Genomic DNA, 72089 nt, shown 5'->3' with positions numbered 1-72089 from the left:
CTTTACTTAATGTATGCTAAACTGATCTTCTGTATATAAAGAGAATCGAAAATGAAGCCTCATGTGAATGGAAGGGGAGAGGGAGTGGGAAAGGGGAGGGTTGCGGGTGGGAGGGACATTATTGGGGGGAAGCCATTGTAATCCATAAGCTGTACTTTGGAAATTTATATTCATTAAATAAAAGTTTGAAAGCAAAAAAAAAAATTTAAGGGACACACACATTAATCAAATTAATATAAGCCAAAAGGGTGTTAATTAAAAACTTACAGTCCAGAGGTGGCACTAATTTAAATGAGGTCCAATCCAGGCATCCCAATGATGTCACATGCCTTTCTATTTCCACCTGCTAACTTTGCTTTCTTCTCTGTTGGCTTCCTTCTCCAGTTAGTTTCCTCATACTGGTGGCCTAAATGGCCAGAGGCAATTCTAGGGCTGTTCTGTCCACATAGTCAGTGAGCCACGAAAACGGAGCACGCCTTCCTCACTCAGCATCCACCTCAGTCCTCCATTGTGGGTTTCATCGCCCTGAGTTACATGTCCATTTCCCCCAACCATGGGCAGATTCCGGGGAGAAGGAAACTTGACTTATCAACCAAGACCATGTGACCACGTTGCGAGGGAAGGTAGGGGTAGGAGGGTAGAACCGGTGCTAGAAAACTCACAAAAGGCAAAAATACTGAGCAGTTTATAAAGTAGCAGATAAGTGTTACAGCAACCCACAGGCTGTGAATAATATCCCCTTGCCTGTTCTTTTCTTCCAGTTTTACATTCATTCATTCATTCATTCAGCCTTCTTGAACATTCACTGTGGGTCAGGTACATCTCTGTTGTAAGAAGTAAAACACAGATGAACTATAAGGCCGCTAGTATCTTGTGATCCCCTAATTTTGCTTTTGTTGTTGTATGCAGTGATTCATGTACCCCTCCACAAATGATATGAACTCTATTATAATTCTACAGTTGGTTTTACCTTTCCTAATACACATTTATTTAGCCAGTATTTATTGAACTATTAAAGATGCTGATAAAATGATCAGTATGAATCTGCAATATAAATTGTGTTTTCATTTGCCAAAAATCTGAATTAAGAATTCTTTATTCTAGCCGGCTCCACGGCTCACTAGGCTAATCCTCTGCCTCGCGGCACCGGCACACAAGGTTCTATTCCCGGTCGGGGCGCCGGATTCTGTCCCGGTTGCCCCTCTTCCAGGCCAGCTCTCTGCTGTGGCCAGGGAGTGCAGTGGAGGATGCCCCAAGTGCTTGGGCCCTGTACCCCATGGGAGACCAGGAGAAGCACCTGGCTCCTGCCTTCCGATCAGCGCGGTGCGCTGGCCGCAGCGCGCTGGCCGCGGTGGCCATTGGAGGGTGAACCAACGGCAAAGGAAGACCTTTCTCTCTCTCACTGTCCACTCTGCCTGTCAAAAAAAAAAAAAAAAAAGAATTCTTTATTCTGAAACAGGGAATAGCATTGTAATCATTCAAAATGAATTTCAATCTCTATATTTATCTTGGTGTTAGTGCTATGGCAAAAGAAATTATGCAATATTTTTATCACAAGGAAAGAGAAGATAAGTAATCTTTATGCCTGTTTTTAGTAACTTGGTGATCTTTGAAAAATGTTCTCAATCTCATAATATACTTAAGGGATTTTTCAGTTGAATAATTATGTTATACCAATGTCACAAGAAGACTTTAAAACAGGGTTATTTTCCAAAACTATGCACTACACATTTTGTTCCTAAGTATGAGTTATAGTCTTTGAATTTTAAGATCTCAATACATTTTTGAATTTACAGAGAAGCCTGCTCTGCTGGCCTTTTTAATATTCTCCTCTCCCATTGGCTCCCTATCCTAAAGCTTTCTTCCATCTTAGTAGAAATCGTTTCAGGAGGAGGAGGAGTGGAAATGCCAGCCAGTCAGAAACCAGAATATTAAAAAGGTCAGCATCATCCAGGCTTCTGCTGTAATTCTTAGAGACATTAAACAGCCAATATTTCATCTCAGGATCAAGGTTGTAATGAGAACAGAAAATGGCACAACATTAATTCGTCTTTGTGACACATATTTTAACGAGAAAGGAAGAATACAAGCTAGAAATATTTGGTTACCATTTAAAACTATCTTCTATCCTTTATAACGTAATGAGAGTAAATTTATACTTCTAAAGTTTAATGTCTTACTAAATACTTACTGCCTTTTAAATTAATAGAACCCTTTCTAAGAGCATACTGAAATGAAGCTTAATTCCCAAGACAGCTATTAGTATCACTAGGTTAAAATAAATATAAAATATATTCATTATAAAATATTAATATAAATTTTATTTTCACTAATATTTCACTATCATTGAATTATTTAGACAAGATGAATGATCATTTTCTTAGCATTGAGGTGGTTACGTCATTATTACCTTTATGCCAACAGAATTCCCAAGTAATATATGATTCCTCAATGATTTACTTCCTGATGATAAAAGGTGCACTACATATGAAAACAGAAGGGCTCACGTGTTCAGACTTTGAAAGAATTCAGTGAACCCATCGAAATCATGTCATAAGCCCTACATGCACTGAACTTGATTTCGTATGTTTAGTTTTCTTTCCTTTTGTTTGTGTGGGAGAGATGGGAGTCAAGAGAATCAGAATCCAGCCAAGACTCCGAATCCAACTTGAGTGGTTTAGCTGAAGGGCTTCATTGCAGGCGTGTGAACAGGAGTAGGAAACTGGCAAGGTCATTGCTTCCAGATTTTAGGAAGGGCAGAAATTCATTATTGCCTCTAGGCAGAAGGATGAGGAGAGGAAACATTGTGAGCGGAGCCCCACAAGAGCTAGAGCCCTGGATCACACTGGGGACAGGAGCTGTGACCGAGGAGGCATGAAGCCTCGGGTGAAGCCAGAGCAGTGAAGAAATGCACAGCCTTGCAACTCCTGCCTCCCACTGCCAAAGACAGGCAAGAAAGCATGGGCGAGGGAGGCACCAGGGGTAGGCCCCCCGGGCTTAGGACAGGGTGGAGAAGAGAGAGGATGGGAAGGGCCACAAATGGACTCCGGGAAGCTTTGCTGAAGCTAGCATTGGAGGGCTCTTAACAGGGAGAAATAGTAAGACAAAATGAGGTGGAAACGGAGAGGGTGAAGAGAGAGGGAACCAAACAGCTTCCTCACGCCCTGACTCAGCAGAAATTTGGTAAAGCAATATCTCATAGAATAATCTGGAAAGTTGCCTTCAATGACGTTAAAATATAATAATAAGCCTGCCAAACAACAATATTAGACATATCCTGGTGCATTCATTTTGAAATGGGAGAGGATACTGACAGAGTGCAAACTGCTATCTTTGGTGTTTGGGATTTTCTTGTTTTTCCTCTCTTTCTCTCCTGGGATCTTGATGCATTAAAAAAAATCCTTATAAAATACACGACTCTAAATTCTTTGATTTTTCCACCAGATCTTGGTACAGTAAATCCAACTAGGCTGTTGAGTGACTAGTTAACAAGGGTGTAATCACCAATGGCTTTTTGGGGGAGGTTTATTTACTACTAATAAATATCATCTTGTGATGCTAATGAGAGTCTTTTACCCACTGGCTCCTGGAGTGCTTTAGGAACTAGGAATGCAGGAGTAGCTAAAATAGAGCTCTCTCTAGAGTGGAATAAGACAGCTGTTAGCCTTGCAGAAATCTTGCACAACAGCTGAGTGCAAACCAGGGAAAGGTTCTCAATCTAATTGAAACTGCATGAAGAATTTAAGTTGATAGACTAATTGCTGAGACTGGCATTTATTCAAAAAACCAGGGCTTGTTCTTCTGTGACAGTGGATGGCTTAGTTCCATTTAATAGATCCTGTTTTCATGTAAGAGATGAGGAGACTGGAGTTCCTTGGCACAAACTAGGCTTCAGAGAATTGTTTGTAACACATGCCTTCTAAGTTTCTGGTTGCTGTTTATCTTTTGAGTCACATGGCAAACAAGAGCATTGGCTACAAAGCAATGACTTTGTACCAATATGAGAGAGGGAGCACACCCATGGAGTGCAGAGTGTTGCAGGAATTGAGCTACTCTAGGAGATCACGAAGCAATTTTGCCTCAACTTGACCCTACATAGTTTATGAATTCAGTCAAGTTCCAAGAAATGGAGGTGATATAAATGCAAAACATTTTATGCCTTAAGAAATAACAGATCATGAGTCAATGAAACTTAAACTGATTAGTTTGCAGCGGGTTCCCCTTGCCTAACACTTCTCTCATGCTGGAATGTCACATTAATTGGTTCTTAATTGAACAATGTGCTTCCAATTTTCAAAATCCAGCAGAGTATAAAACTGAAGAAGTCAGACTCTTGCTCTGTGGAATAGAAAGTCATATGGGTAAAATACAGTACATGGGAATTAAACTCTCACAGAGGCTGGAAGCTGCCATACAAGTACTTCCGCCCTCAGTGTCCTGAGGGACGGCTCCTCAGGCTTTTAATTTTTACATGGAGGAGAGGGTTAACGCACTTGTTTGGAGGACAGCATGATCCTGGGGTATAAGATGATGACTATAAACCTCTTCGGCTACTTGATATCTGGAAAATTGAGATCTCTGTCGCCACGTATCACATGTGGTTAATTATCCATTTCTTCTCTACATAAGTAACCTGATGTTAATTTGTATATTTAAAGTAAGCCACCATTGGATGGCAGCTGGTTAAGTCCTAGCTATAGGAGTTTCTTATCGACAATTAAATTTGGGCCAAAAGGTCTACTTTCTCCCTGAAATTAAAAACCTGTTTGTTCATGTTCTTTCTTTGGGCATGTTCCATCTACAGACAAATTTATTTTCTATTCTGAAGAAATATTATTTTTAAATAGGGTTCCTGTGTTATGAATTCATATGATGTGAGAAGTCAGAGATGGAAGGAAAGTTGATTTCCTGCAACAAATACATCTTTAAAATACACGTCAAGTTTCTGAGCTACTTTTCTACCCCAGTACTGCTGTGCCTGGGGGCGGGGGAAAGAAATCACACAAAGTTCCTCAGGTGAGGACACTTAAGTGCTAGATACTTGATTTCTTTCAGTCTGTATCATGCTTGCTCATCTTACAAGTGAGAGATAGGTGATTCTAATTGCCTGCCCAAACATGGATCATTCATCAAAGTTGGGCTATTTCTGCCTCTTGCATCAGAAATAGAAATTACATTCTTTCTCCCCCTTGCATCATAAAATGTGGTCTCATGTAGCACTTTTTTCTTTAGCAATCACTAACTAATGCAATAGAGACTTTGCTGCTTTTTTTCAAGGATACACTGATCCCATGTTTATTATAAAAGGAGGAAGACAAAGGAATAGTCCATGAGGCAATGCCATTTGGAGTACAATATCTGATTATATTGTGTGTTTTATGCTGATATTAATATATTTTGGATTAGGATACAGTGAAATCGTGATAAAAACCCTCTCTCATATCACAACAAAGCATATACAGCTATTGTTCCTCAATGATAAAAAAAATCCTTATGGAGAAACTTTTAAAAACAGAGTCTGGAATAAAGGTCAACCAAAGGTGTTTCTAAGAAACACGTAGTGCTCTCAAGTGAGCTAACTGCATCCCGAGCTGTGCGAGGCCTCTGGCTGCTCATTCTTGTGGCAGTTTATGACCTGACACTCTGATCATGCATTTTCCAGCTAATTACTTGTATTCACTCAACACCCATCCCCTCTGCTCTAACAAGACCTCTGTAAACAGCACTGGGACTGAACCTGGCACCAGAAGCAAGCATGGCAGTGACGCTGCCACAAGAGATAAATGTTTCCCCGGGTACAAACTCAATAATAAGTTAAGCATTCGACAAAGAAGAATGCCTTTGGCAGCCCTGCTCAATCTCTCTAAGAAGGTGACACTGTAGAGTACACAAGCAAACCCCAGATAATGACAGCTACAAAAAGCTTTTGTAAGCAAAGTAATCAGGTCCATGTCAGCCATATTCTCCTTTCACGGTCTCCTGCCTGGACAGTTAGTAAAATCCGATCAATGAGATATTTTTCAACATCTATGGCAAATCATCCATCAGTGCAAGGTGATATTCAATTGCAGTGACTTCTTAAAAAAAAAAAAAAAAGGGCCTCAAAGTGGCCTCTGGTTTAAGACCAGCATTGCATATGGTAGATTTAGACTTTCTAGTCCCTTTTCATCCACTGCACATCCATCACAATCCAGTCCCTATTTTATTCAAATCGCTGTGTTCTGCTAATCTCTGAACCACGTAGATGTTCTCTGTGTCTAGGCCGATTCTTGGAAGGGAAAGATCCAACAAGTCCTGTTTGGGGTACATCTCCTAGCCGCAACTGCTTCATCTATAAAATTAGAGTAAGTGCTTACAGTTGGGAACTGTTGTTACTCAGCCATATGTTCTGCTCAATCCCTTCACTTGTTTAGAATATTTCAGTTTCCATAATTGATAACCAGGCTCCACAGTGACCAATGTGGGGACCATTGCTGTGTAAGGTTCCTGATGAACATGGAGAGTTTGGTGTCAGAGGGGTGACAGTCACTGCCATAGACATGGAATAAAGCACAATACTTGCTGAGAAGAATTAGAGGACTTGAGGCAGAAACTAAAAGGAATTAGGAGGAAGATCTAGGGGCGGGGGGGCAGCAGAAGTGCAGCTAGATCTCAAAGGATGTATTCAATTTAAAGCTACAGAGATAGAAAGTGAACAATGCAAATGGAAAATGCCAGACGGAAAGATTTCTTGTCAAGATGCTTAGGATATTTTATAGGTACTGTGGTCTGAGTGTGTACAGGAAGGGTATTAAAATGGATTTCTTGTTCTAATTTTTACAAGATGGTCATATACACTTAATCTCAGGGAGGCAGTGTGGTGTGGAGGTGAAGAGCTGACCCAAACGCTACACTGCCCATGCTCATTTTTCTAGCACTGGCACTCACGAGCTGTATGACCTTGGGCAAATTACTCCGATTCTTTCTTCCTCAGTTTTCTCATCTGCCACAGGATTGTCACAGGGATTAAGTGAATACATTCGTGAAAAACTCTAGAAGCGTGTCTACAACATAGTAAATGCTCAGGAAGTATTATTTCTATTCTAAGACTCAATCCTGTGAAGACAAGCACTACGTGACAAACAAGGAATTTTCAGTGTTCTGAAACCACACAACGGCTTGGCAGATTTAGCAGTCACAGCCAGTCCTCTGTCTCTCAAACATATGCTCCCATGTGGCCAATGTGAGAGTAAAGAGTAAACTTAGTCATACCCTGCAACCACACAAACTTTACACATGGTATAGTAATTCTCAACTGGAAATGCCCCCCCCACCCCCCCAACACAGAACTTTTGACAATGTCTGGAGCCGTTTTAGGCTGTCATAATTGGGAGGATGCTACTGGCATCTAGTGCAGGGAGGCTAATTTTGCTGCTAAACATCTTAAAACGCACAGGTCAGTCAGCCCCCAACCACCACAAAAAAATGAGCTAGTCCAAAACATCAACAGTGCTATGGTTGACCAGCCCCAATGTAGGGCTCTCTCTTGAAGAGGCATTCATGTTTAAATAATTTCAACAAGACTCCCTTTTGCATAAAGTGCTTTGCTGAAAAACATCCAAGCAAAGGGCAAGTTGTGGTGCCAGTAACAACTTAAGTGCTGATGGACTTGCTGAGGGTTTTCCTTTTGAAAAGAATGGTTACACTCATAAAAACGAAAGCATCTTTCATAGTATGTGGAAAGAAGACAGAGTCATTTGAAACCACTATCTAGTAAAATGTTTTAAAATGTAGTTTTAGTTACTGTAGACAGTGAAAAAGATGCATGCCTGCTCCCGCAGTGTTTAGAGCATCCGGCTTCTCATACATGTATGCTCTCATGTAGATGTATACGCGTACAGTTAAGAAAAAAGTTATTTATTTAAACTGCAACTCAAGGCTACCTCAAGTGTCAAAAATACTAGGAAAAATGTCTGCCTCTTTTCTCTAGTTAGTCATCGCTCAATCTATAATATTCCTTATTTCATCAACTGTGCTGAGATGATATTTTTTCTCTTTAAATGGCCATTAAATCAGGTATAAAAGACCCATTCGTTTTCTGCTATAAATAGTCACCAACATTAAATACTTCATCGTTCAAATTAGTCACTGTAGTTTACACAAATGAAATTCTCTCTGAAGCAGTGATTTTATGTCTTCTGTCGGCCCCTCTCAGCTTCCTCTGGTCCTGGGAACAATAATTCAGTTTCTAAACACTTTAAATGGGTTGTAAATAGTAGAAGCTCCCACAGCGCCACCTCGATGAACTGATCGACCTTGCTACAGTGTCATAAATTTGAAGGCACCTAGTAAAAGCAGCCACATCCAGCCAGGCATTTCTGTTCTGAGATTTAGGTGGCTCAGAGAGCTCCTCACCTTGCTTGTCTTCCCCTATGATCACTCCCATCTTTCCCTGAGGACATGCCACGATTGGATCTACATAATAATATATTATCAAAACAGCATAGATACAATACTGTCCAAGGCAGAGAGCACATTATCTTGTTTGATCCTCATAACAGTACTTTGAGCTTGGAGAGGCAGTTGTTACAAAATGATGGCAATTTTGTAGATGAGAAAACCTGTTAAACAATATAAGGTCAAAGGAACATGGCTTCCATGGCCTGATGTCAGCCAAGGTGCGCAGAACCTATGGAGGGTGTTCTTATGCAGGGGCAGTTTTAGTTTCTCTTAGTTCTGGGTGCTCTTCAAGCTGAAGCTGAGATGCAGTGGTTAGGGAGATGATCCCAGGATGCACCAGGAGCGATGTAAAGCATTGGGAGGGGTGCATTCTGAGGCAGGTTACTTCTGTGGGCCTGTGCGCCTTAGTGTGTTGAGGAGCTCTAGAAGCCAGTGTGGAGTGATCCTCCCTAGGGCTACAGCACGAATGCTGCATCTCCCACCCACTGTTGTCTGCAGGCTGTTTTTTTCCCCTTAGGAGGGAATTAGCTCTGTCTGGCACTCTGTCCTCGTTGAAAGAACTCCTCCAGAGTTTCAGGGACTTGGTGCAGTGCACCAAGACAAGCCAGTGGAAACAAGAGTACTCAAGGGGTTACTGACACCTGTCTTATAAGGGACCAATATCAACAGTGCTAGTACAGGGCCAAACCTACTTAATAAGAACACAGATATAGGCCTTTGCTAACTTCTCTGTGTAATTTTGTTGCCATATCCCTGTGGCTTTCATCTTTTAATTGTGATGGGCTCCTCTTAGCTCTGAGGCTTAGCACCTTCACATGCACACCTGCCTCACCAATTGTAGGACAACTCCTCTTCATCAAAGTTTCTTCACAAATCGTGGATTTACTCCAAGACACGTGACCAATAACATATCTCCTTTTTAGTAAGAGGCAAAGCAGATCAAAGTCTTAATCTGCAGCAGCCCTGGAAGGTGGATCTAGGTCTGCATGTTTTTCAGATACTGTATGCATTCTCCAATCAACCACATCCCTGCCACCCTCCACACATTCATTCTTTCCATCACCTGTGTCTACAGGCTTTTGAATCCATGATGCCTGACCTATGCCACATTTCAGAAGAAAAGGAAAATTCTTAGAGGCTGTTGCTTTAGTTATCATCATCACTGTCTTTGAAACTATTCTATCTTACATGTTAATTATTCTTGTCACTTACCTAGTCTTCCTGCTCTATTAGAAAATAAGGTGGTGGTTCTTCTTTCATTTCTACCTTTCCTTTTTTTTTGTTGAGATATTCTAATGGAGAATGACCCAGGCCATTAAATAAACCTACATTTAATTTTCATTAGAATTTTCCTAGGTGGTATTTGAACTTTAAATTCTATGAAGTAGAAGCAAATCTGTGTTGGAATAGAAATTGCCAGGAGAAAGAATAAGGGAGACATTTAGATAATTTCATCTGGGCGTTTGAAGTCATAGCGAGATCCATCTTTCCATTATCTGTAAGTTGGGAGCCACCTGTGCTTCATGACTGTCAGACGGTTGAAATGAGAAGCTCTGAGTTTAATTAAGTTACATGTGTGGGAGGAACACGCTTTGCAGCAGCAGTTAGATTATTAATGGACTCCTATATTGAAGTGTTCACATTTTTGAAAGGCTAATTACAATATAATTTTAGTTTTAAAATATTGCTTTACCAAGGGTAGGAGTTGTGTCATGTATTATTAAGTGGTGCTTTTTTTTTACAGTCTTGAGGGAAATACTGGTTTGATTATGGTAATCTTTAATATCATGTTATTTACCTTACTTTCATAGCTGATGTATCTGACTCTAGAGGAAGGAAAATATGTTGTTAAATACTAGAAAGCTACATTAGCATTTTCTAGGATTTTCCAGAATTTTTCTTATGAATAAGTCAAACTTCTTACAGATTGAGAAACTAAATTTCATGTTTTTTTTCACTACCTGAAACTCATGATCTTCTCTCCTGGAAAATTTCAGTAATTCAATGGGAAGATGGAACAGGAGATCAAGGGTTCTGGAAGGTACTAGTCTAATAAGCTGTCTCTGGAATCCAATCTGCTGTCACCTGGGTGTAGATGCACAAGTAGGGATCTTATTGATTGTAGTGGGACTCACATAATTTTTAGGCTCAATGACCTAATTTAGAGTCCTTGTGTTGGAAGCTGTATTTACTTCATATTCCTAACTGAAATAAACACACATACTTTCTACCCACATATCCTCCCAGTGAAAATCCTGGTCACTTCAATGACATTTAAGCTTTGTCAAATCAGTGAGAATGAACATACGGAACAGAAAATGAGTAGTGAGTGACTAGGGTATTTCAATGTGCCGACAGAAGCTGAGAGAGAGCAGTTGGGGCATGTGGCATCTCTTCAGAGCAGCCTTCCACTAGGCCGTGGATGGTCTGGTAGCTGCAGTCAGTGAGGGATGTCATCTTTGTTAAAATTTCCCAGCAGCCCATTTCATCTAAGTGTGCCTCTAGACAACCTTTGCAGTAGTAGGTTGAATATCTTGCATACAAGACTCAATTTCCTCCCATTAAATTGTGCTGCAATTTGTTTTTTAAATTGTTTCACCTGAAGGAGTTGATAGAACTAAAAAGAAATCTTTTTATTTCTTGGAAGGTGATCAATTTCTTAAGCCAATCCTAGCAACACATTTAGTTCCTTGCATAGTCAGCTATACCAAGTCTCATCATTGTATGATGAATGGGCTATTCATACAAAACAAAACCAACATAGGTGTCCTTTTATCTGGGTATCTCAAGGCCAAAGATGTTCCTACATCTTCCTGAATCTGTGAAAGAAGTTCCATCATGACTGTTCTCTTTTCTTCTCATCCCCAATATATTCAAACTGATAGAGGATCTCGCTTCTTTCTAAATTGTCAAAAGCTAGTGCAAAATCATTGGGAGGCAAATTACCCTACAGGCTTATCCCCTATCAAAGCTTCTCTCAATAATTTATTTATTTATTTATTTATTTAGACAGACAGAGTGGACAGTGAGAGAGACAGAGAGAAAGGTCTTCCTTTGCCGTTGGTTCACCCTCCAATGGCCGCCGCGGCTGGCGCACCGCGTTGATCTGATGGCAGGAGCCAGGTGCTTCTCCTGGTCTCCCATGGGGTGCAGGACCCAAGCACTTGGGCCATCCTCCACTGCACCCCTGGGCCACAGCAGAGAGCTGGCCTGGAAGAGGGGCAACCGGGACAGAATCCGGCGCCCCAACCGGGACTAGAACCCGGTGTGCCGGCACCACACGGCGGAGGATTAGCCTAGTGAGCCGCGGCGCCGGCCCGCTTCTCTCAATAATTGTTGAAATATCTCCAGTTCTAACTTGTGCTCATGAATAAGTAGCTCATCTTGAATTTGATTGAATATTTTATCATTATAGTAAATCTACTTCTCTGATCCTTCTAGCTTCAACTGTAGAATTGCCAGTAAAGGAAGAGAAGAAAGTCTTAACCATTTCTGCATATTTCACCATCAATTTTTTTTTTTTTTTGACAGGCAGAGTGGACAGTGAGAGAGAGAGACAGAGAGAAAGGTCTTCCTTTGCCGTTGGTTCACCCTCTAATGGCCGCCGCAGCCGGTGCGCTGCGGCCGGCGCACCGCGCTGATCCGATGGCAGGAGCCAGGAGCCAGGTGCTTTTCCTGGTCTCCCATGGGGTGCAGGGCCCAAGCACCTGGGCCATCCTCCACTGCACTCCCTGGCCACAGCAGAGGGCTGGCCTGGAAGAGGGGCAACCGGGACAGAATCCGGCGCCCCGACCGGGACTAGAACCCGGTGTGCCGGCGCCACTAGGCGGAGGATTAGCCTAGTGAGCCGCGGCGCCGGCCCTCACCATCAATATTAAGAAGATCACAAAAGATATGCTGCGAGGTTAATTCTACTCTGTATTGACAAGAATGTCCCATGACCGGTGAGGATATGGTACTGGGGGAAAGAAAACAGTCCTTGTTAAACACCAACTTCGAGCTAGACTCCCTGATCTGGTCTGCTCAGGCATAGAAGTTGTCTATTGTTGACCAGAGTTAAAGGTGAGTCTTTGGTCTTGAAACAGAAGAAAGCCAGATGGAACAGAAAGGGATAGAACTCAGAAACTTGTATGCTAGAGGTTATAGCTAGTAGCTATAACTAGAAACTCAGAAAATAAGCAAAGCCACATGTTTTACTCAGGCTGAAGAAATACACAAGCTAATAAGGTGAATGATCTTCTGATAAACTAAGTAATAACGATATTAGGGTCTGCATGTGATTTTATTAGAATTGTAGAGTTTTGGGATACAGAAAGAGCAGGGAAAGTGGTAAATTTTTAAAAATCACATAGTTCGAGCCGGCGCCGTGGCTCAATAGGCTAATCCTCCACCTGCGGCACCGGCACACCGGGTTCTAGTCCAAGGACTTGGGCCCTGCACCCCATGGGAGACCAGGAGAAGCACCTGGCTCCTGCCTTCAGATCGGCGTAGTGCACCGGCCACGGCAGCCATTGGAGGGTGAACCACTGGCAAAAGAAGACCTTTCTCTCTGTCTCTCTCTCACTGTCCACTCTGCCTGTCCAAAAAAAAAAAAAAAAAATCACATAGTTCTCACTCTGTCTCAGGAAAAAACTGTTAAAATAAGTTTCCCAGTGGCAGGAATCCTTTTTCTTGAGGCTCCTAAGGCAACCTTCAGTGTCTTAGAATCCTAATATATGCACTGCAAAGACCCAGAGCATTCTAAGAGTACATAGTTTAATGACCAGCTTAATGACTTACACGCTACAGAAATGGGTAATTAAGCTCTTTGGTCTTTAGAATTGAGGAATTGTTGTGTGATATAATTTCTTCTTCTCCTTCATTATCTCCAATACTACTCACATCTCACTTGCAGTCTACACCACCAGTACTGACTCAACCTATGGTACATTAGATGCATCAATTAATCTCCGTGCGAGGTCAGAGCCAGGATATGAAGGGCTGGGTAAATATACCAGCTGACATGTGAGAATGATATGTTCAACTTCTGGCTACAACTTGTTGATAGTGCGTAATTCTTGCTTTATGTGGCTAGCATTGCATCTCTTTTTCCCTGGAGCTATATTCTGTCTCTAACCAGAACACTCAGAGTTGCTAGGTAATGTTCTCCAACCCATAGAAATCAAGAGGGAGCCATGGCTGACCTCCACTTGGCATGTCTCTGAAGCTGTAATAAGCCAGGGGATCTAGGTCAAAAGATAAGAACCTTAGTTCCAGGTGGAAAGGTGTGGGTATTTGGCTGGCTGAAAAAGAAATGAGGTTAAAGAAGATAAGAGATGTGTATCAGTTACATATCACTGTGCCCTCTGGAATGCCTGCCTGCTTAGGAAATTTCTCTGTATTCTCCAACTCTTCTCTCGGTGCTCCTCTGATCTTTTGTCTTACCTTCCCCTGAGGACAATGTTTCCTCTACAGCCCTCATAAAATGGGGATATTTTGCTTCTTTCCCCCTCTCATAAGCCACTTATGAGGGTTTTTTTTTCTCTTATGACTTTCAAGTCATTTCTTTTTCCTCCTTTAAGTATCTCAGTTCACATGAAACTCAGCTGTTCACCACTTCTCCCATCCCTCACCTTCTTTGAGTTCTATAGCTCTCAGATCACAATCTTCCTCTCCAACTCTACTTGGGTCATTGTTTTGTGTCCATAATTCTTTCAACATCCCAGTATATTTTCCTTTAAGCTCCTCATCTGCAACATCTTCTTCCATTATTCTCAGAAACCTCTTTCCTTGGATCTGTACTCAGCCATGCTGCCACTCATTATTTCACATCGCATTCTCAGACACCATTTCCTTTCAGCTCACTTCTTTTTGTACTCCTTATTGTGCCATTTCATCCATATGATGGAAACTCCCAATATGCTGAAGCTGCTTAATTGTAATTATCCGTGTCCTTCACCCTAGTCTTCATGCTACAATTTATCCAGCCAAATTCCAAGGCTCCTCATTGAATCTCTTGAAATGTCTTCAAATTTCAAGTGAAGCCCTATTTGGCTTCAGTCTTTCTAGAAGGATAACACCCTACCAAGTTTCTCACCTGGACAAACACTTAGATATCACAGTGTGACTGGAAATTAGTAAGCATGCAGCCCAACTACATTTTTTTTAAATTTGTGATTGCCCAACTTTACCCAGATATTATGTTCTTTTTCCATAGGAAGTATAATCCGTTTTTGCAATCATTAAATTCCCCCACCTCTTCCATTTCCCTGATCTCATGGCTGATTTTATTCATTAAATGAACTCCACAAAACAAAGGTTGCATACTGCACATATTGTTCTGTGTCTGCCCTTAACACATGTTGGACATCATTCCATCTTAGTGCATACCTTGCTTCCTCATTGTGCTTTAAAGATATATAGTCCCATTGTGTGGATGTGTTATAACTCCTTTAACCAGTTCTATATTGAATATGTGCCATCTATTAAAAGAAGAACAAAAAGTGCTTCTCCGTGACCTCACATTCCCCACCCAGCTCCTTCCTATTTCCTAGTTTCTCTTTTCACTCAAGCTCTTCAAATGAGTTGCTATGCGTGCTGCATCTATATCTTTGTCTCTCATCTATTCTTCATCTAACTTCATTCTTCATTGACTTCATTCTCCAACAAAATTGCTGCCAACAAAATTTTTAAGGCTACGAAATTCAATGACTTTTCTCTGACTCCGTCTTACTTGAATTTCATATAGTTGGTCCCTTTTCTCCTCTTGTTCCTGAAACACCATACACTCATCATTTTCTATCTTTGAATTTACAACTTTTCCAGAGATCTCTGTGTATCTTTACCTGTTTAGAACATTAAATCTTCTTGTGCACTTACCTACTGTCCTTTGTTTAACTCATCCTGACCTTCGGTTTAAATCCACATGCTGATGGTCTCCAATTGATATTTTCATATAGGCTTCTCTGAATTCCATATCCAGCTGCCTATTTAACATCTTAACATGGATGTTAGATAGGAATCTCAGCTTACATTCAAAACTGAAGTCTTCCTCCTTCCTTCCTTTTCTTCCTTTTTCTTTCTTTCAAGAGCTTTCCTCTCTGAGTCTTTCTGCTACAGCACATGACATCACTATTTGCAATAACTAAAGCCACAAATCTAGGTGTCATTCTTGATTCTTATAGCTGGCCAGTCCTCATCCAAGTCCTGTTAGTTTTACCTACCAATATACTCAGAATTTTCTTTTCCATCTTTATATCACCCACGACATAAAGCTTCCATCCCCTCTTCCTTGGACTGCCCCAATAACCTCATGGGGCTTCTCTATTCTAGCTCTTGCCAATTCCAATCCATTTTCCTCAAAGAATAAAAGTGAGTTCTTAAAAATGTACACAGGAGCCTGTAAATCAGATTAGATAACTCTCCTGCTTCAAATACTCCTATGGCTTTCTTTGGCACTTGGAACAAAATCTAAATTTGTTATGGTGGCCCAAAAGGTCCAAGAAAAGCTGGCAAGAGAATCCCTTTACTGTTTTTATTCCACTCAGTTCAGCCCCAAGAAGCTGGTTTCTTTCAACTTTTGAATTGGCTGTCCACTCTGTTGTGAATGCTCTTCCTTTCATCTAGATATTGTTGACTCATTTCCACCCCAATATCATCACCTTGGAGAGGTCTTCCCTGCCCACTCCCTCTCCATCACTAGTTTTCCCAATACCCTCTTGTTGAAGTAGCTCATTCAATCATTATCAAACATATTCATTTTTATTCCTGTCCCCCAGACTCCAACATAAGCTCTAAAAGGCCAGGATCTATTTATGTTGTCTTTAACATTTAGCCTGGGGCACAGTGCCTAGAATTTCCTGGTATCTCAGTGATTCTTTGAAGACTAAATTATTTCCAAAACTATCAAATTTCTGAAAGAGTTTCGTAACATACTCTGCTTTTACCAAAAATCTCATAAATATGTATTTTCTTCCCACTTAACAATTTTTGTCTTTTTTGAGGTACCAAATTTTTTTATGATTAGGATAAATAATACACTGATTTGTTCAATAATCCACAAATTTTTATTTAATTTTTATAAAATACTCAACTTTATTTGTACCATGAAATTATACAGAAATTATTTTAATTTTAAAAACTTTCAGCTTTGTTCTAGTTTATTTTTGAATGTTTTGATGAAAGAAAGTATTGAAGAATGTTTTGTCATAGATGTATTATTTCTCTCCCAAAACTCACAATTTTAAGACAAAAAAAAAATTGAGCAATTTAACAGTTGACAATTTCAAAAGCCAAATTTGTAGAAGTGAGACACATGAATTAACATCTTTTTCATATTCATCTATTGTGGTCAAGTATTAAGATCTTTATCCCCATTTTAAGGAAACAATTGCTCTTGTTTCATAATCATTGACTAAATCACCACTTCCAACCACTTTTTCTCCGCCCTATGTCTGTTCCCATAAAATATGGTATATTTTCCCCAAAACTTTCTTAATGCAAAGCCATGCATACATGTTGGAATTCAGATAAATAAATCCTCAGATAAATAAATCCTTACTGTATGAACCACAAGTCTCCTGCTGACCAGATGCCACATATGTAACCTATAAAGGTTCTGTGGCTTGATTTTATTTGGAGGTTCTTAATTCATATGCAAGATGCCACTGCTGTGTACTACAGGGGCAGGGCATCTTTTCTATGAATTATGAAATCAGCTGGGAAGTCTGATTGCACGCTAGTGAATGTGAGCCCATGAACATTAATCCACACTGGGCTGCAGTCAACAAAGTCCTGGCACTGGCCCAGTGCACCAGCAATGGATCACTTTCGCTGCAAGTCATGTTCACTGAGTTGGACAAGTGTGGAAGATGGATTGCAGAGCAGCCCACACAGCTCTGGTACGATGCAAAGGACAGTGGTGAGTTTAGCCTAAAGAAACTTGAGGCAGACCCAGCAGAATGTCTTCAAGTTGATCCTGACAACTGAGAAGCTGCAGCAAAGGCCAGATCTTTCTGGTATAGAGATATCAGAGACAGAGTGGCAGAGACATCATGAAATGGGGGTAAGAGGCAATAGAATTTCAGATCTACAAAAGCCTAAGGACCCAGAGATAAAAGTTAGTTGATTAAGGATGTACATGATGTGCACATCAGATCTAGAGGTGTGTGTACACATGGGTGAACACATATACCTTCCAGAAATGAAACTAACTTACTTCCACTGTTAACCCATTTTTTCAATGGTGTCATTATTTGTGAAGTCCTCCATAAATCTTTGTATTACATTTTTTTAGAGATTTATTTCTTTTTTTAATATTTTTATTTCTTTATTTTTATTTTTTTGACAGGCAGAGTGGACAGTGAGAAAGAGAGACAGAGAGAAAGGTCTTCCTTTGCCGTTGGTTCACCCTCCAATGGCCGCCGCGGCCGGCGCGCTGCGCTGATCTTAAGCCAGGAGCCAGGTACTTATCCTGGTCTCCCATGGGGTGCAGGGCCCAAGCACTTGGGCCATCCTCCACTGCACTCCCAGGCCATAGCAGAGAGCTGGCCTGGAAGAAGGGCAACCGGGACAGAATCCGGCACCCCAACCGGGACTAGAACCAGGTGTGCTGGCACCGCAAGGCGGAGGATTAGCCTGTTGAGCCGCAGCGCCGGCCTAATCTTTGTATTACATTTTAAAATGTACCATAAAAGTAAGGTGTGCCTTTTCTTTAAAGCACATACACACACACACACACACACAGAGCTGGCCCTGCATCCAGAGGTTTTGTATCTTTGAATTCAACCAATGGTGGTTATAAAAGTACTGGAGGGGGCGAGTTACATCTGTACTGAACACATAGACTTTTTTCTTGTCATTGTTTCTTAAACAGTACAATATAACTGCTTACAAAGCATTTATATTTTGTTAGGTGTCATACATAATCTGGAGATTATTTCAAATATATGGGGAATATGTATACAGTATATGTATGTACTATTGCCTTGTACATAAGGGCCTTGAGCATCCATAGATTTTTGGTATCCTAGGAGGATCCTGGAACCAATACCCATGTCCCACATGAACACAAAGGGATGGCTGTATATGTATACATATGTGGTATATACAATTGTATATCTGCATTCAAATGTGTGTATATATTCATATTGAAGTACATGAAGACTATAAGATCAAATGTGAAGTCCTCCAACACCAACCACTTCCAAGGTGTGTTCCTGGAAGGAGCCACCATGGACTAGAAGTCCCACCAACTTTTCTCTTACCTTCTTTGAAGCACTCTTCAAACTTGCACCTTTCTCCAAGAAAACAGCAAGCTTTGAACTCAGGTGAGTGGAGGGACCTAACCAAAACTAGACTGTTATTTCAAGAGCACCATTTACTCTTAGAAAAGCTCAACAATTTTTCCTAGTACCAGCCCCATGGAGTCCAAACCTCCACCAATTCTCAACCCTCTGATCCAGCCACATTTGCTGTCTCGTTCGACCCATCCCCCATATTCACCCTGTTTCTTCTCCCTGTAGTCTTTTGCCTGGATGTTTCTCTACCTGGTACACCCTCACTTAGCACTCTGGCCCAACTTGCTCTCACCTTCTCTTCGTTCACCTCTTTCCTTCCTATGCCACATTGCTCACCTCTTATCCTGCTGCCTCTATAGAGCATCCCTACTTCTCCAGCCCAGAAGTTCTCTCGTTTCCCTACATGTCTGTTCAGACACATGATTTGACATGTATTGCTTTCTAATTATTGTGACAGTGTTAATCCTATCTCCTCCAATTATAAAGAAATCTCTTGAGGATGGGGAATGTTTAGCATTTTTGTTGGCCCCACAGAATCTGGTATCATCACACAGAACACTTGGAGAAACTCTGTACCAATCCACAGGCCAGATGCACAGGAGATGGCCAGACACGGTGAGTTCACTTTTCCACTAGATATTTACCTGCCTGTTATTTTGCATGTAGAGCTAGCTTTCATATTTGGTTTTAGTTTTGGTTTATGACCCATAATCATTCTCTTTTATGTAGTCATTAAGATAGAGATAGAATTACCTTCAGGACAAGGTACCTAACAGGCCTGGTTAACTATACTTTTTCTAATGTGGGTCAGAATTTTTTTTAAAGATGTGACTAATAAATTTGGAAACAGTCTTTAGTTCTAAAAAAAAAAAAAAAAAAAAAAAAAAAAAAAAAAACCAAGGGCCAGTGCAGCGGGTTAAAGCCCTGGCTTGAAGCACTGGCATCTCGAATGGGCACTCATTCTAGTCCCAGTTGCTCCACTTCCGATCCAGCTCTCTATTATTATCTGCCTGGCATAGCAGAAGATGGCCCAAGTCCTTGGGCCCCTGTACCCACATTGGAGAACCAGAAGAAGCTCCTGGCTTCAGATCGACACAGCTCTGGCTGTTGCGGCCATCTGGGGAGTGAACCAGTGGATGGAAAACATCTCTCTCTGTCTCTACGTATCTCTGTAACTCTGACTTTCAAATAAATAAAATAAATCTTAAAAAAAAAAGAAATGAAAAATAAAAAATGTAAAATACAAAAACCCTTAAAGGCACAGCAGGTAATTAGCTCCTACCTAAGATTTGAGGTCCTGTAGATTTTAACCTTAAACATTTAGTCCTTATGCCATTTTATGAAATCATGAAATACATTCTTTTTCTCATTTTAGTGTAGAAGAGATTTTTAAAGAAAAGGGTAAATCTATTGATGTATGGCATATGGAGGTCGAGATCTTACATAGATTTTCAGCATTAAGGCAGAACAAATGGACTGCAAGATTACAAAGAAAACAAATTCAGAGCAGTAACCTTTTGAGAACTGCCAAATTGCTGGCAAGATGAAAATGGGGTTGCATTTGAGAAACTAGGCAGTGTTGTACTTCTTGGAGAAATGTACAGCACAGAAGAGTAAATGTGTTTTCTTTCAAAATTCTATTTTTGATACTCATAATGACACCAAGTGAGGCAAATCTGACTATATGTAGAACATCCAGTAAATGGTAAATGGTGGTGATGGTGAGGAGGTGGGGGGAATTAAAGGGAAGTGGAGGCTCTGGTGAATCAAGTGTATTTTTGAAATATCAAACAGACACATTCAGACTGGATGCTGAAGATCACTGTGCAGAGTGAGAAGAAAAGTCGACAATTTGCCCCCCCAAAAAAAAAAATCTGAAAGAAATCACAGCAAATGGCAGGCTGGATTCTCAGCAGTGTGGAAGAAGGGAATGTATGAGAGAATGTCTCTGTGCATATCATCAACACAGCACAATTTCCAGCATATGCTGCTCTTTTGCTTTTGCGCTTGGCAGGCTGGCTGCGATCGTTAGGGTGGAGTTGTTCTCACATGTATGTTTCAGCCAAGCGTGATGAATGCTCAGACTGTTTTCCCTGACCTTACATGCATGAACTTCTTTTTCCTTCCTCCTGTGCCTTATCCTGGTGCTTGCGCTCAGATAGGGCTCCCAGGCAGCTCCATGGAGGGCCATGTAAGAAATGTATAGAGTAATTCTATCCAGATAAAACTGATCCGTTCCTGAAATGTGCTTTCTCACTTCTTTCATTTGTTCTGTCATATACAAGAGAGTAAGCTAGTGAGAACATAAGTCATAAGTACTATAAGATTAATAAATAAGGAAGCAAACACACCAAAAGGCTCAATTCTGACATGTATCACTTGTTTGAGATTTATAACAAATTATACATATGTATTTTTCCATGATTACTGTTTATCAATTATGGGTTATCTTTGGGTCTATTTTATTTTTAAATTCTTTTTCCCACTAACGTATTTCTGAATACCGATAAAACTCACATGCTTCTCATTTTTAATACCTATGTGATGCTTTGTGTTTGCAAGAAACTATAGTTCATTTAGCTGCTTCCTTTTTGTAGAACATCTGAGTTATTATCAGGTTTCCTCTGTTATATATACCAGTGTAAGCTATGACTTGATCATTTTTCTCCTTAAAGTTACTTTTTGAGGTGTTTTTCTCAAACTGGAATTTCTGCCTGAAAGGGAAGCGAGTGATCATAGCATAAGCTCTCAGAACCGTCTTCCAAATTGCTCTCCAAAGAGCTTCCGTCAATTTGTTATGCCAATAGCCGTTGAAAGTGCATCTGTCTTCCCAGACCTCCTATAAAATTGAGCTTTCTCACATTTATTCATTTTCACCAATTTGAGAATGTCTTTGAATGACTTTTCATGTGTATTTCTCTAATTGCAACAAAGGTGATTTTTATGTTACTATTTAATGAATTTATTTCTTCTTTTAATCTCTGTCCATTTCTTTTGAACACTTACTAGCTTATATATTTGTACAAACTCTTACATATTTTTACTTTTTTGGATTACTTAGGTCTTCTTGTCCATCATCCCACTGTCTCTTGGTAAATTCATATTCACAAAGTTTTGTCACAGAAACAATAGACATTATGTGTTGAAAGTGTAGTTTTGGCCAGCGCCGCAGCTCACTAGGCTAATCTTCTGCCTGCGGCACCGGCACCCCAGGTTCTAGTCCCAGTTGGGACTGGTGCCGCGGCTCACTAGGCTAGTCCTCTGCCTTGCGGCGCCGGCACACCAGGTTCTAGTCCCAGTCAGGTCACCGGATTCTGTCCTGGTTGCCCCTCTTCTAGTCCAGCTCTCTGCTGTGGTCTGGGAAGGCAGTGGAGGATGACCCAGGTCCTTGGGCCCTGCACCTGCTTGGGAGACCAGGAGGAAGCACCGGCTCCTGGCTTCGGATTGGTGCAGTGCACTGGCCACAGCGGCCATTTGGGGGGTGAACCAATGGAAGGAAGACCTTTCTGTGTGTGTCTCTCTCACTGTCTAACTCTGTCTGTCAAAAAAAAAAAAAAAAAATTGTGGTTTTGGAGCCAGATTCCTGAATTTAAATTCAATCTCTGCCACTCTATTAGGTAGCTAACTTGGACAAGTGAATTAATGACACTGTACCTCAATCTTGTTATCTGTAGAATGGTGATAATGGTCCCTATCCCAGAGTAGCTGTGAGGATTCAGTGAATTAATTTATGTAAAGTGCTTGAAACAGAAGCTAGTACATAAGGTGTCAGTGTGTTTACTTACAATTGCAAATTTACTTTTGATTTTAAGTTTGCAATTTCTTTTTTCATTTTGTGACTTTGGTATTTATTTGAGTATATAAATATATCCAAGAATGCCTATTATTGCTAGGAGAAGTATTGCTTTACAGCAACTCTGATTTAGAATGTTTTGCTATCACAGTATGACCTCAAATACAAGTGATTCAAAACATCTAAAATTGTTTTGAAATGAACCAAAATATTTAATAATTGACAATAATCAACCATAACAAGTTACTCACTAACAGAATAGAGCCCAAGGTATCTGAACCTGATAGCAACCCATAAGAATATAATAGCTAGATCCAAATGCCTTAAGGGCTGACTCTGAGACCAGAGTGCTGTTTAGGGCATTTGCCATTCTATGACCCTGCTGTGTATCCTGCTTCCCATGCTGGATCATTCTCTCCTTTTTAATTTTATCAATTATTATTTGCAGACACTGGTCTTATTTATGTAATCCCTTTGACACTTAATCCTATCTTTTTGATCAATTATGAACTTCAACTGATCACTTTGACTAGTAAGATGACATTGGTACGTGCCACCTTGATGGGATTGAATTAGAATCCCCTGGCACGTTTCTAGCTTTACCATTAGGGGTAAGTCCGAGTGAGCATGTGCTAAACTGTACATCTCCTCCCTCTCTTACTCCCACTCTTATATTTAACAGGGAGCACTTTTCAGTTAATTTTAAATGCCTAAGAATAATTGTGTATTAAAGAGTTCAACCAATGGTATTAAGTAGAAAAAAAAATACTAAAAGGAATAAAATAGTAAGTTGTTCCTCAACAGTCAGGACAAAGGCATTCAGATCTGGCTAAAAAGCCCATGAAAGTTTCACAGGCATGGAAAGCCAAAACACTGTGGCAAAAAAAAAAAAAAATGACCTAAATGAAAGATCTCTGAGTGAGATCCCAGTGGAAAGAATGGGCCATCAAGGAAGGAGGTACCTTTCTCTAAAGGAAGAAGAGAACTTCCACTTTGACTATGGCCTTGTCTAAATAAGATCGGAGTTGGTGAACTCAAGAGGCTTCCATAGCCTTGGCAGCTCATGACAAGAGCCTCAGGTGATCACTGACGTCATAAATGAGTGTTAATTGTTAAATCAACAACAGGAGTCACTGTGCACCTACTCCCCATGTAGGATCTCTGTCCTTCATGTGTTGTACTATGCGAATTAATGGTAAAACTACTACTCAAACAATACTCTATGTATCTGTGTGGGTACAGTTTCATGAAATCTTAGTATATACTAAGTTGATCTTCTGTATATAAAGATAATTGAAAATGAATCTTGATGAAGAACGGGATGGAAGAGTGAGTGGGAGATGAGATGGTTGTGGGTGGGAGGGAGGTTATGGGGGGAAGAGCTGCTACAATCAAAAAGTTATACTTTGGAAATTTATATTTATTAAACAAAAGTTTAAAAATAAGAAAAACAGCGATCACTTTTCAGTTAAGTTTCAGCACTTAAGAATAATTGTGTATTGATTACAGTATTCAACCAAAAGTATTAAGTGGAACAAACAAAAAAATACTAGGAGTGATAACATATTAAGTTGTTCATCAACAGTCAGGGCAAGGGCTGATCAAGTCACTGTTTATCATAGTGTTCATTTCACTTTAACAGGTTTCCTTTTTGGTGCTCAGTTAGTTGTCACCTATCAGGGAGAACATATGGTATTTATCCCTTTGGGATTGGCTTATTTCACTCAGCATAATGTTTTCCAAATTCCTAACAGGTAATATGAGAGGGAAGAGATGTGCAATTCGGGACATGCTCAAGCTGACTTAGCTCAAACGGTAGAGTTAGAAACATACCAGGGGATTCCAATTCAATCCCATCAAGGTGGCATGTACCAATGCCATATCACTAGTCCCAGTGATCAATTTCTGTTCACAATTGATCGTAATGATAGGACTAAGAACCAAAGGGATCACATAAACAAGAATAGTGTCTGCAAATACTAGCTGATAGAATCAAAAACGGAGAGAATGATCCAACATGGGAAGTGAGATACACAGCAGACCCATAGAATGGCAGATGTCCTAAACAGCACTCTGGCCTCAGAATCAGCCCTTAAGGCATGCGGATCTGGCTGAAAAGCCCATGAGACTATTTCAGGCATGGAAAGCCAAGAAACTCTGGGGAAAAAAAAAAAACCCTACATGAAAGATCTCCGCGAGTGAGATCCCAGTGGAAAGAACGGGCCATCAAGGAAGGAGGTACCTTTCTCTAAAGGAAGAAGAGAACTTCCACTTTGACCATGGCCTTGTCTCAATATGATCAGAGTCAGTGAACTCAGGGGGCTTCCATAGCCTTGGCAGCTCATGACAAGAGCCTAGGGTGAGGCCATAAACAAGAGTGTCAATTTGTTAAGTCAACAACAGGAGTCCCTGTGCACTTACTCCTCATGTAGGATCTCTGTCCTTAGTGTGCTGTGCATTGAGATTCAATGCTATAACTAGTACTCAAACAGTATTTTTCACTTTATGTTTCTGTGTGGGAGCAAACTGTTGAAATCTTTACTTAATGTATGCTAAACTGATCTTCTGTATATAAAGAGAATCGAAAATGAATCTTGATGTGAATGGAAGGGGAGAGGGAGTGGGAAAGGGGAGGGTTGCGGGTGGGAGGGACATTATGGGGGGGGGAAGCCATTGTAATCAATATTCTGTACTTTGGAAATTTATATTCATTAAATAAAAGTTAAAAAAAAAGAAAAAAGAATATAATAGCTAAATAACATTCTGGAATCTAGTTAATTCTTTTCTGTACTGTTTTCCAGTACTGGTCTACTAACATGTTTTTATTTTATTTTTTTCAAAGATTTATTTATTTGAAAGAGTTACACAGAGAGGAGAGGCAGAGTGAGAGAGAGGGAGAGAGAGAAGTCTTCCATCAGCTAATTCACTCCCCAACTGGCCACGAAGGCTGGAGCTATGCCAATTGGAAGCCAGGAGCCAAGAGCTTCCTCAGAGTCTCCCACAAGGATGCAGGGGCCCAAGGACTTGGGCCATCTTTCACTGCTTTCTTAGGCCAAAGCGGAGAGATGCATTGGAAGTGGAGCAGCCAGGACTCAAACCGGTGCCATATGGGATGTCAGCATTGCAGGCGGCGCCTTTACCTGCTACACCACAGTGCTGGCACCCTAACATGTTTTTATAGGGTGGGAATTTGACAAAGCAGTTAAGTAGCCACTTGGGATGCCTGCATGCCATATCCGAGTATCTGGTTCGAGTTGCCAGATCCTCTGTTTCCCATCCAGGTTCCTAATAATGTACACCCTGGGAGACAGCAGACGGTGGCTGAAATATTTAAGTCCCTGTCACCCATGTGAATTGAGTTTCTGGCTCCTAGCTTCAGTCTGGCCCAGCTGTGGCTGTCATAGGTATGTGGGGAGTAAATTCTGCAAATGAAGATCTATTTCTGCCTTTCAAACAAAATGAAGATATATAAAAATTGAAAAACAAATAAAATCCCCATATTTTTAGCAGTAAATTCCTTCTGCAGCATGATGCTACTTATGATTTGCAACATGATCATTTCTTCTTTCAGTAAGGATATTTAGGTGGTTCAATGGTGTTCAAAACACTTGTTTCTTTTTTTACCTTTAGTTTTTCAAAATATCTGTTAAGTACTATACTAAATGTTAAATAAATACTTCCAGGAATAAGCAAAGTTGTGGAAACCTCAAATGAAATATTTAATGTATACAAGCCATTTAAACTACACAATGTAGATTCATATATTATATTCACAATGTCAAAATGTTTGTAAAATGTGAGAAAGACATCCCTAAGCCCTTTTTCCTCGCACACATTATTATAATAAATATTAAGATGTTTGTAAGCCCCTGGCTGTTTAGAATGAATTGTTTGGTTGCATTGTATAGGCATACCGACAGTCTGATCAACCAAAAGCATATTGACAAGCAAAAAACATGTTCCACTAATCACTATTAACAGAATTCAGTCATTACAAGTGCCTACACCATTGATATTAGCAATTATTTTCTCTGGTAAGTGAAGGAGTAATTGCAAGTTGTTTCTTTGGCTTATGTACAGTTCATACCCTCATTTCTTTTCCATCTCTTAGATCTTACATTTATGTAACTGTTGTCATACTTGCTGTGTGTTGCTGGCATGGTGTTTGGAAAAAGTCAAATCAAAAGAAAACTGAATTTACAAATCATTTTAACAAAGTCTAGGGCCGTATATAATGAAGAATGATTTTTTTCATCACATTTTCTCTATTCTGTCCCTTCCTTTTTGACTTCTAATTACTGTAATTCACTTTGTCCATATTTCTCTAACACTTCTGAATCTAACTATAGGTAATAGTGGGTCATATTGTTAGAGGAGTTCTGAGAAGCAATCTAATTAAGACAGCGCATGATGGGTGAGATCAGATACTACCTGGAAAAGTCACCTTAAGATTTTATATATATATATATGTGTGTGTGTGTGTGTGTGTGTGTGTGTGTATATCCAGGCAGAGAGAAGAAAGACCAAGCCTTGGCATTGACTAACCAATGGGATTAAACTATTCTAAGAAAACATGTGCCAACCCTGAGGGATCAGCAGTTTTGAAATCCAGAAAATGATTGCGAGAAGCAACATTTTCAGAGTCCTAGAAAGTCATTTGGGAGGATGGCTCTGAGATCAGCGTGAATGTGTACGTGATGCATTCTCAAGAAACGGAGAGAATTTGGTAAAAAGCAGGGGTTAAGCAGCCTGTGTTCAAATCCCAGTTACACTATTTACAAGTGATTTTATGCAAATTACTTAACCCCTTTGGACTTCTCATCCTTTTTCTTAAAAACTATTTTAAGATCTGAGTTAGAGATCTTCCATCTGCTGCCTCACTCCCCAAATGGCTGAAATGACCAGTGCTGTGCCAGAACAAAGCCAGGAGACTCGTCTGGGCCTTCCATGTGGGGATCAAGGGCCCAAGTACTTGGGTCTTATTCTGTTGTCTTCCCAAGTGAATTAACAGGGAGCTGGATCAGAAGTGGAGCATCCAGGACTTGAATTAGCACTCATAAGGGATGCTGGCGTGCTAGGCAGCACCTTCACCCACAGCATCACGACACCTGCCCATGTTTCTCATCTTAAAATGTGTATGATGATAATAATAGTGAATGGCCTCATGGATAATGAAATCTGTTATTAAGTAACAACATTTAAAGCACCTTCTATCACATAATGGCTACACATGTTGATAGTGTGTAAAGCTTGTAAAATGTGCCTAAAACACATTAAGAGCTCAATGGTTGTTAAGTATTACAACTTGATGCTATTACTCATAAATATTCAACTATAATGACAGAATCACAAAAGTGACCCTCTGATTATCAAGTTTCTTGCCATACAGTGTCCCCTAATAGAACAGACTATATGATCTAAGAAAATTACTCTGTAGTCCAAAGAGGTAGCTAAAACTTTCATGGAAATTAATCTTCTACTTTATACATCAACTTGGTTTATGAATTTGATTAGTATTACTCTTTCTGGGGAAATAAGATGTGCCTTTTGGAGCTACAAAAACTAAAAGACTGATTTAGTATAGAGAGGAATCCATTAAGATAGTATTCCTTTGCAAGTGTCTGCCCGGGTGACAAGAAGACTACTGCAAGTCACATCACATCCTGGAGGAAATTACTCATGAAATGAAACCTGTTGAGCTTGCATGAGAAAGTTCCAACAGAGACAAAAGGAAGTTAGTTGATTGTGAGCACATGTATCCCACAGGCTAACACTTGAAAACCAACAAAAGTCTCAGGCTGTACAATCATATCTTCGAACTTGAAAATCAGATAAACACACAAAATGACATGCAGCCAAAGAGTTTTCCATTAGCATTTGTTGCTGTCCAAATAATTGCTTATTCCAGCAAGGATATTATATCCACAAAAATATACAATGATCTCATCCTATTAACACTAGTTATTTAATTTATTTTGGTATATTAACCATCATTTTCATTGAGTGGTAACACTTTGGCAAGCATTGTGGTGTAAATACCTACAAAGCAGCCTGTGGGTTGCAGAGGGTGCTCCAAAGGATCTCCAACCTGCTGGTGACATGCAGGAGGAAGAAGTCAGGCTTTGACTGAGGATTGCTGGAAACCCTTACTGGGCAGACATGTTTCCAATGGTCTTATTCATTTAAAATTAAATAAATTTTCAGTATTTATTGTCTTGACAAGAAGCTTCTGCTAAAACACAAAAATGTAAAGGTATTTCCTCTTGTTTTAATAATACTTTCACAGAACTCTATTATTTGAAACTAAATGCCAGGACAACGATGCTGTAGCTGGGCCAAAGCTGGCGGTTGAACTCTAGGGACAGGGCAGAGTGGCAATTCTGCTCCTCAAACCCAGAGGTGGTACTGAGGTGCTGAGCATAGTGTCTTGATCCACAGAGCCAGGATGCTTTCCTCATCACAAGTGGCGACTGTCAAATCGTTGAAGGCAGCTAGCCGAGTCGTCTTTGTCTCTATGCTATAAAATCCATTAATGAATCATTCCTTATAAGAGGTGGCTTTTTGATTCCACCCTGATTTTTATAAGACTTATTTTTTTATGTGAAAGCAGAGTTAGAAAGAGAGAGAGAGAGCGAGAAGAGAGAGAAAGAAAGAGAAAGAAAAGAGAGAGAGAGAGAGAGAGAAAGAGAAAAAGAAAGAAAGAGAAAGAGAGAGAGAAAGAGAGAAAGAGAGAAAGATCTTCCATCTGCTAGTCTTCCATCTGCTGGTTCACTTCCCACATAGCTGCAATGACCAGGGCTGGGCTAGGTTGAAGCCAGGAGCCTGGAACTCCATCCAGGTCTGCCACATGGGGGCAGGGGCCCGTGCACTCAGACCACCTACTGCTGCTTTCTCCTGCCCATTAACAGGGAGCTGGATCAGAGGTGGAATAGCCAGGATGCAAAACAGGACTCAAATGGGATGCCAGCATAGTAGGTGGTGGCTTAACGTGCTGTACCACAAATGTGCCCAAATTTCTTCCTCATTTTGAAAAGATTTAAATAGTAGATACTCCATAAGATCCAGCTCTATTCAGAGGTCATTATAGTTTTGGTTTGTTTTTAATCCCAAAGTACGGCTGAATAGCTTACCTTGGTAGCTTAACTTTTAAGGTATCTTTGGTCCTAGCCAGAGCACACAAGAGGTGCTACCAGTTCTTGGAGTAAGACTTGCCCTCCAGACCCAGAATAATGTCCCCCTGATTTCAGGAGCCAACGGAAGAGGGCTGTCTATTGTCTCCTCATCCATCAAGGCTGTCTATTTCAGAAGACACTCAGAAAGGGAACCATGTGCTTATGTGAACATGCACAAGTCAAAATTCCCTATGAACGTCTCATTTTTTGAATACAGAAAAATCTTGAGAGCATTTTTTGAAAGCTGTCAAAACACAGGAGTTGAACTTTGAGGATAATAAAAATAAGAAAAAGTAATAAAACTGCCAACTCCTCTTTCCTTTCTGAGCTGTATTGAGGCAATCTCCTATTTGCTCCCTTATGGAAAAGAAGATTGTCAGATTTAAGGGCCCAAGAAAATAGGAAACAGGGCACGTTAATTGAAAGAATTATTGTAATCAAAATTTGAGTGCAAAATTACATCCTTCATAATTTTATACTTAAGTGTATTTCTGTCCATGCTTAGAAAGACAGAATTTTCTCTTGTCTGACACATCAAATACTAATAACTCTGCCATGGAGTAACACACAAATAGATTGGGTAAGATTTAAGCTTTTTAATGGTAGTAAACATGAAGATGTAGAAAATGCTTTGTCACTCCACTATGTAGGCATTTAAGTGTGAAAATTTTTTTAATGTTTATTTGTTTATTTTCACCTACTTGAAAGGCAGAGGGAGAGGTAGACAGATATCTTCCATCTACTGGTACACTCCCCATGTGGCTGCAACAGCAAGGACTGGGTCAGACGAAGCCAGAACTCAGGAACTCAATCCAGGTCTCCCATGTGGTGGTAGGGGTCCAAATACTTGAGCCAAGATCTGATATCTCCTAGGATACATCAGCAGGAAGCTGAATCACAAGCACAGTAGATGGTAGTTTAACCAGCATTCCAGTATAGGACAAAGATGTCCCAAGATGCTGTTAACCCTCTGCACAACAATGCCCATGCCCTAGGTGTGGAATAGTTGATCAATTCCTGAAAGTGTTACTGGAAATGACAGAACACGTATAAGGAAACATTTTAATACCAAAAAGGTTAAATATTTGTGTTTAAGAGTTAACATAACCAAAAAATTATCTTGTAAAATAAACATCAGCCGAAAGAATCCAGGTGCAGTTTGATGGAAGTCGCAATTTTATATTTGTTTGCAACACAAATGAAAGACAGAGTGTTAGAGTCCAAGTTAAGACAGTGATACTTAATCATCTGAACACCTCATTTTATGAAAGTCAACAGTGTATGCAATCTAGAAGTAAAATTCAACTATCAAGGCTCATTAATACAGTAAGGGTCAGAACTAGAAAATGAGCTATGTAAGAAAGGAAGTCTTAGTATTCTTCTCTACTGACGTGTGCACTGTACCTATATCAAACTTTGTATGGATGATGTTTCCGCTGGCTCAAATTATTTCTCTTTAGCAGAAAAGAGTTTTTCCATCTCTGTACTCTCACTCAGTTTATCTTATGACAAATGGCTTCTTACAACTACAGGTGCAATGATACTAATGTTTATCAGAGTGTAACAAAGATGATTTATGTCAAGCAAATAGTCTTCATGTCAATGTTTTTCAAGGTGGAATTCCAAGCTACCAATATGAGGATTCCTAGGGCATATCCTAGGCATTAAGAATCAGACTTTTCCTGTCTGGAGACTGTTTTGAAGCCCTCTCAATAAGCACTCCAGTTGTTTGCCCTATACACCAAACTTTAAAGGCATTAATTCTTTTTTTTCTTAAGATTTATTTATTTGAAAGGCAGAGTTTACAGAGAAAGAGAGGTAAAAACAGAGAGATGCTCCATCCACTGGGTCACTAATACCCAAATGGTCACAATGGCCAGGGCTTGGCCAGTCTGAAGCCAAGAGCCAGGAACTTCCTCTGGTCTCCTATGTGGGTGCAAGGTCCCAAGGACTTGGGCCATTTGCTGCTGCTTTGGCAGGCACATTAGCAGGGAGCTTGATTGGAAATGGAGCAGCAGGTACGTGAATTGGTGCCCATATGGGATGCCAGCATCACAATGTTATCTGCTACACCACAACACTGGCTGCAGGAGTTAACTCTTAAAGGACTTGTACCTGGGACTTAGACTTAATTGTCCATATGTCAATAAACAGTTCCCATTTCTGGCTAAAAAAGGCAATCACTTCGGGAGGTTTAAAGCCACAGCAACCATGTCTGACTTAATGTCCAGAGAGTCTCACCTGGTTGGCTGGAAGCAAGACTGATACAGCAGTACTTTTAAAAATGTTACTTAAGTACTCCACTGTATCACTAGTATTGAATGATCCTGTAGCATTCTCAATAGTAGCCAAAAGATGGAAATAATTCAATGTCCCAGTAACAGATCCAAGTGCAGTTTATTCATACCATAAATATTATCTGTCCACAAAGATGAATGATATATGTGATATATGAAACTTAACAGCATTAGTCTATGTGAAATAAGCCAGACAAAAAGAACAAATATTGTATGATTTCACTTATATAATATATCTATAATAGGCAAGTTTATAGAAGCAATGCAGAGTAGAGCTTACCAAGGACTAGGTGAAGGGGAGATGTGGAGTCACTGCTTAATGGTTACAGAATTTCTGCTTAGAGTGATGAAAAAGATTTGGAAATGGATAGTGATGATGGTTACTGGAGCATGGTGACTGTACTTAATGTCACTGAACTGTAGATATAAAAAGTTACAGTTGTAAATTTAATGCTATATATATTTTACCACTATAAAATGTTTTTAAGGACAAATATATGTAATTCTCCCTCCCCACCTCATCTTTCATCACCACTCCACATCCTTTGCTCCAGCCATAACTTCTAAATGAATGATGTGCAATTCCCTAAACACATCATTTGGATACACACATCCATGTATTTCCCACATGCTCTTCTTTTCTGTTAAGCAACCTTGTTTGCTAAAACTCCTGGCAAGTTCAGCTCATCCTCTAAGGCAGTCATGTCCATCTTGGCTGCACATTAGAATTGCTGGGGAGCCCTGGAGAATTTAGGATGCTCGGGCCCCTCCCTAGGCTAATGCAATCAGACTATTTCAGAAATGAGACTACTGTCAGAACTGAGCAGCAGGAATTTTTGAAAATGCTCCCCAGGTGATCCTAATGTGCTAGTGTGGCCGACAGAACCACTTCTTCATTTGCTACGCAATGTGTGGTCTACCAACAGAACCACTTCCTTACTTGCTATGCAATGTGTGGTCTACTGACCAGCAATCTTGACATTATTTTGGAATTTCTTAGAAACCCAGACTCTTAGGACTCACTCTAGACTACTGACTCAAAATTTCTATTGCAACAAGATCTGTCAGTGATTTATATGCTGAGGAAAATTTGAGAAATATGTGTAAGGCTCATCTCCGGGCTTGAAGAAGCCTTCCCTGAGCCACTACAACCAAATTAACCTCTTGTGCCTGGAACTCACCTCTGTGCACTTCTCTCATTGTAATAGGATCTTGAGGTTTTGAAGTTAAGAATAATATTTTACCTTTATCTTTCCAGTACCTGGCAGGGCATCAACCTTCTATAAATAACTACTTGAATTATATTAAATTTGAAAACAGTTCACCACATAATTAGCCTTTCAAAGACAATGACAATATTCTAAAAGTAAGAAATAAAGCATGGCAATAATAAACAAATCCACATCCTATCCCCATAACAGCCCCACCACATAAGCATCCTCACCTCCATTTAATGGAGGGAGTGAATGAAGCTCAGAGACAAAGTTGGTCATGCTCTGGCACATGGTGTGACCGAGATTGCAGTCTACCGATTTCTCACTTCACAGAGTTTTACTGAGAATCTATCAACTAAAGAGAACTTCTCCTTTGGGACGGACACTTGACACAGTGGTTAAATTACCACCTGCAGCATCTGCATCCCATATCTGAATGCCTGGTTTTAGTCCCACCTCTGCTTCTGATCCAGGTTCCTGCTAATGTGCACTTTAGGAAGACAGCAGATGATGACACAAGTACTTAGTCCTTGCCACCCATGTGGGAAACCGTGATTGAGTGCTGGGTTCCTTGCTTTAGCCTGGCCCAGCAGTGGCAACTGTGGGCATCTGCGGGAATGAATCACTTGACGGAGGTTCTCTCTCCATGTCTCTCTGCCCTTCAAATAATAATTTGAAAAGTAAAGAAGAAAATCTTTTTTTAGGACACCTGAGTGGATCTTTACTCTATTTTCTTGATCTACCCCTCCCCATCTCTTTCTCTTTACCAGTAAGTGTAACCTCACTTGACTTCAATCACTCTCCCTTCTTTTTCTCAGCCTCCACTTTCTACCCCCTCAATGCTTTACCTTATCTCTGACCTGGAATGTCCGTGTTTTGGGCTCTCGTTTTATTATCATGTGAATTCTCTCTTTCTAAATCCAATATCACCTCAATTACATTTTTCAATAGATATTTAAGATTTCTAATCCTTTTTCCAATAGGAATTGAAGTGGGCTATATAGATAAAATATACTTAGAAAGTAGCACTTATTGAAAATGAGTAATTTTATCAAAGCTTATGTTTCAATTTGTTTTATGCAAAATAGAAATTATAAATCTAAATTAAGTTGCTTGTGATTGAGAAGCTGGGCTCCAAGGATAATGCTTGTCCTTCTTTGTCTTTCCACCAAAAGGAACTCAACTCTGCTCTACCTCTTGTCTCCCATGTATCCAAAACCAGAATGGAAGGTAACATCACTCTGAGGAGATAAATGTTTTATTATTTATCTAGATGTCATGCATAAAAGTCCATCTTCACTGAAAACCATATCAAATTTATAATCTAGTCCACATAGCTATATTTTTCTTTTGAAAGTTTTCTGTCTTAAAGAGAGAACATTTCAAAAACTCCCTAAGAAAAAGCAGTGGCCACATTAACCTAAGCAAAATGTCAAGACTGAAAACCTCAAGTTTAATATAGAACAATAATTCCTTTGCTGAAATAGAATTTTAACAGAAAAGAAATAGAAATGTGATATATAGCCTAGGATACCCAAATAAAGATTACCATGATATTTTATGATAGCCTTGTAAGGCCAAATGGAATCTAATTACTTCAGGGTTGAGCCTCTACAATGTCGAAGCACCAAACTAGCTATGATAATTCAACACCAAACAGCAAAACATATGATGTGCACTGTAGCCCTCTTGGATGTCTTATCATTTAAAACTTGTTGAGAACTGAGTGTTGACTTTCACAACTTGTCTGGTTTGCCCAAAACTTCCTGTTTTTAGTTTTTACCCTCGCCCCCCAAAATCTCTCAGTATCAGGCAAACTGTAATGGTTGGTGACCCCAGCTGACAGTCATGTATGGACCTGTACACACTCACTTTCTCTAGGTGCCTCTCCATCTAGAGATGTTGTGTCCAAATTCAGATTCAGTCAATAGTGCACTCTCTCCTGGTTATCTTTCCATGCTTCAGGTTTGAGTCAAAGAGAAGTAAACCAGGGCCAGGGCCGAGTTAAGCAGGTTGTGTACTACAAGGGGCACCTTGCACATTGTAGTTGTAGTCTTGTATATTTATTTTGAAATTTCTCCAGCAAGAGTCTTAATATCTGCAAATCAATATTATGACAATTCTATGGTTGATGGAGTCAAAGTGTGTTGAGAAGGGAAATCCATTTCTTTTTTTCTTTTCTTATTTTTTTCTTTAAAGATTTTATGTGTTTACTTGAAAGGCAGAGCTACAGAGAGGCAGAGGCAGAGAGAGGTTTCCCACCTGCTGGTTCACTCCCCAGTTAGCCACAACTGCTAGAGCTGTGCCAATCCAAAGCCAGGAGCCAGGAGCTATTTCCAGGTCTCCCATGAGGGTGTAGGGGCCCAAGGACTTAGGCCATCTTCTACTGCTTTCCTAGACCATAGCAGAGAGCTGGATCAGAAGTGGAGGAGCTGGGACTTCCTTTCTTCTTTCTTTCCTTCCTTCCTTCCTTCCTTCCTTCCCCCTTTTTCTCTTTCTCTCAGGTCAGAGACCTGTAGCCACAGTGGCCTGGGAGAGGTACTCCAAGAGAGGCAAAACCCAAATGGACTAGTAGTAGTGGGGTTTTTAAGCACAATTTTGGGGAAGAAAGAAAAAAAAAAAACTTGATAATTGACATGCAAGTACCATATGGGCTAGTGGTGACCCTGAAGGTAGCAGCTTGTTTGTTTTGCCTCAGCAGAACCTGAGAAAGCCATTCTACAGAGAGATGGGCGGGTAAAAACATTATATAGAATAAGAACCAGCCCATGGGTTTAATACCAGGTGAAGTCTTCCTCAGTTCCCCCATTCAAGACCTCTGCTCCCGAGGCCTGACCACCATCTTAGGAAGATGTTCAGAGAGCTTCTAACAAAACTCTACCTTTTCTTTGAATCACATTGAATAGATTCTGTTGATTGAGTAGTTTTTATAAATTGGAATCGATAGGAGTAATTCATGAATTTGTGTCCAAAATCAACTCTTGAAAATAAAAGTCATCTGAAAAACATGTGGGTGGGGGGGAGCGATGACCAGACATTTTGATACAACTTAATCTCCTTAGCGCATTACTGCATGTAGACATAGACTATCCAAAACAATTTATTAGAGAAAATAGAGCTAAGAAGAACATTTTGAGTATATATCGCCAGTTACATTCAGTGAAGGATAATAAAAATATCTGAGAGTACAGTATTAATAGACAGTACTATTAATAATAAAGTACCTTTTGAATCTCTATAAATACATCCTATTAAATCTTACCAATCTAACAGATTCTGTATAATAACTTAGCCTTATGGTTAAGGATGCTGACAAAGAGATTAAAAATGAACATAAAATTTGTTTATCTCTTCCTTTCAGTGATGATCATATAATGCCATCCTTGAGACAGTGAATTAAAGGAAGTCTTCAATTAAACCTTTCATTTTAAAAAACCTGCGGAATACACAGGCACTTCAGATTCTTTTTATAATTATAAGACTTTTCCAAAGCATATTGTTTGTGCTCAATCACATGTAATATCCACAGTCTATCACATGAAATGTAATTCAGTTATGGGATTACAAGGTCTCTGTTCTATTATATTTCTAGTAATGATAATATGGGTATTCTAGAGGGCTTTTCTTGAAAATCAAGTTTAGAGAATTGTCTTGTTGCTCTTACAATTTGTGATAAAGGTACACTGCCAATGTTGTACATGGAAGAAAAAAACATTTCTAATGTATTCCAAAGAAAGTCACTCGTTCAAACCTTTACTTACCAATATTACACACTCTGTGGTAAAACAAAATGAGCTATGCTTTTCCTGGCATAATTGAAAAGCTTATTTTTAAATGCCATATGTTGCTATGATCCATGCTGTGTTTTTAATGATTATCACACATGCAAGCAAAATGCTATATTAGTTTTATATTCATGTAATTCCTGATTAGCACAAACATATGCAATGAGAGATGGGAACAGTATTATGGTACTGGAGATGCAAAGAATCTCAAGAAGTTCTCTAATCTAGCATCTCATCATTATACACAATCGAACTTAAGTCATTCAAGACACAAGGTAGAGTTTCCTTTTTAATTTTACAAATGTTTTACAAAAGTTACACTACGGGATAAAAAGGAAATTCAAGAACCTGATTCTGCCACATCCTTAAGAAGTACACAATATTTTTACAAATATATTTAAAATACATTTTTTTTTTGACAGGCAGAGTGGACAGTGAGAGAGAAAGGTCTTCCTTTGCCGTTGGTTCACCCTCCAATGGCCGCTGCGGCCAGCGCGCTGCGGCCGGCGCACCGCGCTGATCCGATGGCAGGAGCCAGGTGCTTCTCCTGGTCTCCCATGGGGTGCAGGGCCCAAGCACTTGGGCCATCCTCCACTGCACTCCCTGGCCACAGAAGAGAGTTGGCCTGGAAGAGGGGCAACCGGGACAGAATCTGGCGCCCCGACTGGGACTAGAACCCGGTGTGCCGGCACCGCAAGGCTGAGAATTAGCCTAGTGAGCCGTGGTGCTGGCCACATTTTTTAAAGTATATTAGTTTAGTGCATACATTGGAATGGGATACAATTTTGATTCTCAAACTTTAGCTGGCTTCTAAATTCTCTAGGGGTCTTCTTAACAGATTACCTGGCCACACCTCATTCCTGTTTGATCCAGTTCATCTGGAGTGGGAACCGTGACTTTTAATATGTTCTAAGTGTGCTGAAGCACACTTTGGAAATCACTGAAGTAAATTATATGGATTAAAAATGTAGACTCTGGACTTCAAGCACAGAGTTTCGATCCTGTGTTTGCTCTGCTCTTGGTTGACTACATAAACTTGGAAAAGCAACTTGTTCTCATCATCTCAGTCCATGTACCTGTAGTGTGGAGAGAACAGTAATGCCACATCACATGTTATTGTGGGAATTAAATGAGATGAGGCATCTGCAATAGTGTACTGCCTTGTTAGCCCAGTGCAAAATATTCATTATTAATGCTCTTTCATTTTGGCAGTTTCAAGATGCCAATTCTCAGATGAACATTTTTTTCCCCTGGTGAATGAAGTTGTTTTAAAGATGTACTTATGTATTTGAAAGGAAAGTAAGAGAGGAAGAGATGAGAGAAAGAGGGAGGGAGGGAGAGAGAGAGAGAAATGAATCTTCCCTCTGCTCTTTCACTCCCCATATGGCTGCAACAGGTAGGTCTGGGCTGGGTCAATGCCAGGATCCAAGAACTCTATCTTGGTCTCCCTTCCGGATTTCAAAGATTAAAGCACTTGGGCATCTTCTGCTGTATGTGAGATATGTTAGAGAAAGCTGGAACAGAAGCAGAGTAGCAAATACTTGAACTGGCACTCTGATATGGGATGCCAGCATGAGTGGCACTACACTGTAACTCCAGCCCCTAAAAAGTAAATGTTAGTGTAAAGAAGAAGAAAGTGTGTAGCAATGAGTACCTACCTCAAGAAACTGGAAAGGTATTCAATAAATGATTTAACAATGCATCTCAAGGACCTAGAAAAACAAGAACAAACTGAGGCTGGTGCCGTGGATCACTAGGCTAATCCTCCACCTGCGGTGCCGGCACCCCAGGTTCTAGTCCCGGTTGGAGTGCTGGATTCTGTCCTGGTTGCTCCTCTTCCAGTCCAGCTTTCTGCTGTGGCCCGGGAAGGCAGTGGAGGATGGCCCAAGTGCTTGGGCCCTGCACCCGCATGGGAGACCAGGAGGAAGCACCTGGCTCCTGGCTTCGGATCAGCACAGCACACCAGCCACAAAGTGCTGGCTGTAGCGGCCACTTGAGGGTGAACCAATGGATAAAGGAAGACCTTTCTCTCTGTCTCTCTCTCTCGCTGTCTAACTCTGCCTATAAAAAAAAAGAATGAACTGAAACCAAAATTAGTAGGAGGAAAGAAAAAATTAGAGAAGAAACAAACAAAACTGAATCAAAAAACAATATAAGAGATCAGTGAAATGAGGAAATGTTTTTGAAAAAATAAAGTTAATACACCATTGACTCAAGTAACACAAAACAAAAAATAATTGACGATACAAATTCATGAAATCAGAGATGAAAAAATGTTACAATAGTTACTACAGAAATAAAAAGAACCATCAGGAATTACTACCAACATCTATATACCAACAAACTGGAAAATCTGGAAGAAATGAATAGATTTCTGGACACATACAACCAAAAAATGACTCATGAAGACATAGGAAACCTAAATAGATAAATAACCAAGACAGAGATTGAATCAGTAATAAAGACCTTCCCAATAAAGAAAAGCCCAGGACTGGATGGCTTCACTGCTAATTTTATACCAACTTGTAAAGAAGAACTAATCCCAATTCTTCTGAAACTATTCAAAACAATTGAAAGAGAAGGAATCCTTCCAAACTCCTTCCATAAGGCCAGCATAACCTTAATTCCAAAACCAGAAAAAGATATAAGAAAGAAAGAGAACTATAGACCATTATTTCTAATGAACTTAGATGCAAAAATCCTCAACAAAATACTAGCTAAAAGAATCTAACACATCAGAAAGATCATCCACCCAGAACAAGTGGGATTTTATCCCTGGTATGCAGGGATGGTTCAACATATGCAAATCAATAAATGTGACACATCACATTAACAAATTGAAGAACAATATGATTATCTCAAAAGATGCAGAGAAAGTATGTGATAAAACACAATATACTTTCATGATAAAAACATAGAAGGAACATTCCTCAGCATGCTCAAGGCAATATGACAAACCCTCAGCCAGTATTGTATTAAATGAGGAACAATTGGAAACATTTCCACTAAAATCTGGAACCAGACAAGGATGCCCACTTTTTTTTTTTTTTTTTGACATTTTTTTTTATAGGCAGACAGCGAGAGAGAGAGAGAGACAGAGAGAAAGGTCTTCCTTTATCCATTGGTTCACCCTCAAGTGGCCGCTACAGCCAGCACTTTGTGGCTGGTGTGCTGTGCTGATCCGAAGCCAGGAGCCAGGTGCTTCCTCCTGGTCTCCCATGTGGGTGCAGGGCCCAAGCACTTGGGCCATCCTCCACTGCCTTCCCGGGCCACAGCAGAAAGCTGGACTGGAAGAGGAGCAACCAGGACAGAAACCGGCACTGCGACTGGGACTAGAACCCAGGGTGCCAGCACCGTAGGTGGAGGATTAGCCTAGTGAGCTGTGGCACCGGCCAAGGATACCCACTTTTACCATTGCTATTCCATATACTTCTGGGAGTTTTAGCCAGATCCATGTGCAAGATAAAGAAATCAAGGGGATACAAATTGGAAAGGAAAAAGTCAAATTGTCCCTGTTTGCAGAGGACACGATCCTATTTATAGGAGAACCAAAAGACTCCACTGTAAGACTATTGGAACTCATAAGGGATTTTGGTAATATGTCAGGATATAAAATAAATACAGAAAAGTGAATAGCTTTTGTATGCACAAACAATGCTACGGGTGAGAAAGAACTTGTAAAATCAATCCCATTCACAATAGCTACAAAAAATTGGAATAAATTTAATCAAAGAGTTAAAAGAACTCTACAATGAAAATTACAAAACCTTAAAAAGATATATAAGACCAAACAAAGGAAGAATCTTCCATGTTCACAGATTGGAAGAATATCATCAAAATGTCCATATTATTCAAAGGAATTTACAGATTCAATGCAATCCCAATCAAAATACAAATAAAATTCTTCTTAGATCAAGAAAAAATAATGCTAAAATCAAATGAAACATAAGAGACCCAGAATAATCAGTCTTAAACAACAAGAACAAAGCTGGAGGCATCAAATACTGGATTTCAAGACATACTATGGGCAGTTATATTCAAAACAGCCTGGTAATAGCATAAAAACAGACATGTAGAAAAATTAAACAATAAAAACCCTGGAAATTAATCCATACAGCTACAACCAACTAATCTTTGACAAATGAGCTAAAATCAATCCCTGGAGAAATGACAGTTTCTTCAACAAATGGTGTTGGATCTATCCATGCAGAAGTACAAAGCAAGACCCCTACCTTATACCTTCTACAAAAGTCAAATCACAATAGATCAAGGACCTATATCTATTACTTGATAGCATCAAATTACTACAGGAAAACACTGGGGAAACTGCAAGACATTGGCATAGGCAAAGAACTCTTGGAAAAGACCCAAAAGCACAGGCAATAAAAGCAAAAGTAAACAAATGGGATTACATCAAGCTAAGAAATTTCTGCACTGCAAAGGAAATACTCAACAAAGTGAAGTGGCAACTGATTGAATGGGAGAAAATATTAGCAAACTATGCAACTGATAAAGGATTAATACCCAAGATCTATAAAGAACTCATGTAACTCAACAACAATCAAACAATCCAGTTGAGAAATGGGCAAAGGAAATGAACAGGCATTTTCCAAAGGATGAATAATAAATGGACAATAGACATATGAAAAAATGCTCAGGATAAGTAGACATCAGAGAAATGCAAATAAAAACCACAGTGAAGGGGCCAACATTCTGGTGCAGCAGGTAAAGCCACTGCCTGAAATGCTGGCACTCCATGTGGGCAGCAGTTCATATCCTGGGTGCTCCATTTCCAATCCAGCTAATGTGCCTGTGAAAACAGTTGATAATGGACCAACTATTTGGGACTTGCACCCATGTAGGAGATCCAGAAGAAGTTTCTGGTTATGGGCTTCAGTCTGGTCCAGCCCTAGCCATTTCACCCATTTGGGCCATGAACCAGAGGATGGAAGGTCTCTCCCTCTGTGTGTGTGTGTCTGTCTCTGTTACTGTGCTTTTCAAATAAATAAATCTTTAAAAAAAAAACACAATGAAGTTTTATCTCACCCCAGTTAGAATGGCTATCATCAAAAAATCAAAAAATAATAAATGCTGGCAAGGATGTGGGGGAAAATGTACCCTAATCCACTGTTGATAAGAATGCAAACTAGTACATCCATTGTGGAAGACAGTATGGAGTGTCCTCAGAAATCTGAAAATAGATCTACCACATGATCCAGCAATCCCAATCCTGGGAACTTACCCATTCCAAACAAAATCAGCATATGAAAAAGTTATCTGTACTCCCCATGTTTATTGCAGCTCAATCCACAATAGTTAAAATTTGGAACCAACCCTAATGTCCATCAGTTGATGTCTGGATAAAAAAATGTGGTATATATAATAGCTATCAAATACTCCACAGCCATAAAAATAATTGAATCACATATTTTGCAACAAAATGGATGCTACTGGAAATCATTATGATTATTGTCCCAAAAAGACAAACATTATTATGTTTTCTCTGAAATGTAGTAGTTAATATAGAATACAGTAGGGGCTGGTGTTGTGGTGTAGCGGGTTAAGCCGCCACCTGCAATACTGGCACCAGTTTGAAACCTGATTGCTCCACTTCTGATCCAGCTCCCTGCTAAAGTGCCTGAGAAATCAGAGGAGGATGGCCTAAGTGTTTGGGCCCCTGCACCCATGTGGGAGACATGGAAGAAACTCTTAGCTCGTAGCTTCAACCTGGCCCAACCCTGGCTGTTGTGGCCATTTGGGGAGTAAACGAGCAGATAGAAGATCTGTCTCTGTCTCTCCCTGTCTCTCTCTCTCTCTGTAACTCTGCTTTTCAAATGAATAAATCTCTTAAAAATATGTAGAACACAAAAATATTTATATGAATGAAAACAGACATTTGTGATTTGATTGTTGTTTTTAACCCTTGTTTATGTTCCTGTAGAATGTGTTCTTTATATTTTTTATTTGTTGAATATTATGGCTAGTTGTGCACTAAACCTGTGATTAGAGAGTGGCCTGAAATGTTGTATATGCAAAAATTTAAGAAAAATAAAGTAGGGAAGGTGATTTAGGGATGGGAGAAATTCTGGTTTTTTAGAATTGTACCCATGAAATATATGAAATCTGTTCTCTTTAAATTAATGAAAAATGTTTTAAAAAGAAACAATGCATCTTTTCTTAGGAATAATTTCCTTTACTATGAGATAACATTCTTCCTCATTTTTGATGTCAAAATTTATTTATTCCTACAAATATCACAGTGATAGGGTTTAGCATTTATTTATTTGAAATAAAACCTTGGCAATAGCACAAATATTACCCATTAGAATTTGAAGTTGAAATAGGAAAAATAAATAGCAGAACGTCAGGAGTGAGGCCTCTCAAGAGGGATGCTGCGACTGTGTCGCCCAGACTGTAACGCAGGAGTTGCACCACTCTCAGAACCGGGGAACTCCTGTTAGCATGATCCTCAACTGTTGCAAGAGTAGATGAAGTGGAAAGGTGGAAGGAGAGCAGTATGCAGAAATGCAGTGCACAACACATAGTGCTTTGTTCAACTCAATGCAGCAGTTCTGAAAGCTGTTCAGGGGGCCAGTACGGTGAGGCAGTAGGTTAAAGCCCAGGCCTGCAGTGCCAGCATACCATATGGGCGCCATTTCAAGTCCTACTGCTGTACTTCTGATCCAGCTCCCTGTTAATGTGCCTGGGAAAGCAATGGAAGATGGCCAGAGTCCTTGAGCCCCTGCACCCACGTGGGAGACCCAGAAGGAGCTTCTGGCTCTGGGCTTCAGATTAGCTCCGCTCCTGCCACTGCAGCCATTTCAGGAGTGTACCAGTGGGTGGAAGACCTCTTTCCCTGTGGCTATCTCTACCTCTCTCTGTACTTCTGTCTTTCAAATAAATAAAATAAATCTTTAAAAAAAAGAAATAAAGAAAGCTGTTTAGTGCTTAGATGACCTCCACATGGAGAATAAGATGAATTTTGTCTTTGGAATCCTATCTTCTCTTGAACCATCTATTAGAAAACTCATCAGTCAAGTGGTCAGAATAGGGAGCCGATCCCTGACTTCTCAAGTTGAGTACTGAAATAAGTTTGTATTAAAGTTGCTATGGAAACAGGTTGAGCATGCAGCATACTTGTCTTTTATTCTGCTGAAATGGGAAAACAAGGTACCCTCCAGGATTAGGGGCTAGGCCTGGTATAGAAGTCGGATGGCTCACAGCTCCATTATCAGATAAAAGTTACTTGAGCCACATGAAACTTTCAGAGAAAACTGAATATTTCTATGGATATTTTGTCATAACTGTTTTCATCCCAATCAATCACTTTCTCATGCTATTAAAGTAAAAAGAACAATTCTAAGCAAAGATTTTTGAAGAAACATCTTAAGGATCATTCAAATGTGTTTGGGCACAGGCTATGAATTAAAAATCAGAAAGATGGTGAGATTCAGAGTTATTGTTGAGGCCTAATAATAGGTGATAAACAACAGTTTTGATGATTCTTTATCCCATTTTGAGCCTGACCACAGTGGCTAACATCAGCCACAACAAAAGGCCCTGCTTTCGGGTAGACAGGATCACTGAAACTAGAGGTCATTGCAAGTAATTGTGTTGGTTTGAATTTCCCTACAAGCTAATTCTGAACCAAGGATTTGAATGTAAGTAGTGTATTTGGCAGGCAATGGCAGGAAACACGTGAGAACACGCAGAAGTGAGATGAGGAAAGCCAGAGAAAGTGGTCACTATGATGGACAACCTTGGGGCTTGGCCCTGGTGGTGACACATCGAGAAACTATGTGGAACACGCCTCAGAACTTTCTCCTCATGGTACCTGGGTTTTTATCAGGTGTGGCAGCTGTGAGAATGCATATCACCACCCAACTACTACAGCAAGCAAACTGGCTGAGGTCCCAGAGCCTGTGCCTTGGAATCTGTTGCAGGGTGTGGGCTGGGGCCCCCACAGGCTGCTCTCTGCCAGTGACTGAGTGGGGCTGGGATGCAATGGAAGACTCCTACCCCAGAGACACAGGGCTTCTTTCATGGTGCCTCCTGCTTTGCTGACAGTTTAGACTGCCTCAGGAATAGGTTGGATCCACCCAACCCTCTTTTCATCTGCTTTCTTAGACTTGCATAATGGTCTGATAGACCTTCCAGCCTTCCTGACCCTCTCCCTATTTCCTTTTGCATAGCATTGTCCCTGGGTGTCCATTTTTTTTTAAGATTTATCCATTTATTTGAAAGTCAGAGTTACACAGAGAGAGGAGAGAGAGGAAAGGCAGAGAGAGAGGTCTTCCATCTGCTGGTTCACTTCCCAATTGGCTGTAATGGCCAGAGCTGCACCAATCTGAAGCCAGGAACCAGGAGCTCCCTCCAGGTCTCCCTTGTGGGTGCAGGGGCCCAAACACTTGGCCCATCTTCTACTGCTTTCCCAGGACATAGCAGAGAGCTGGATCGGAAGTGGAGTAGCAGGGACTCAAACCAGCATCCATATGGGATGACAACACTGCAGGCAGCAGCCTCATTTGCTACTTCAACAGTGCAGGCCCCCTGGGTGTCCTTTAAGAACCTCTTACTGGCTGCTTCTCAGAAGACCCAGCCTAACACATCCATCACCAATCATTCCTCCCTAGTGGAGGGTCTCTCCTGGGAGCATTAACTCTGCAGCACTTCCAGTCTGCCCCATGCACTGGCTGCACATGCTCCTAGGACCACCAGATGTCCTTGGGTAGAGACATGTAGGAAGCCTCTACAAGGGAATTGTCAGCTAGCGTCTCCTGGTGAACATCTAGGCAGGGCATCCAGAGCTACCATGTCTGCTACTACCATTCTGACTTGGTTAGTTCTTGAGTGTGCACACAGAATGTGGTGGTCTATGACTATGATCAAGAGAGAAGGGGGCTTTAGGCAATGATATCCCCAGCCTCTGTTAGGAAAAATTAAAATCTTGTACAACTATCTGCTTTTCCTTTCCCAATGATCTTAAGTTGTATTTCATTTTCTTCCTGTTTCTTTCCTCATCCTTTTCCAGTTTGATTGGTTGTTATTGATTATGATGAGATACTGATGTTCAGAACATTTACATCTTCCAGTAACAAAAAGATAGAAAAGACTGAAGAGGAGCTCAGAGCAATGAGTCTTAGAGTAGATATTCAACAGTATTTATTCTTGGTCTGCTTAGTCCCCTGAGGATAAGGGCCAAAGCTGCTGAGGTCATATTCCTTGTGTATTCAGAACCAGCTCAGAATGAGCTAATTATGTGAAAGCATGGTTGTAAGCTATAAAGGGCAAAAAAAGAAAAAAAAGTTACTATGAAATCTTGGCAACTCATTATTACCTGGTTCAGATGGAACATGGGTCAAGGCAAATCCTTAGAAACAGGACACCTGCAAGGAGAAAAGCTTTCTAGATGCTGATTATTTCATCCTATTGTACGTCCTTCCAAATGTGTATTCCACTCTGTTAGCTTACTTTCAACATAACTTAAAACTGCTGACCGTGCGGCCCCACGCACGGCTCCCACCACAGGGTTCCAGTGCGGGCTCCTGTGCCCACCCCCCAAGGTGTTCCCTCCAGTGCCACCAGGGCGTCCTCAGTCCCGTCCCTGCCTGGCCTGCCACCTCCAGGCCCCTCCCACCACTTCTGCAATAAAACCTTGCCTCCAAAAGAAAAAAAAAAAAAAACTGCTGCATTGTAGTCAGACAATAAAAGCAATTTTTAGCGACTGAGAAAACATTTTGGTCCACATGTTCGATGACATGCCATTTATTGTAATTCTAGTATCCCCGAATGTTCTCATATAGTTGTAATTTAATGGAATCACTATTCTGCCTTTGGGATATAACAGTGCAGTTTTGTGTGTACCATTAAAAATACAATTGATAAGTTCTACAGTCTGACTTGGCTGCAAATGTAGAGAAATTATAGACATTGCATGATAAAAATGAAGGTACATGAAACCTTAAGAAAAAATGGAGAATCTAATTTTAAAAAGAATGGAAAAGGGAGAGAGAAAGTCAGTACAGTGACTGATCCAGCACCATGCACTAATATATCTTTTATACTTTCTCTTCTTAAACTGAATAATAGAGGTAGGTCAGAATTTGCATCGGTGTGAATCACTCAGATGAAGAGATAGGAGGAAGAAGACACATATATTATCTGGTCAATTTTAACAGATACAGTTCAATTGCTCAATGGCTCATCTGTCTTTTCTGAGCCAGATTTGAACAAAGGTGACCCTCAGAACTCGTTACAAGATCTTGTTATTTGAAAAACATTTTATTTTTTTGTATTTTCTTGAGACAGCCACAAAGATTAATGTCTAAAATAAACTCGGCTGCTGAAAAAATTTAAAGATACAATCAAAAAAGTAATTCAACATGTCCCCAATGCTTTTAACTCCAGTGATGAAATTCTAATCTGTAACAAACTTGGAAAAGAGTAACAAAATACTCTTGAGTTTTTATACTTCCTTATGTATGTCTTGGCTAACAATTTTAGCTTCAATTTCATCTAAGGCAAATTAAATTAAATGACACTAGAATTTAGTAGGCATCTTCCTTCTCCCCTATCATCCTAAGGAATATAGGCAGCACAAATTAAAATATTAAAAATGACACAGCTTTATCAGAACAGTATAGTGTTATTAAGGCAAAAGAGACAAAATAAGGGAGAGAGAGATCTGTTCTTCTTCTGAAATGTGAATTTTCATAGCCTCACTATATTTAGCTGTAAAATGAGAGTTTTTAGCTACTTTGAACTCTAAAATACTATGTCTAGATACAGTCACCTCTCTTGTAATTAATTACTTGTGTTTTGTTTTTTGTTTGTTTTTTTGACAGGCACAGTTAGACAGTGAGCGAGAGAGACAGAGAAAGGTCTTTCTTCCGTTGGTTCACCCTCCAAATGGCTGCCATGGCCGGCATGCTGTGCCAATCTGAAGCCAGGAGCCAGGTGCTTCCTCCTAGTCTCCCATGTGGGTGCAGGGCCCAAGCACTTGGGGCATCCTCCACTGCCTTCCCGGGCCACAGCAGAGAGCTGGACTGGAAGAGGAGCAACTGGGACAGATCCAGGGCCCCAACCGAGACTAGAACCCAGAGTAGTGGCGCCGCAGGTGGAGGAGTAGCCTAGTGAGCTGCGGCACTGGCAATTAATTGCTTGTTAACTTATCTGTCACATCACTAGACTTTTTTGTTCTTGCATCTATTCCATTATCTAACACATAATGCGGACTCAATGTATATTCATTGACAGAATGGTCACATAAATAAACATAAATATCTCTCTAGTCACAGGGAGATGTTCACTAGGATGTAAGACTGGCTAAAGTTGATAACTTATCTAAACGATGGCTACAGAGGCCTAACAGGCCTACGGCCTCAGGAAGAAGAATGAAAACACAAAGTAAAAGGCCTGTGTGGGTACTAGATCCTTTCTTTGCATGTACAAAAAATTTAGCTAACAGATGGCAAAATAACATAAAAATTGCAGGCTTCCATATTTTGAGAACAAAAATACTTCCTACTGAATGAGTAAAAATCCACAACAGTTTAAAATTCAGAAGACTAACTCACTCCATTGAATTCATCAAATATTTAGAAATAGTACAATGCTCCTTAGAAAAGGATAGTCAGATGCTATGTCTTTTTCTTTTTTTTGACAGGCAGAGTGGACAGTGAGAGAGAGAGAGAAAGGTCTTCCTTTACCGTTGGTTCACCCTCCAGTGGCCACTATGGCCGGGGCGCTGTGGCCAGCGCACCATGCTGATCCGAAGCCAGGAGCCAGGTGCTTCTCCTGGTCTCCCATGGGGTGCAGGGCCCAAGCACTTGGGCCATCCTCCACTGCACTCCCAGGCCACAGCAGAGAGCTGGCCTGGAAGAGGGGCAACTGGGACAGAATCCAGCACCCTGACCGGGACTAGAACCTGGTGTGCTGGCGCCGCAGGTAAAGGATTAGCCTATTGAGCTGTGGTGCTGGCCAGATGCTATGTCTTGAATATCTAATTAGATGTCTTGTTGTAACATGAGAATGTTGTGCTGTTTCAGAATAATAAATTGCTAATGAGCTGAGCACCTCAGATGAATTTCCAAATTTTTAAAATCTCTATGGAAAATGTCAAAGAATTCTCACAGGCTTATATATTGTAAACTAAGATTGGTATAACCAGCCATGTTCTAAATTAAAATATATGGCCATATTTGGGAAGAACTTGTGGACTATAGAAATTTTGTCTTTGAACATCAATGTGGTAGCCTCATTATGTGATGCTAAAAAGCGACAAAAAGTACTATTGGAGTTATTCCCCCAAAGCCAGGGCTGTGACATCATTCTATTTATATTATAATGGTGGATACATGACATTGTGCATTTGACAAAACCTATAGAACTATACAACACACACAAAGAGTGAATTCTAATATAAACTATAGACTTTAATTAATAATATATCAGGATTGGCTTGCCAGTTGTCACAAACACTTCATACTAATGCAATAATATGCCAAAAAAGGGTAAACTGAGTGGGGGACAGTGGGAGTACATGGGAACTCTGTACTGCTGGCTCAATTTTCTGTCAATGTAAACTGATCTAAAAGTAGTCTATTAATTTAATACTACTCTAGTTTTTCTACCCAAAGCCAACTGAGCAGATTACAATGTCATCTGTGGGCAAAATTTTTATCATAAGTAGTAGATATACCCAGAGATGAAGATAATTAAGGATATGGCATTTTGGTAAAAAAAGTCCTTGACTAGTTGCAGGAGCTAGATATAGAATATAAGAAGTACCAACAAAGATTTGTACAAACCTTATGGAGAACATTTTTATTTTGTGCCTTGTATTTAGTTCAACCAAATTCCACACAACTAAATGATGAACTAAGAAAAATATGCATTCAATCCAGATCTTTCTGGGTGATACTGGGAAGTCATATGACAACCAAGAATGCTAGAATAATGAAGCAAAATGTCATAGCAGACAAGTGCTAGAAGAAACCAAGGAGATGATCTGGGCCAGTCCCTCCTCTTTAGGCAGGGAAAACTAAGGCTCAAACATATATCTTCTGTGACATGAAAAGCTCCATGGAAAAAAAGAATTAAGCTCTGGTCAAATTACAGAGATACTCGAGCTATTTCCTGAGCAACAGATTAATAGTTAACTCGTGAACACTGTGAAGTTTATAGGCAATTGCTTTTCTCTCTTTCATTTGGCAGCAAGAAAGCTCTGCACCAGATTTGTGGCCCATTTCCAGCAAGTTTATGGGTTAAACCTAACTCCTGACTAATCTTGCTTTCTTACTCATCTGTGGAAGTTTTTGGCTTATTGCTGTCTGGCTGAACTGAATATGAGGCAGATGACCTTAAACAATCCCTATCTCAGCTCACCCTTTTACTTCCCTCACTGCAATCAGGGAGAATGTGTGATTAAAATATACATTTAGAAAAATGGGGGCCAAATATTTTAGAAAGATGCTGTACATCCTAAATGCCCCAGATGCAAATCTGTGTAACCATTCATCAAAATAAGGCAAGTGTTAATATCTTATAAACAGTAAGATCAGAATGATATTGATTGAAGAATACTCATTTTTCTAGAAATTAAACAAGTATGCATGTTTGTCACTGTTAGTATACAAGATGATCTATTGTGTATTGAAGTAAAATGGTGTAATTCTTATTTTTAGGTAGTGTTTATTTGGGTTCTACTAGTAAGTTAATATGAAGATGACCATAGCAACACCCTATGATCAATATGTCAATACGCTGGTGTCACAGAGGTTTCATGAGGAATTCTGAGCAGGAGTTCCACAATCCATTCTTACTGCTGTTGACATGTGCTGGTTTATTGTCAAGCTCTCACAAAAGGGACAACTCTTATGCTGTACATATTTCCCTGAACATTGACAAAGAAAGGATCCAGTGGCAAAGGGACCAACCATATGGGTAGGCAATTCAGAGAAGAGGAATTCCAAATGGCAGCAGACATATAAAAGAAACTCTAAGTTACAAACCAAGTCAGGGAAATGAAAATTAAATTAACAACAAGAAAGCTTGCATTGGTTTGACAAAAAAATAAAAGGAGTCATTACACTTTAGGCAAAAGAGTATTGTGCATTGCAAGAGGAAATGAGAACCATTACTGGCAAGAAACAGGAAACTATGTATAATATGATTCCATATTCATAAACCAATACCCAAATCCCCCTCTGTGCATCTGGATATATTCAGTGCATATGTGTTTAGATGTATATGAGCATGGAAAGACATATGGAAGGATATGTGTATTGGATTGTTAACATGGGAAATCTTTTGGGGGTAAGGAGTTTTAAGGTGGATAGGGTAGGAAGGAGAAGGAAAATCCGAAAAAAATTTTTTTGAGAAAATAAAAGGCTGCACTAAAAGCAGTATGCATAACATGAACACATTTTTAATTGTGTGTACTTTTATATAAAAACAAAAATAAAAGTAAATTAAAACCTTCAGACAGCTTAATATGTACTGTTTTGTAGAACTATCAGCAAGGTGGTATCCAGGAACAGAGCAGCTCATTTTTCTCTCAATTAATCCCAACCAAAAACTATCTCCCAGGAAACTGACATTCCCCCTCTCTCATCCAACACCCTCAAAGGTAGGCTAGACCCTCACCTGCGTTGCATACGCATTGTATAAAACACATTCAGTCCTTTTGGGATCATGTTCGAGATATGAATAAAGAAGTCCATGAGTAGTTCAGGCCACGTGGATAACCAAAGAAAAACACCCAAATTGGGTTCAGATGCCATTGAATTATAGTGGTAAAGAGATTCTGAGTTTTGCAGTCTAACCTGCCATGAGGGGAAATCAAGTTTTCTAGAACTCTGTTGAGTGTTAGCAACATTTCATCCTGTGTACTTCATGTACTTCAGTGCTCGCAGTAACAGGAACTGCCTAGAACTGCTGTTAGTGAGTGATTCTAGTTCTGCCCCGTGGAATAAAGCAAAATGCATCCTCTCCCACTTCTGGACTATAATGTTGCAGTGTTAGAAGAACACTGGCTGGCACTGCGGCTCAATAGGCTAATCCTCCACCTGCGGTGCTGGCACCCCAGGTCCGAGTCCCGGTCGGGGCGACGGATTCTGTCCCGGTTGCCCCTCTCCCTGTCCAGCTCTCTGCTGTGGCCTGGGAGGGCAGTGGAGGATGACCCAAGTCCTTGGGCCCTGCACCCGCATGGGAGACCAGGAGGAAGCACCTGGCTCCTGGTTTCAGATCAGCATGGTGCGCTGGCCACAGCCCACCAGCCACAGTGGGCCGGCAGCAGCGGCCACTGGGGGGGGAGGGGTGTGTGTGTGTGTGTGAACCAACGGAAAAAGGAGGACCTTTTCCTCTGTCTCTCTCTCTCTCTCACTGTCCACTCTGCCTGTCAAAAAAAAAAAAAAAAAAAAAAAAAAAGAAGAAGAAGAAGAAGAGAAGAAGAACACTGAGGTGCTTCCTTGATGCCTCATTGGTAGTGTTTCAAGCCTCCCACACTCCGCAGAATCATGGGTACCTCCTCTTGAAGCAAACCAGCTATCAATGTGCTCCTTCCAATGGGATTCTCAGAATGGAACTAGGTTTTCAGATGTGGTTTGATGTGTCCAGAAAACACCAGGGAGAAGGTGAATCTGTTTCTTTGAATGCTGCCTGGGACAACACAAATGTCAGCTTCTTAAACAAATCACATTGTTAGCTCAACTTGAAGTTGTGATAAATTGATAAATTCCAGTCATTTTGAAATTTGAAACTGCTCCCTATTACAGTAGAACTCATACGATTGATTTTCAGTGTCTACAGTGGTATCTGTTTCTTACTCTTTCTTATTGACATTGTCCTAGAATCCCGAAATTGTGATCACTTCATATAGCCGTTTTGCTGTGTTCTATTAACTAGTACATTGCTGCATAAGAAATTACTCCAAATCTTGGCAGCTTGAGGCAACAATGAACATTTATAGCCTCACATAGTTTCTGAGGTGAGGAATTTGAAAACAGCCTACCTGGTTGGTTCTGGTTCAAGATATTTCATGAGGCTGTAGTCAAGATTTGGCCAAAGGTTTAGTCATTTGAGATCTCACTGGGCTGGAAGAGTTGCCTCCAAGGTGGCTCACTCATGTGGCAAGTAAGTTGGTGACGATTGTTGACAGGAATCCTTGGGTATCATGGTCTGCTCAAAGGACTAGCTGAGAGTCCTCCCAGAGATGGCTGACCTTCCCCAGTTTGATGAACCAAGAAAAAGCACAAGGAGGAAGCTGCAATCCCTTCGATTTGTTGCAGAAGTCACACAGTTACTTCTGCCAAGTTCTACAGAGGGAATTTGAATGAAGATGCGTCAAAGAACTGGGGACATATTTCAAAATCACAATCGCTGATTTTTCTGCTACTGAAAATAAGGAATCCAAACATCACTAAGCAGGTTTGGGTTTGAAAGCTGACTCTGCTGCTTACTAGCTCTGTGGACTTGGAAAATAATCCACCTTTCTGAGCTTCTTTTTTCAACCATGAAATGAAGATAAATACAATACATACTATGTTGGCTTGCAGTAGCAGTCAAATAGAATTACATGTGTAAAATACTTGACAATATTTGGAATATAGTAGGTATTTGCTGAACTTCTGCTATCTTTTTATTCAATTAACTGATAAGAATGCTTGAAAGACAAAACACTGTGGTTTGAACAAAAGATCACCTTACCACGTATCCCACAAGGTCATGGAAACAAGAATGTAGGACTCCATCTTTCTATGGCTGGAGTGTTAGACACAAGGAAACAAAACAAAGACCTGATGATGAAGACTGGAATATAAGATGAAAGGGGTCAGAGCCAGAAAAGACACACACGGAATTTACTTGCTGAGTAACTTCTGTATACACCAAGCAATTTATATTTAAATCTTCAGTGTCCATTAGCTTTGTTCAGTTAAAAAAAAAAAAAAAACTTATCTTGGAAAGAGGAAATGATTAAGTCACCTTTGTTCTTGAAACATATGAAAAGGTAACAGAAAGTGACTTTTTTAAAATTAGCAAGTATTTTATTATCATTAACATTTATTTTTTTTTTATTTTTATTTTTATTTTTATTTTTTTTAACTTTTATTTAATGAATATACGTTTCCAAAGTACGAATAATGGATTACTATGGCTTCCCCCCCATAATGTCCCTCCCACCCACAACCCTCCCCTTTCCCACTCCCTCTCCCCTTCCATTCACATCAAGATTCATTTTCGATTATCTTAATATACAGAAGATCAGCTTAGTATACATTAAGTAAGGATTTCAACAGTTTGCTCCCACACAGAAACATAAAGTGAAAAATAATAGATGATTTTTTTTAATGATGATGAAATCAGATCAGACCTATTGTCATGTTTAATCCCAGTGAGAGTCAAGTTGGGAGTTGATAGTTTCTTTTCTTTTCTTTTCTTTTTTTTTTTTTTTTTTTTACAGAGGATCAGTTTAGTATGCATTAAGTAAAGATTTCAACAGTTTGCACCCCCATAGAAACACAAAGTGAAATATATTATTTGAGTACTCGTTATAGCATTAAATCTCAATGCACAGCACATTAAGGACAGAGATCCTACATGAGGAGTAAGTGCACAGTGACTCCTGTTGTTGACTTTACCAATTGACACTCCTGTCTATGGCATCATTAACATTTATTAAGATACCAAAGAGCTACCCTACTCCCTAAGTGATATAAAACATTTGACAGTTAATTTAATTTTCTTTGTTTTTTTAAGTATACAAAAATGTAATCAAAGGCATGAAATAAAATAAACTTGATTGGGGTTTTACTCTGTCAAAAAGTAAAATAAAAATTCAGATATTCTATAGCTTGTTTTCCTGACTTCCACATGGGGCTTTACATGTTCAAAGTTTCTCTTCAACATGGACTAATTAATCCATATAACACCCCAGGACACATAAGCTATTGTTATTTCCATTTTACAGAAGGAGAAGCTGAGACACCAAAGCCAAGCACATCATAGTTTTTAAAGAAACTGCAATTTTGGGATTCCATCAGAAATACAGCTTTTCCTCTTCCATGCTGACGGGGAAGCTGTTCTAGCATCAAGCATTGTAAAATAATTCTGTGAATTCTTAACTGCTTGACAAATGAAAATGAAGGTAAAAGCTCATGCATGCTTTGTAATATCCAAACTTACAGGCCATTACCTAACATTTTTTTAAAGACTCTATCGGATTTATGAAAGCTTTCTTAAATTTCTGAAAATATATCTCATGCTCCAACCTAGCTGGAAGTGCACTTGCTTTCTTCTATGGAAGACCAATTTTAAGAGTGTCACAATCATCCTTAGGGGTTTGACACAGGCCTGCCAGCCCTCTTAGTTTTCATACGCCGTCTTTTATTCATTTATGGCTCAGCATTTACTGTGGTAACAGATCATCAGGTACTCATGACAATATTTGGCAGTTCACAGTTCAAGGCAGCAATACACTCTGAGTGATGGGGTTTACAATATCTACATGGTTATGATTATAAAATTGTACATGGGCCAAGGAAAGAAAATAACCCAGCAGATTATATTTCAATGCACCCATTAGAGGATCAGCATGAGACACCATCAGTAGCAGGGGAATTCATCAACTTCATAGGCACCCAAGCAGCGTTAAAAGCTTTAACTTTAGTAGAAATATAACAAGTAATAAAAACAGACAAGACCTGGAATGGTCTAATGGACCCAGCAGAAATGTGGCAGAAGATTAACAGCACTAAATTCTCAGGCGTGGAAACTTTTCCCAACATTCAGTAAGCAGTTTCTTGAAATTCAGAGTCCTCAGTATGAATATTTGTGTCAGCACAAATAGGTTCCTGGAGGTACAAATCTTCATTGGTCTATAGCCATGTTGAGCTCATATTCTTTTTCTTTTAAAGATTTATTTTATCTATATGGAAGGAGAGAGAGAGAGAGAGAGAGAGAGAGAGAGAGAGAGAGAGATGGATGGAGAAAGAAATCTTTCATCCACTGTTTTACTTCCCAATTGGCCACAGTAGCGAGGCCTGGGCCAGGCTGAGGCCAGGAGCCCAGAACTCCATCTGGGTCTGCCACATGTGTGGCAGGAAACCAAACTCAAATACTTGAGCCATCTTCTGCTGCTTTACCATGTATGTTATCAAGAAGATGGATCAAAAACAGAGTAATTCAGACTCAGACTGGCACTCCAACATGGGATGCCAGTACTACAAGGGCTATAAGGCCAGCTCCAAGTTCATATTCTTAAAAACTCAAGGTTTTACTTTAATGTATTTTGCCTTAATGTACTTTGTAAACTCTGTTTAAACCAAATTGTCATCTTTTTTACCTATTACTGGTGAAAAAAATGTTGTTTAGCCTCACTTATTTAGGGGCATAAACATGTATCTTCTAAAATAATTATTTTAAAATTTCATTTCAACATATTTAAGACACATATAAAGGTATGCAAATAATACAATAAATTCCATTTCACTCTTCAACCAACTAAAGAATTAAAGTATTGCCCATACTATAGAAGCTCTTCCTTCAATGTATTCCATCTTTGCCTTCAGCAATCCATCTGCTGTGTTTTGGATTTATTATTCCTGATGCATAGCTGATGTATAGATGATAAATTGCTAGTGCATACACACTATATTTATATCTCAATATGCATCTCTAAATACTATTTATTATTTTGCATGTTTCAAAATGTTGTATGACCAGAATCATTTACATGTAATTAAAGTATACTTTCACAATTTGCCTTTTTGTGTGACATTATTTTGTAAAATTCATCCATGGTGATGCATATGATTCTAGTTCAGTTATTTTCATCGCTACGTACCAGCATTAGTATATGTGGTGATACTGTAATTTATTTATCCATTTCCCTAAACATGGTTTCTACAATCTGATTGTTATTACCACATATACTACAAGCAATTTCTTGAATTTTTAATGTGCATTAAAGTTATTGAAAAAGAGTGCACATGAACATCAGTGGGGTGTGCTTCCTCGGGCAGACTCTAAAATGCATATGCTGCCTGCTTTCCAATGTTTGTGGTTATATTGTTTATTTTGGCAAAGATTTGCAACTATCAATTTTTAACTATATGCAAGTATCAAAATTGAAGCAGATGCAATTAACAGATTTATTAATATTCTGTTCAGAAATAGGTAGCCTATATAATTGTTAAGGCAAGTGGCATTGCCTTATTTTACAAATTCTTAAGTAATTTGGTGCCTCATTGTATTCATGAACACTCAAAAGTGGTCTTCAGTGGAGAATAGAATAATGTGTTTTTGGACACATTTCTATTGGCCAAAGCTAGCTCCAGAGGCAGAAGCTTCCCTCTGCAGCATAAACCTTAACAGGCACAACAATGTGAAATATAAAAGTGGGTCAAAGATGGGGGGAAAAGAATACAGGTGAGGCACATGTGAACTTTGCATAGAGTTTGCTTCTAATACGTCAAACATTGGGAATTCCATTATTTTTTTAATGCTTTACTGAAAAATCTGACAATACTATTGTAATCTTTTCTCTTTTAGGTGTTCAAAGATAAAACATGGGCTTTAACAAGAGGCAAGGGGATAGTTATACATAAAAATGTTTAGGCAGACAGACAATAATCATAATTCTAATTCACAATAAATAAGCAATAGCATTGTGATTGATGCATGGCTACAAAGTCATAAATGATTCCTGTCCAACAAGATATTCATTTAAAATAAAATGCATTTTCAATCAATAGATGAAGTGCAGATTATCTTATAATGCCTTAGAGAAAAGATATCTGAAAGCAAGAATCAAAAACCCATTTATATATGCATGTTGCTTCTGAAATAATTCTTTCCTATACCTTAGAAAAATTTACATGATCTTATTTTGTATAAAACAAGTCTTATTACAAAAACAATACATGATTACTTTGGATAACTTGAAAAATCCAACAATATTACAGAAGAGAAAGTAAAAATTCAAAACTAATGTTTTCTTTAACATATAGTCATTGTAAATACCTTAGTATATATGCAAACTCTTATCTATTCCACATACATTCAGATTTATTTATTTATTGTGAAAGAGTGACAGAGAGGGAAATCTAGAAAGATCTTCCATACACTAGTTCACTCCCCAGATGGCTGCAACAGCCAGGGCTGGCCCAGGCCAAAACCAGGAGCCAAGAACTTCATCCAGTTCTCCCAAGTGAGAGGCAGTGGGCCATCTTCTGTTGCTTTTCCCAGGCTGTTAACAGGGAGCTAGATCAGAAATGGAGCAGCTGGGACATGAACTGGCACCCATAATGGATGCCAGCATCACAGGCAGTGTCTGTACCTGCTATGATATGACTCCAGCACCATATAAAAACATTTTTGCCAGACATGAATACATTGCAGAATAATTGTATGACCTTTCCAGCAAGTGATATAGCATGCGTGATTTTCAATAGATAATTCTTTTTATTTTCATTTTTAACTGTTCCATATTATTCTATCATGAAGATGGGCCATAATTAATTCACCATGACACCATTTTTGAGCATTTGTTTCCAGTTTTTCTTTCACCAGTATCAGCAATGTTATAGTAGGCATCCTTATTAATAAATCTTTAATACCTCCATGATAATTCCTCTAACATGAATTCTTAGACTTTGATCACTGAGCCTATTGCTAGACATGCGTGTTTTCCCTATGCGCTGCCTAACAGTTGCCCCAAATTGAAAACTTTTGCTCTAATAATCAAAGTTTAAGAAGTCTAATCTCTTCAAACAACAGCTTTGGTACATCTCCTTACTGACATCAGGGTTTCCCTACTCTCTTTGCATTGTGAGCTTGTTGCAGCATCCTTTTGTGGCTGCTCCTGACCAAGCCCATGTGAGGTTTCTCTAGTCAATGGGATATTAGCAGTCAGGATTTATGGGCAACCCTCAGGAGTGCTTATCTATTTAGGCTTATTTGGCTGTGACTCTGCTATTGCCTACCATAGCTCACTAGCCCCAGAATAAGGATGAGAGGCAAACTCAGAAAAAACATTTTCTAGCCTGCACTAAAGTGAATGACAGTCCAGCAGAGACCAGAATAGCCACTCAACTGAGCCTAGTAGAGATCAGTAACACCCAGTTGACACAAGGACTTGTGGAAAATAATGCAACCACTGAGTTTTGGGGTAGTTTGTTATGTAGCGATAGCTAATATATACAAAGGTGCTTTAAAAAGTCCTTGGGACATGAAATCTACAGATAAACTTATTTTGGTGAATTTTTTTTTTGAATTCCATGCATAGTTTTTCATAATGCAAATTTCCCATACATTTTTGACGACGAATCCTATGCATCTATGTTTAAAAACTTTGGCACCAATATAGAATTATCTTTTAATTCCATTTTCCACAAAGTTTGATGTGTACTCATATAGTCATCAACACTGCTCTCCCCACATATGTTATAGTTAAGAATTGGATAAACGCTTACAGATTACCTAGCATTTTCATTGTACTTCCTGATTCATTATTAACATAATTTTACTGATCTGAAATCCAGGGTTCAGAAAGATTATGACTTATCTATGCTCTCGAATGGCAGACTGAGGGTTCAAATTAATTGTGTAAGTATGCCCCTTTCCCTGTTGTAAATCTTTCCTGTAAAAACCCATATCATAAATATTGTCTATTTATCATATGTATTCTATTTCTGTATGGCTCTTCAGGTTGGTCCTGCAGAATCTTGTGACTACTCAGCTGTGCCACTGTAGCACACAATGAGCTATAGATAACAGATGAATGGTTGTGGCTATGTTCCAAAGAAAGTTTATGTACAAAAGCCATCTTGCCCACCTCACCAGGAATGCTTGTGGCTAGCCTGTTCACTCCTCAAGTCAGTGGATAGCAATTTCCCCTTCAGTACTAATGAATGTCCTGAAAGTTTGACCCTTTCATATGTACATATTAAAGTGCCCATCTGTGTGTGTGTGTGTGTGTGTGTACAGAATCCATGCATATGTGGGGTCTTTAAAAAGTTCATGCGTAATATATATTATGAAAAAACTATGTATGGATTTTGAATTTTTTTCACCAAAACAAAATTATCTTTTAAGTACATTTTTCTATGAACTTTTTGAAGTATCCTCACATATGCATGCATGTGTGCGTATACCAAGATCCCATAGATTTGGAAGTGACAAAGATTCATCTTGTTCAATTTCATTTCAATTTCATTTGAAAACTGAAGCTACCAGGGAGCCACCATAAAAATTTAAAAAAAATAAAAAACCAGTAATATACCTCCTTGAAAGCAATCACAGGTCGAAAGCCCAGTGCTGCAAAGGAGCTGATGTTTGGAAAAATGTATAAATGGCTGCTGGTCAATCATGAAAATAGAAAATAACCGAGCAGAATCCATCAAAATAGGTGATGTGTGAAAATGAGAATTTCCCAACTTGGTTCACAAAGGAGCGATTTGAAATGAAAACCCATGAATGCATGAATGAGTGAATGAGTGATTGAAGAGGTGCTTAGGGAGCTAATGTCAACCCAACCTGATCTCAGTAAAGGTTAATTGAGACAAGGCAGCTGTCTCATCTGCTGGGGGGCACAGCCCATATTGAGAGGCTTGGCAGCAGTGCTACTTTGCACAATTTTAAAGTGATCGGAACCAGCTTCCGTGATCTCTGGTTTCGGAAGAGCTCAGCCACAGGGTCACACCGTGCAGAAAGCAGCAAGGGGTCACATTGGGTTTTCGGATTGAATCCCAGCTCTGCCACTTGCTGGCTGTGTGACCTTGTCATCCTCTCCTCCTCCACAACTCTAGGGAGGATCGTGTAAACGGAACACAATAATAGGTGCTGCATCATAGAATTGCTTTGCAGATAAAAGGAGATAATTCACTTAACATGCTTAGCACAGTCCCTGGTCACATGGAGGAAACAGATACATTATTAGCAATTTGCTAAGCCCGGAGCTGGGTGCTGAGTATAAAACAGGATCCCTGCCCTTGCAGGACTCAAAATCTAGTGGGAGACACAAATACCTAAATAGGCAACTACAGTGAAGTCATAGCAAGGACATTTGCAAGGAATCTTGGGGAAAAGGGGAGGGGGATGACCAATTAATCTCTATTGAGAGTCAGAGGTACTGGGTGCCTGTGCCTCTGTGTGTGTGTGTGTGTGTGTGTGTGTTACTAAATTTGTTGTGAAGTTACTGCAATCATAACTTACATAAGTTATCAGACTGTATAGCATGCAGTTATACACTACAATCTTTGACATTAGGGGTTAGAGACAACCTCCACCCTACCCAGCATATGAGCATAGCCAGCGGGCTTGATGAATATCTGTTGATGTACAGATTTTAGTTATTAAAAATCTTTCATAAAGAAAGAGGTTTAAATATTATAATTCAATGTTTAGTGGGAAAAAAAGCTTAAATATATCATGAATGAGAGGAAGCAACTTAGGATCTGCTTTCCTTATGGTCGTATCTTTTATTTTGATGTTCCATTGATTTTGAATGATATCATCATCAGGAATTTGGGAATGAGTGGATTTCAGTTTCAGCACTATTTTACTGACTTAAGAGCTTAGTCAAGTTACTAATCCCTCTCTGGAAATTTATGTAGAAAGCAATGTTTTGTTTGAGTTAAGAGCAGCAATAATGAAGCCAGGATGCCAAATTACAAATCCTGTCTTGCTATCAGGAACATCATGGAAGTGAACTAAGTTTGGGGTTTCCCACAAAGTAAGTCCTTAAACAAGGATTTGGGTGCAGAAAGTATATTTGGGAAGTAATTCTAAGAAGCACAGTGAGTGAGTAGAAAGAGAATGACAGGAAAGGAGGAAAAGCCCACAGGGATGTACAGATGAGCAAGCTACTGCCGGGGAGATCTGGGTTGGTGGGGATCTCTCTTAAGGGGAGGATTAGGCTGCAGGGTTATTCTACCAAGAGGGGAGAAAGCCAGCGTATTCATGACCAATTTGTGAACTTCACTGATTGAGAGTTGTCCCTGTTGGGTGTTGAAATCCCCAGTTCTTTCAAGCTCCTCTGCTCAAAAGCTGTGAGAGCTCCCATGGCAGTGGAAATAGCCCTGTGGCAGAGAGCCCGAGAGCCCCTATGCACATGAGCTAAGAAGCTGTCCTTAGACAGTAAGTGTCCACCATAATGGCAGGTGAGCTGGGGCATATGAGGCAGGGCACTGACAATATTTGTCAGTACATTAAAACAAAAGTAAAATCTAGAAAAGAGACTTTAGAAATAAACATATGCATCATCTTTGATTAAATCCAAACTATACAGCATCAAGGGATCTTTTAAAAATCCATGGAAAATGCATATTATGTGTTAACATAGGCAAATTTTTTTTTGACAGGCAGAGTTAGACAGTGAGAGAGAGAGACAGAGAGAAAGGTCTTCCTTCCGTTGGTTCATCCCTCAAATGGCCGCTACGGCTGGCATGCTACACCGATCCGAAGCCAGGAGCCAGGTGCCTCCTCCTGGTCTCCCATGCAGGTGCAGGGCCCAAAGACTTGGGCCATCCTCCACTGCCCTCCTGGGCCACAGCAGAGAGCTTGACTGTAAGAGGAGCAACCGGGACAAAACCGGCACCCGGAACTAGAACCCAGAGTGCCGGCACCACAGGTGGAGGATTAGCCAAGTGAGCTGTGGTGCCAGCCAAATGATTCATGGGGTCATTTGAAGGCTCAACAGCCAGAGCTGTGCTGATCAGAAGCCAGGAACTTCTTCCGGGTCTCCCATATGGGTTCAGGGGCCCAAGGACGTGGGCCATCTTCCACTGCATTCCCAGGCCATAGCAAAGAGCAAGATCGGAAGAGGAGCAGCTGGGTCTCGAACCGCACCCATATGGGATGCCGGTTCTTCAGGCTAGGGCGTTAACCCACTGTGCCACAGCACCAGCCCCCATAGGCAAATATTTTAATTCCATTTTCCCACAAACTTTCTAAAGTACCTTACAGAAATTACATTCCTGGGATGACAAAAAATTTTACTATGCCTGCATATTAGGTCACCTTATTGTGTCAATATTACATTTCTTGGGTTTAATGATGATGCTGTGGGTATTTATGAGAAGATTCTTGTCCTTAGGAAATACACACTCAATTAATTACAGGTAAAGAGGAATAATGCCGCAGCTTGCTTTCAAATGGGCAACACACCTGGAGAAAGAGAGAACAAATGTGGCAAAATTTCAACAATTGGTAAGGTAAGGGTATACAGGTGTTTTATATATATATATAATACATAAAATATAATATATTTATATTTATTCAATATACATTTTATACATTTACTTACTTTTACATAAGTCTTAAAATTTTAAAAATAATATTAGGAATAATATGAAAGGCAGAATCTCTCTCCAAGGATGAATCTGCTATAAGGATTGAGAGCTCCAAAAAGGGCAACAGAGAGAATGGCTAAGAGCAAGGACGTTGTCCAGGCTGCCTGAGCTCAAACCCTGGTTCTCAGGATAGCGCTGGGTGACCTTAATCGTAAGAGACTTACTTTGAATGCCTAAGTTTCCTCAGCTTCCAGCTACAATTAGCAAAAGTCCTGCATGAGATTGTTGTGAAGGTCATTTAGGACTAGGAATGTTTAGGATTAGGTCCAACTACACTGAGAAGGGTGCCAGGCAATTTTGTAGCAAGTGTTACATGTTATCATCATCACAGACGCAAGTGGACAGATAAGCCTCAAACGTTCCCAACTGAACTAGAAATTATATTAGCACCTTGTTGTCATCTCGTTCATATGCTGGGGTTGCTAAATACAATTTGTCAGCACAATAAGCTTTTAAAGCTTTCTCTGAGCCCTCGACCTATCTGGGACAGGAGCAGTGTGGCACCAAGCAGCAAGCAGGGATGCAGTAAGGAGATGAGAGGACAGTGCGGTCCAGCACCAGTAATGATGTATGGTATGTATGCCCAACACAAGTCAGAAATAGGGGATCCAACTATGAGACAGCAGGTGCTTAAAGGACCAAGGAGACGCTGGACCATTGGGCAAAATCCAGGTTTATATTGGAGTGGGAGGGTTGGAGCTTAGTTACTGGAAAAGTCACCAGCAGCTGAGGGCTTGGTCAAAAAAAGAGCAAGGTAGACAGTGCAGCTAGAGTAAAGCAAGGAGAATGACTATTACTGTGTTAAGTTTCCCAGGCTTACACTACACCTATCTGGGAAGGGGCATTGTCCCAGGAGAAGCAGGAGGGTAAAGCAGAGAGTTCAAGTCACAAAGCATGCTCCAGTCCTAGCTCTGCTATTCACTCTACGAGAGACCTTAGGCAGGTTACAGTCATTCTCTAAGCCTGGACTTCTTCATTTATGGGAATGAACCCCCACATCCCTTCTAATACTGTAGAGACAAGGTGGTTGAGAGTACAGACACTAGAATCAGATAGCTGATTTCCCTCAACCACAATGTGATTGTGGGCAAATCACATGGGGAAATAATTGTATTTCTTTCTTAGAGTTGCTATCAAAATTAAAAGAAGTAAATCATCAGCTAAGTGACAGGGATGGGGTGGCACTTACAATCAGTTTCAGCTACAAATAACTAATATGCAATAAACAGTTGTGACATTTTTGAGAGGTAGAGAGCTAACAGGAGGGTCAAGGGGAGCACTCTAGTCACTTGGTACATTCCCATATGCCTACCATGGCAGGTACAAGGCCAGGCCAACGCTGGAAGCCAGGAACCCAATCTAGGTCTCCCATGCTGGAGACGGGAACTTTATTACTTGGGACATCATTGCTGATTTCCAGAGTCTGTGTTGGCAGGAAGCTGGAGACCTGAGCCAGAGACAGAAATTGAACCCAGGTACTTCAACATGGGACATGGGCGCCTTAGCTGGCATCTTAACCTCTTATGGCAAATAACTATACAAATAGCAGGTTAAGGTGGATGTTGATTTCTCTCCAAGATTCAAGAATTCCTTAGTGTCAAATCAAAGATCATAGGGAATTCTGCAGTGTTGGGAATTTTCTACCTTGTCACTCCATACTGACTGGCTGCCTCTTCCAAGATCACCGTGGTCCAGTGTGTACACTGGAAATGCTCTCCTTATTTGGAGCAGGCACCAACAGAAAACCAGGGTATTTATTACTAAAGGAAGACAAAAAGGAATCAGTAGTGTGGACAACTAGTAGTTTTTGTCACAGCTCTTAATAAGTGCTGACTTCTATGTGTAGTATTTTTATTTCAGTATTGGTTGTATGAGTAAGAATTAAATGAGCTCTAGTAGCTCAAGTTAAAGGGATTAAAGATAATAACCCAAAATTATTATACAAACTGATTTCCATTGAGGTTTTGCTTTCAGCCCAGACACTGGGGAGTTTAAGGATAGAGAAATAAGTACCACTGTGGCATCTGATTTCATATTCTAACAATGTGTAAGAAAGATGGATTATGTCCTAAAATGATTGAGAAGCTGTGGTTTGGTTGATGAACTAAAGATGATATAGAAGAGAAATCAAGCAACATTAAGGCTCTTAAATGTCTAGGATTAGTACATTTATTTTAATAGCACAAAATGGAAATCAATTCCAATTTCAAATGAAGAATATATATGTGTTGAAATTAAGCTCTCTTAAAATGTTTACACTCCATTTTGGCTCTAAAAAGATGAAAAACATCAAGGGGAGTATGTGATATAATAACAGCTGTATTAAAAATGGGAAACTATACTGCAGGATGAATTTGTAAATTGTCATCATACAACCCAACAAGCAACCTAATAAACTAGAGATTAGAGAACAGAGAAACAAACAATAAAATATATCCCTCAAAAGATACATTTTTAAAAAAGTGACAAAATATTGAATATGGATATTCAGATTACCTCTTGACATGTCACACTTGATGTTATTTTAAACTTTTCACTGGGAACATGTGCGTGATTGAAACTCTGATAGCAAGCGTCCCCAGAGACGTAACAGATCCCTGAACTTTTTCTTTTTACCTTTTAAATTTCCTAATCTTCAATCATCATGATATAATTTTATGGCATGTTTAATCATTTCTCATCAGTCCCCTCTTCTGCTAGAGCTGGGTAAATGCAGTAAGAATGTTTGTAGGAAGCCACTCCCTCTGCACAGCCCTCCTGCTCATCCACCTGGCAGGAGATTAACACGCCATTCAGAGAACACAAGGAACACAGGGAAACATCAGCATAATTAAATAACACCATCAGCCTCCTCAGTGCACTCCCAACTGTGCTGCTCCACATGGAAGCGTTTTTAAATACAGATCACCTAGGGGTCTCCTGTGCAAGTCTAGCTTTCCTCCCTTGCATTCCATCAGACGAGCTGGAGTAGGATGTAGCATTTGGTGGCAGACACCCCTGTTGCTTTTCTCTTTCTATAATTTTATGCTCATTTTCAAAAATATCCAGCTATCATTTATGTATACATAATATTAACATCTGTGTGGAAAGCAGAAAATTCACCTAGGTGAGTTGAATAGTGAGTCTAATCACCTATGAGAAATCAAATATTTGATTTCTGCTTGGGCCCCTTGCACCCATGTGGGAGACCCAGAAGTAGCTCCTGGCTCCTGGCTTTGCCCTGGTCCAGACCTGGCTGCTGTGGCCATTTGGTTGTGAAGCAACTGATGGAAGCCCTCTCTTTCTTCCTGTCTCTCCCTCTATCTCTCTCTCTCCAATTCTGCCTTTCAAATAAATAAAATAATTATTAAAAAAAAAAAAAGAAAAAAAAGAAGCAGTACTTGAACCACTCTTCTGTTTCCATTCTCCAATTTCCTGTTGAGTCTCTCATTGTCTAAAGCCAACTGGAAGGCAGAGAACAATGAATTTGATGTAGCGCACTCAGCATGGAAGCATGGAGGATAGTTCAGGAGTGGCTATATTACTATGTGTATGTAATATGAGTATAATAATCTAGTTTTTATCAATTTGACTTGACTATGCTGGTCCATGCAATGACACTTAATTGACATGAAAATAATAATGAGGAAGGAAAATGCAAGTGTGCTTCAAGAGGTTCATAGATAAATAGAATTACTGTGCAATTGCACAGTAGTCACTGAGTCACTGCTTGAGACCCTTGTATCCCATATTGGAGTGCCTGGGTTGAGTCTCAGTTACTCTGCTTCCAATCCAGCTTCCTGCTAATGTACATGTACACCCTGGTGGGCAGCGGTGATGGCTCGAGTACTTGGGTCCCTGCCACCCACGTGGGATACTCAGATTATATTCTAGGCTCTTGGCTTCAGGCACTGTTGTGGGCATTTAGAGAGCATACCAGTGTTTGCTTGCTCTCTCATTCTCTCTCTCTCTCTCTCTCTCTTTGGTTTTCAAATAAAAATAAAAAGCAATAAATAAAAATTTAACAAAAGAAAAATAGAATTAAAATACAAGTTTATTCTGGTACAAGATTTTGGAAATGAATGCATAATTTTTTCATAATATATTTTCCTAGAACTTTTAAAGACCCGTCCTACACAGTAGTAGCAATGATATCACCTTAATTTCATAGAACACTTCATACTGCCACAAGGTGTCCACCCACAGATCTCACTGGTCTCAGGAATAGTTGGACAAACTATGAAGAGCTTAGGTTGCTTTATAAATGAACACATCTTGGTTAATTGTTCATCTTGTTGGAGTGTTTTATTCAGTTATTTTAGCAGGAGATATTGAAAGCCTGCTGTCCAGGCTTGGGGCTACCTGTGAGTGAGAGGAAGGATCTGTTTCACAGCGAAGCCTCTGTTGAACTTCAGCCCCTTTCCCTGGCGGGAAGGAAACTTGACCCAGTTACCACCATCCAGACCTATTTCTCCAACCAGGGACTCACTGTGAAGTCTGCAGAGATGCTGATGGTTCACCTTTTCCCTTTGGACTCTTCTAAGACCTCTGCTTGGTTTTCAGTTTTGCTTCATCCTATCTTGCTGATGTTGAAAGCGGGAAGTGTGCAAACATCAGGTAAAGATCAGATGTAGGCCGGCGCCGCTGCTCACTAGGCTAATCCTCCGCCTTGTGGCTCCGGCACACCAGGTTCTAGTCCCGGTCAGGGCGCCGGATTCTGTCCTGGTTGCCCCTCTTCCAGGCCAGCTCTCTGCTATGGCCCGGGAGTGCAGTGGAGGATGGCCCAAGTGCTTGGGCCCTGCACTCCATGGGAGACCAGGAAAAGCACCTGGCTCCTGCCATCAGATCAGCGCGGTACGCCGGCCACAGCGCGCCAGCCATGGCGGCCACTGGGGGGTGAACCAATGGCAAAAGGAAGACCTTTCTCTCTGTCTCTCTCTCACAGTCCATTCTGCTTGTCAAAAAAAAAAAAAAAAAAAAAAAAAAAAAAAACTAATGTAGTGATTTTTTTCTCATTTTATTCCTTCCAAAAGAGTGGTAGCAGGGTTTGTTGTGTTTTTTTTTTTTTCCCCAATGTTTTCAATTTGTTAAATATCAATACTATCTTTGCTGAAATAGTTGCTAGGTGAATTCAAAAGATCAGAGTGTTAAGACCTGAGCCTGCCATGGAATAGTTCTTAAAATAGTTCAATAAATCTTTTGATCTTCTTGATCCCCCAGTTTTTCATCCATAAAATTATAATAATGTTAAGAGAGCAAGATTGCTACATGGATTAAATGAGGTAGTGCATATGAAAGTTTTTGTTAAAACTATAGAGACTTAAATCTTAGTTACTATTATAAGAATTGGCTGGTGAATTCAATGAATATTAAAATATTTTGCTGCCAAAAATTTGGATATTAAGAAAGATCCAATTAATTTTATTTTTAATCTGAATGCTTGGCATCATGTAGAATATTTTTAAGACTTTATTTTTTAAATTTCTATTCAAAACTTTAGAAAAATTTTTTATAAGATTTATCTATTTATTTGAAAGGCACGTCACAGAGAGAGAGATCTTTCATCTGCTGGCTCACTCCCCAAATGGCTCCAACAGCCAGAGCTGGCCTACCAAAGCCAGGAACCTGGAGATTCTTCCAGGTCTCCCACATGGGTGCAGAGTCCCAAGCACTTTGGCCATTTTTTGCTGCTATCCTAGGAGCATTAGCAAGGAGCTGGATCAGATGTGGAGCAGCCAGAACTCGAACCAGTACTTTACATGCTACGCCACAGCACTGACCCCAACTTTGAACATTTTTATACAGAAGCCAGCTTTGTGTTGTAGCAGGTTAAACCCCTGGCTATGATGCAGGCATCCCGTATAGGCGCTGGTTCACGTCCTGGCTGCTCCAGTTCCAATCCAGCTCCTTTCTAAAGGCCTGGGAAAAATCAGCAGAAGATGGCCCAAATGTTTGGGCCCCTTCCACCCACATGGGAGACTCAGATAATGTTCCAGGCTCCTGGCTTCAACTTGGCCCAGCCCTGACACAGCCCTGGCCCTTGCAGCTATCTGGGGAGTGAACCAGTGGAAGGAAGATTCATTCTCTCTCTCTCTCTCTCTCTCTCTCTCTCTCTGCCTCTCTCTCCCTTTCTCTGTAACTCTTTCAAATAAATAAAGAAATCTTAAAAAAATTTTCTGCAATTGCATTTCCCTTTGAAGAAAGCAAGTTCTAGATTCAAAAAGAACATTTCTCAGAGATTTTGCTCGAATTTAACTGATCCTCTTGAAGAGTTCAGCTATGCCTTCAGGTTTCCCCTGTCTGGATCCTGCCTTTTAGTATGGTGACACAGAGGGTTTGGGTAGGTGCCTGCTCCATCAATCTGCTTCCTTGTATAATCCTCCAGAGATAATGGCTTCAGATTATCCAGGCACGAAGGTACTTTATAGTTGAGTGACTTTGAGAAAGTACTTAACCTCTTTGAGCCTCAACTGCCTCACCTATAAAGCAGATAGTTAGGCCAGCGCCGCGGCTCACTAGACTAATCCTCCGCCTTGCGGCGCCGGCACACCAGGTTCTAGTCCTGGTCAGGGCGCTGGATTCTGTCCCGGTTGGCCCTCTTCCAGGCCAGCTCTCTGCTGTGGCCAGAGAGTGCAGTGGAGGATGGCCCAAGTGCTTGGGCCCTGCACCCCATTGGAGACCAGGAGAAGCACCTGGCTCCTGCCATCGGATCAGTGCGGCGCGCCGGCCGCGGCGGCCATTGGAGGGTGAACCAATGGCAAAAGGAAGACCTTTCTCTCTGTCTCTCTCACTGTCCACTCTGCCCCAAACAAAGCCCATCCTCACTGTCCACTCTGCCCCAAACAAAGCCCATCCTTCTTTCTCTCTGCTCAGGGAGTCCAACCCTTACAGATAGCATCAGTGACGTTTGCTTGGGTTTTGCAAATGGGAAAGCAGCTTGCAGATGACAGAGGGAAGGGTGAGGAAAAACAGAAAGAGTGTGCCCTGCCTAGAAATGCTGCAGATCTGCCATTGGCCACAACTCTGCACACTCTGGTGGTGGCTTCTCCTCTGTGGAGTTAGCAATCCCTGGGCTCTAGTAATACTGTTCCTCCCCTTACCTCTTCAGTCCTCTGGCTATTCTGCAATACCTCACCATCCCTATCAGTTTCCATAACCCTGCCATACATAGTCTCTGCTCAACAGTCCTAGTGATTATATTTGCACATGCTTTATCTATCCTGCTGGGACTCTAACCGAACAGGGGTTAAGAATAATAGAGGCTTTCTCAGATTGTCAATTGAAAATTAGCAAATAATATTGGTGGAAGACTTAGAGTCAGCACTGAAACATCAGGACTTAATAAACACCAGCTGTTGTCATCTTGCTCTCCACTCATCCTTGAAGTCCTAATTTCTGACTTGCTTCTACCTCATTCTAGAAACCAGCCATCAGCTCCCTTTCCTCATATCTGTTTCTCCTGCCCCACCCAGCCCCAGCTCCTGAAATTCCAGTTTCCAGATTGTGAAGTAGGGACTTTGGACAAGATCAAATATCACTTGAAATAGTTTATTCACACTGTTAGGCAAAATCAATCTAAGAAATTACCCATACAACTAGAAAATACATTGAATGACAATATCGTTAACTCTCATTCATGAATTACGGATTTAGAATATGTATGCAGCAGAGTAATTTTTGGAGAAATACATGAAAAAGTGATTATTAATCTCTAATCAGGAGATTCATCCTTGGTAACTCATAAAGGGAGGATAATAACAGACCAAAAAAGGCAATGGTGGTAAATTTCAGTCTGTCACAGTAATTGGGAAGGCTCATGAAATACCAATGAAGTCCAGTTTTTAAAATAGTTATTGGAAGTTTAAGGTTTGTGAGAAATGGATAAACAAATATAAAATTCTCATTTTGACAGAGTATAAATTCTGCCTTTAAAAATTAGTAATGAAATTTAGAATGCTGTAGGGAAATACAGCCAAAATAATAAGTTTCAAGGGCAAACGTTTCAGTGAGATTATTTCCAACCTAGTCAGTCATAGGGGTCATTTTCATAGACATTTTGGTACTGAATCAATCTAGAATTGGTTAAAAAAAATGCAGAGTGCCTTCAACTTAGGGGGATTAGGGACTTGAATGGAGGTGAGATGGTCAGGATTCTCCAGAGAAGCAGAATTAAGATATTTATTATGGGAATTGGCTCAGTCAATTAAAGGTGATTAGAAGGTCCAGAACCCACTGTCTGCAATTGAAGAACCAGGAAAACTTCTGGCATAATTTATTTTTGGCCCAAAAATCTAAGAACCGGGCAAGTTTATGATACAACTCACAACCTAAGGCCAAAGGCTCAAGAACAGACGAAGCTGCCAGTCTAAGTCCCAGAGTCTGAAAACTTAAGAACCAGGAAAGGATGAATGTCCCAGTTCAAGGAGAGAGAGAGAGAGAGAGAGAGAGAGAGAGAGAGAGAGAGAAAGGATTTTCCCTTTCTCTACATTTTTGTTCTATTGGTGTCATGAACCAAATAATGCTTTCCATCTATCTGGCATTCCTTAGCCCAATCAAATTGACACATATAATAACTATCACCAGGAAGAAAATTCACAAAAACACTTTCTTGAAGCACTGGCATGAGTGGCATCATCAGAATGCAAAGGAGATTCTAGAAGCCATGAACGTCTAATTACAAAATTGGAGGCATGAACTGGTGTTGCAAGGCACCATCTCAGAGAGTTCTGTGAAGGACCACATGGTGCAAACTGCTACACCTGCCACTGACAAACTGCAACTC

This window comes from Oryctolagus cuniculus, chromosome 3, assembly GCF_964237555.1.
Source record: "Oryctolagus cuniculus chromosome 3, mOryCun1.1, whole genome shotgun sequence".
NCBI lineage: Eukaryota > Metazoa > Chordata > Mammalia > Lagomorpha > Leporidae > Oryctolagus > Oryctolagus cuniculus.
Note: the sequence above shows the minus strand (reverse complement) of the source record.